General features: G+C 49.1%; 6 protein-coding genes across 7 annotated transcripts in view; 4 read left to right on the forward strand and 2 right to left on the reverse strand.

Moving 5' to 3' along the window:
• Window positions 1-7,875: 7,875 nt before the first annotated feature.
• On the forward strand, window positions 7,876-12,516 carry Vamp8 (vesicle associated membrane protein 8). The gene is made up of 3 exons (XM_051203013.1): window positions 7,876-8,008; window positions 9,827-9,985; window positions 12,116-12,516. The coding sequence occupies exons 1-3, from the start codon at window positions 8,006-8,008 to the stop codon at window positions 12,257-12,259; spliced, it is 306 nt and encodes a 101-aa protein (XP_051058970.1). The 5' UTR covers window positions 7,876-8,005; the 3' UTR covers window positions 12,260-12,516.
• Window positions 12,517-17,987: 5,471 nt separating this feature from the next.
• Window positions 17,988-27,498, forward strand: Vamp5 (vesicle associated membrane protein 5). The gene is made up of 3 exons (XM_051203082.1): window positions 17,988-18,055; window positions 26,347-26,484; window positions 27,080-27,498. Exons 1-3 carry the CDS (start codon window positions 18,053-18,055, stop codon window positions 27,227-27,229), a joined length of 291 nt encoding a protein of 96 aa, XP_051059039.1. The 5' UTR covers window positions 17,988-18,052; the 3' UTR covers window positions 27,230-27,498.
• A 4,285-nt stretch (window positions 27,499-31,783) lies between these two features.
• On the forward strand, window positions 31,784-33,599 carry Rnf181 (ring finger protein 181). Of its 2 annotated transcripts, XM_051202797.1 has the most exons (5): window positions 31,784-31,930; window positions 32,590-32,717; window positions 32,887-32,996; window positions 33,149-33,223; window positions 33,458-33,599. In XM_051202797.1, exons 1-5 carry the CDS (start codon window positions 31,806-31,808, stop codon window positions 33,515-33,517), a joined length of 498 nt encoding a protein of 165 aa, XP_051058754.1. In that variant the 5' UTR covers window positions 31,784-31,805; the 3' UTR covers window positions 33,518-33,599. The 2 variants fall into 2 exon arrangements, with proteins under 2 accessions (XP_051058754.1, XP_051058755.1); XM_051202798.1 differs by lacking the exon at window positions 33,149-33,223.
• Window positions 33,600-34,326: 727 nt separating this feature from the next.
• Window positions 34,327-38,763, reverse strand: Tmem150a (transmembrane protein 150A). The gene is made up of 8 exons (XM_051202796.1): window positions 38,559-38,763; window positions 37,795-37,975; window positions 37,344-37,391; window positions 36,979-37,065; window positions 36,041-36,108; window positions 35,619-35,746; window positions 35,282-35,459; window positions 34,327-35,075 (listed from the first exon to the last, which is right to left on the reverse strand). The coding sequence occupies exons 2-8, from the start codon at window positions 37,857-37,859 to the stop codon at window positions 34,834-34,836; spliced, it is 816 nt and encodes a 271-aa protein (XP_051058753.1). The 5' UTR covers window positions 37,860-37,975; window positions 38,559-38,763; the 3' UTR covers window positions 34,327-34,833.
• Window positions 38,764-41,931: 3,168 nt separating this feature from the next.
• Window positions 41,932-47,632, reverse strand: CUNH2orf68 (chromosome unknown C2orf68 homolog). Its single transcript, XM_051202907.1, has 4 exons — window positions 47,428-47,632; window positions 47,230-47,348; window positions 46,275-46,426; window positions 41,932-45,978 (listed from the first exon to the last, which is right to left on the reverse strand). Exons 1-4 carry the CDS (start codon window positions 47,532-47,534, stop codon window positions 45,856-45,858), a joined length of 501 nt encoding a protein of 166 aa, XP_051058864.1. The 5' UTR covers window positions 47,535-47,632; the 3' UTR covers window positions 41,932-45,855.
• A 2,367-nt stretch (window positions 47,633-49,999) lies between these two features.
• The window catches only part of Usp39 (ubiquitin specific peptidase 39), a 23,546-nt gene continuing 5,594 nt past the window's right edge, over window positions 50,000-67,951 (forward strand). The window contains exons 1-10 of the mRNA XM_051202859.1: window positions 50,000-50,315; window positions 52,098-52,167; window positions 55,000-55,094; window positions 56,386-56,522; window positions 57,081-57,233; window positions 57,899-58,124; window positions 61,067-61,144; window positions 64,287-64,354; window positions 65,234-65,422; window positions 66,206-66,348. Of these exons, the coding sequence (XP_051058816.1) occupies window positions 50,051-50,315; window positions 52,098-52,167; window positions 55,000-55,094; window positions 56,386-56,522; window positions 57,081-57,233; window positions 57,899-58,124; window positions 61,067-61,144; window positions 64,287-64,354; window positions 65,234-65,422; window positions 66,206-66,348 (1,424 nt within the window). The 5' untranslated portion in view covers window positions 50,000-50,050. The remainder of the gene's footprint in view (window positions 50,316-52,097; window positions 52,168-54,999; window positions 55,095-56,385; window positions 56,523-57,080; window positions 57,234-57,898; window positions 58,125-61,066; window positions 61,145-64,286; window positions 64,355-65,233; window positions 65,423-66,205; window positions 66,349-67,951) is intronic.

Here is a 67,951-nt window from a genome sequence, read left to right on the forward strand (position 1 = left end):
AGAAAAGGGAACATTGCTTGCGAGGAATCCCACCCAGATTGTCCTCAGACTTTGATTCCCAAATGCACACCCATGCACACACACAGCAGTAGCACTTGAGATTGCTCTAAAATATAAGTGCATTCGGGTTGGTGAGATAGATGAGCAATGGGTACTCTTCTAGAGGATCTGAGTTCAAGTCCTAGCACCCACGCGGCAGCTCACAATTGGCAATAGCTCTAGTCCTAGGTGATTGGTACCCTCTTTGGCCTCTCACCACCACCAAAGGGTGCACGGGTACAGGCATACATGCGTGCAAAATATCAAATAAAACAAAAGATAAAAACGATTTTAAAGTTAAGTACAACTTCCTTTGAGAAGTCAAAAGTTCTGGGTGACCCAGGTAGGTGGCAATGTTCACCTAGAGCTTTCAGGACACAAGAAATACACCTGTCTTCTTTGGGGGGGTGGATTAAATGTGTGTGCCGCCACCACTGCCCAGTTTACACCTGTCTTAGAAAGTAAAATACCCAGGGCTGGAGAGGTCGGTCAGCAGTTAAGAGCACCTACTGTTTTTCCAGAGGATCCAGGTTCAATTCCCAGCATCCACATGGCAACTCACACCAATCTGTAACTCAAAGATCCAACACCCTCACACAACATATATGCAGGCAAAACAAAAATAAAATAAATTAAAGTAAATTAAAAAACAAACAAAATACCCCCTCCCAAACAAGCAAGTAAAGGGTTGTGCCAATTCAGTGGCCTTTGCCGAGTGACCTGCTTCTGCTCAGGGAACTAGTTGTTAGTTTCGCATACAAAGCCTTCAGCATCGTGTCTCATGAAATAGTCCAAAGGCTGGGTAATACACTTCCTCATGGCCTTTTCTAATAAAAATGTCTGTCTGTCTTCATTGTGGGAAAAAACAAACACACAAGCAGACAACAGCAACAAACCACCTTATTTATCTCTAACATCCAAAACTTTGAATAAGTTGCCTAAGGGGAGGCTGTGTCGTATAATAAAGAGTAAGGGCGCAGCCCCTGCCCTCCGCCAAGGAAAATGAAACCGTTAAACTAAGAATGTTTCGGAGCTCCTCACTGTGCAGCCCAGGCTAGCCAGGCACTTATTTATCTTGCCACTTAGGGCTCCTGAGAGCTGAGACCACAAGCGGTCACCCCCACTCTTGCGCCCGACAGTTTTCTCGTTTTGAGTTTGGGACGTGGTCTTCTTTCTCTGTTGCCCAGGCTGTCTTCAGCTTCCCAAGAGGCTGGAGTGACAAGTCTCACGCCACTACCCACTCCTAGTAATTAATATTTTTTTTTTAAGTGGAGTTGGGCGGTTCCAAGAGGCCTGCGCTCAGACCTGCTAAAGGTTAAACCACAGAATGTTCCAATAGGCTTGGGTAAACAGTTGAAGTCAGTATCTGCTGGCCTTCAACATTTCTCAGCAGGAGTACCCTCAATAATTAACAGGAAGATTTACAATTCAGGATGTCGGCCTCCAAAAGCTATTCTGGAAATCCCCAATAAAAATCAAAACAAAAGAAGTCCCTGTCATTGTCTCATGCACTGTTTTAGGGTGCTCTGGTTCAGTATATCCAAACAGCTCCCAATCAAGGCTACCTGCCTTCAGGGTTTGGTTTCGGTTTGGTTTGGTTTGGTTTTTTCTAGACAGGGCTTCTCTGTAACTTTGGAGCCTGTCCTGGAACTAGCTCTGTAGACCAGGCTGGCCTCAAACTCACAGAGATCCGCCTGCCTCTGCCTCTGTGTGCTGGGATTAAAGGTGTGCGCCGCCACCGCCCACTGCTTCAGTGTTTTCTGGGGTTCTGTGTTTGTCCTTTTTGTTTTGGTTTTTGAGATGGTCTCAGCACACAGCCTTGGCTAGCCAGGAGCTTACTATGTAGACCAGGCTGGCCTCAAAGTCAGAGATACATTTTTTTAAGTTCCCCACCCCCAAAGTAAGTAGTGCTGTGTTGGGTCTGGGAAGATGGCTCGGAGGTTAAGAGCACTGACTTCTTTTAGAGGACCTGGGTTAAATTTCCAGTGCCCACATGGCAGCTCACAAGTGTCTGTAACTCCAATGACAGGACACCTGATACCCTCACATAGACATACACACAGGCAAAACCCCAATGCACATAAAATAAAAGCGTATAAATTATTTTTTAAAAAGTGGTGCTGTGTTTCAGAATTTCAATATAAACTGGTGTGGTGCCCCTCGCTGGTAAACCCAGGTGGATTCTCATAAAATCGAGGCTAAGATTATATAGCAAAATACAGTCCCAACAATGAATACAAAATGTTAAGTCTTGGGTGAAGAATGTATTCGCAGCTACAAGCATGCATGTAAAAAAGGAAATTGATGGAGATGAGGGCAGAAGAGGCAAATTCAATTGTGTGGGGAATTCCAGAACCAAATATGAGAAGAATTTCCACAGGCCCCAGGAATGAAGAAACCCTCCAGCAAAAATGTGAGTTTGAGGACAGGCAGGGTAAGGGAGAGAAGGCCGGCTCCTAAAAGCTTCCCAAAGTGGTCAAACACCTGGAATGCCTGAGCAGAATCTGCCCTTAACCAGAAGGCGAGGTGAATTCACTCGCCTTGGGGGACACAGCAAGCAGACTCTAAAGGAAGGGATAGGACCAGAAAGGTAAGTTTGGAAATGGATGGGGTTGTCTAGAGCAGAGACCATGTTGGCATCCACTGGGAAGGCGGAGTTGGTGGAAAGTAGAAAGTGAACACACGAAATGAGAAGGAATGAAGATTACTCCCAGGGTGTGAGGCCGGGATCAAACCCAGGACCAGGCCTGGGCTACAGAAACAAGCACAGAGCTACGCCCGAGCCCTTGCTTTTATGCTCCCTTCATTGTGTTGTGTGTTGGCTCACACTGTAGCCCAGGCTAGATCGTCTGCCTTACACCCCATCCTCCAATATGGGCGCCGTGCCTGATGCCAGCCTACTTGCTTTCACTTTGTTTGAATTTTTTTTCCCCAAGACAGTTTTGTTTTTAAATATCAAACAAAAAACAAGGCTATCCTACAACACACCTCTATAGAGGACGCATGTAAAACAGGAAAGTGTCCCTAGGGAAGTGACCCTAGATGCGACAGACCCACCACACATTTCTCCCGAACAAGAGGCCCCCCGCACCAAAATCACATCACGTGGGGAATGTAGCCTGTCATCCGAAGGAGTAAGCTCCCTGGCTCTCCCCAGACCCGGCTTCTAGACTGAAGTACAATTGTTTGGTTGAATTTGTTTGTTTTTTGAGACTTTCTCACTCTTTAGCCCGGTCTAGCCTGGAGCTCACTATGTAGCCTAGGCTGGCCTCCAACTCCAAGGGACCCCCTATTCCTGTTGCTTGAATGCTGGACTTACATGCATGACCACCATGCCCACCTGTTGTTTGTTTGTTTATGAGATGAGGTCTTCCTATGTAACTCTGCCAGCCTGAAACCTGTTCCTTTTGAGGTCGTAACATCCCTGTCCCCTACCCTCATCCCATTTCTCTCCTTCCCACTTGTTCTGCTCTGTTTTTAGACAGATTCTGACATGGCTATGTAGCTGAGGCTAGCCTTGAACTCCTCATACTTTTGCCACTGCCTCTCAAGTACTAAGTACAGGAATGTGCCACTATGCCTGACTTTTTGTTGTGGTGGTGGTTGTTGTTTTATTGTTGCTTTTGTTTTTGGAGACTCTGTTAGCCTAGGCTGAACTCAAGCTCCTTGTGTAGTCCAGGCTGGCCCCAGACTCACAGTAATCCATCCTCCTGCTTAGCCTTCACATGCTGGGATTACAGGATCGAGCCACAGGCCCAGCATAAAAAGTGATTTTGCAAGTAGCCTTCATTCTCATTCCTATTTGAAGAACCAGAAACTGAAAGCTCCAGAGGGAAATGGTTTGCCTGAGGTAACCCAGTAGACATCTCAGTAGACAGTAGACATCTCAGTCTTCTGTTCACCAGAGACTGAGAGCATCCTTATAAACACTGCCCGGCTTCTCTAGCCGTGACCTGTGACCTACTGTCCTCATTCCTCACAAAGTGTGTGAGTTCCCACTCCCGGGGTGTGTCCTCTAGCCTGGCACTAGTGGACCACAGCAGGATCGTTCCCAGCTGCACAGGGAGCTCCAGGCTACATAAGACCTTGTCTCAAGGGGGTAAAAAAAAAAATTACACTTTAACAAGAGGCCCAGAAAAGTTACTGAGATTTTCATTTCTTCTGGAGTAGAGCACCCTCTTCTTTCTAGAAACAAACAAACAAACAAACAAACAAACAAACAAAAAAACCCCATGGAAGACAATCTCAACAGGCTACACACAGCCCAGAGTCTGGGGAGTTCTCAGTTCAGAGGGAGGCAGGGGGCAGGGGAAGGAGCAGCTGGGCATTTGGAGCACAACTCTAATCCCCAAATTTAGGAATCTGAGGAGGGACGCTCATTGTGAGTTTCAGGCCACCCTGGACTACGTATCCTGTTTCAGGATGCCTGAGCTACAGCATGATACTCTGCCTCAAAATGTAAAACAAATAATGAACCCAAAGGAGAGAACTGGAGAGGTCGCTCAGCCCTGGGAGAACAAACTGCCCCAAGTTCAGTTGGCCACGCCCACATTGGGTGGCTCATAACACTGAGGGATTCCAAGGCCCTCTCAGTCTATAGAAATAATGAGACCAGACTGAAGCTGTAGGTTCTTGCCTAACACGCACATGCCCGACCCTGGGTTCAATCCGCAGCACCGTCTCCAAAGAAAACAGAATAACCCTTTCACTAGTGTGCAGTTCAGTTTTCCTTTGTACCAGTCTACGGAAACGGAAACGGTAGAAGATGTGGGAGGGATAGCTCAGGTGGGAGAGGCCTCCCCTGGCACTGCAGGGAGCATTAGGGTCAAACCAGCACCGCGTAAGAGAAGGCATGGCGGTACAGGTGTATCTTTCTGTTAACCTAACCCATCTAAAATATCATTTCAACGTGCCATAAGCTGGTGGACTGACGGATTGGCTGACTGGCTGAACTGATTGAAGATAAGGTATGGCTATGGAACCCGAGGTAGCCTTGAATGTGAGTGTCCTGGCCTTGGATTGCTGAGTTCTGGGATTACAGGTATTGAACACCACAGCAGGATATAGCATATTAATGAAATTTATGAAAGCCGCATTAAAAAATTTTTTTATTTAACATTTTTTTCTTATTTTACATATGGATCCCAGTTCCCTCTCCCTCCCGCCCTCGCATGGCCCCCAGAAAGTAGCATTTTCTATACTAAGTTTTTGAAATCTAACATGCATTTTATAGCCTCGATTCTCACTAGCCTTAGTGTGAATGCTTAATGACCACATGTCGTCATTGTTATATTGGGCAATAGAAGTAGAGAATAAAGGCAGGAGGTCTTAGGACAGACCCGAGGGCTCCGAACATTCTAGTTGAATCCCTGCTGCTGAGACATCCATCCCCACTTTTTTTTTTTTTTTTTTTTTTTTTTTTTTTTTTGAGACAGGGTCTTTCTTTCTATCTAGTCCTGGCTGCTGTTCTGGAATACACTATATAGTTCAGCCAGCCTCAAACTCACAGAGATTCTCCTGCCTCTGTTTCCCAAGTGCTGGGATTAAAGGTGTGCGCAACCACACCCAGCCTGTTTGGGTTGGGTCTTGTAGACCCCCTTGCAGTTTAAGGTGACTCTTTCAAAATACAATTCTTTCTTTTAAAAAAATATTTAATTTAATATTTATTATTTTTTTCACAGTCTCATCACGTAATCCTAACTGGCCTGGACCTGGTTAAGAAAACCAGGCTGGCGTCAGACTCGAGATCCACCCACCTATTCCTATTATTTTTTAAGTGTGTGTGTGTGTCTGCACATGAGTACAGGCTCTGCTGAGGCCAGAAGAGGGAGCTAGAGTTACAGGTAACAAGCTGCCTGATATGGGTGCTGAAAATCGAATCTGAGTCCTCCGGAAGAACAGTCCGTGCTGTTAACGGATGGGCCGTCTCTCCAGGGCCCAGTTCATTCTTTGTGGCCACTTGCATCCTCCACTTGATGAGAGAAACAGCAGAGCCCTAAAGACCTCATTTAGATCTGACATTCTCATTGCCTCTTGGCTAAGGTCAGGTAGAGAACTAACATTCTCTGCTGTAATCTCATTCCTGTTTACTCTAGATTGTTCTTTTGCTTTCCTGGGAAGGAAAGGGGCTGAGCAGTTTTACGGTGTCACTAGGGGGCTGGAGAGGTAGCTGAGCAGGTATTACCCTTTCTCTGTCCTGCTTGACAGCTCCCAAACAATGACACGGAGACACGTTATTTGTGGAAGCTTGGCCTATGGTTTAGGCTTGTTCATGACTAGCTCTTATAACTTAAAATTAACCCATTTATATTAATATGTGTTCTGTTGTGTGGCATTAACTCTCTTTCATCTTGCACACCCTGTTGCCTCTCCATGTCTCCTGGCTTTTCCTTCCTGCCTAAATTCCTCCTCTTCTTCCTCCCCTCTTCCCCAAAACCCCACCTAATACTTCCTGCCTAGCTATTGGCTGTTCAGCTTTTTGTTACAAATATCCTAAAGCATACTCTAGCAGAGAGTGTTCAGTTCCCAGCACCCACATCAGGCAGCTCACAGCTGCCTGAAACTCACCAGGGAACCTGACACCTCTGCCCTAAGGCACACACACATACACACATGTACATAATTAGAAATAATGAAAACAATCCTTAAGAAAAAAAAAAGACCTATTTTTTTTTTTTAAGTGTTACCAGTTGCTTTGATTTACTTCTGTAAAACTAAGTGTGCAGTGTTTGGGATGAAGCCCACCCATGAGTCCCTGAGCAAGGGGAAACACAAAAGGGTCTCAAAATGATACAGGGATTCTAAATATTTAAAACCTTTTTTTTTTTTTTTTAAGCTCTTATTTGTCAGAGGAGCTAAGATTTCCTCCTTGGCGCTGTTATTTCTTCTGGGGTGGGAAAGAAGGCCTCTTCTCTTGGTGCCCTGTTATTGTTCTGTCTTGACAAACTCCATCCGGAGAAGAGCAGATTTTCTCTGGCTGAGAGCCACATGTGGTGGAAAAACCCTTTACCCCAGGCCCCCTCCTAATTCACTGGACAATCCTCTGACAACTGGCCAGGGTCACCAGCCCCGTGGTGACCTTTGGAGGGGAATGTAGGACTAGAAGGAAAGGAGGGGCTGACAAGTGAGCCATCATTTCCCGAGTCTTCTGCCCTGTGGACACTGCTAAGGTGCCCTGCCCTTGTAGTTTGCACTCCTCACCACTGCCTGAGGCCAGCCTTAGCGCCTGAACTTTCCAAGAGATTTTAAAGATAGCAGTTATGTGTGTGTGTGTATGCGCATGTGTGCTCCGGGTACCCACAGAGGCCAGAAGAGGGCATCCTGCCCCCCGACACACACACACAGCGCCCCCCCCCACAGCTGTAGTTTGTGAGCAGCCAGATGTGGGTACACGGAACTGAACTTCCGCCCTCTGGTTCTCTGCAAGAGCAGCATGCACTCTTAACTGCTGACCCATCTCTCCAGCTCTGTTTTCTGGGGATTTTAGTGCTTTCTTCTCACTCAGGATGGCCCTGGGGGACAAAGGTTGTTCAGGGAGGTATTTTCACCCGTCCATTCGTTTCTATCCGAACCAGGCTAATTTAAGCCCCTGAAAACTAGAATTACTTCTTTGAAGCGTAAAAAGGAGAGGTCACGGGTTTCTGAAAACAGAGGAGGGTTGGTTGGTCCTTTCTTTCTCCTTCTGGACAACTTAGATGCTACCCCACCCCCACCCCGCCCCAGTCCGGAGTGCCTGTTGCTTTAAGCTTAAGCTTTTGCTTGGGAGGAGACTGGGAGGGCAGCGGAGGGCCGCCTACCTGGAGAAACCTGCAGTTAGGTGTGGCTGGCCGGAGCTGGAGAGGCTGGAGTCGCGGGATGGGCAGGAGGCGGGCAGAAAGTTGGAGTAAGCAGGAAGTGAAGCTGTGGCTGCCTTGAGTGGAAACCGACTAGGCGAGTACTGCTTTGAGAGGCCCGAGTGCTCCGAGACATGGTGAGTGGCGTGGGGACTAGAAAAAGAGGGGTTTAGGGGAGCTGCTAGGGGGGATCGGGGCTGGGGGTTGACTGCGTCGCGATGGGGAGTTGGCAGCAGACACAGGGCTAGCCCTACCGGGCCAGCGCTGGCTCTGTCTCCTTACTTTTGACAACTGGTCCACAAATAGCTCTGCACTCCGGGCCAGGGGTTCCTGACACCTCTCCACTGCCTTCCTCCGGTGACCTCGGTGCTGGATCGGATCAAAGTTTCGGTGGGGGCTGGGGGACCCGAATTCCAAGCCAAGCTTCTGCGCCCGCGCCCTCACGCCCTCCCCTTCCTCCGCCTCCTCCAGCTGGGCCTGAGCCCGGTGTTGTGACATTACCGGGCCACAAGCGCCCCTGCTCATATGGACTCAGATTTCCAGTCCAGCAGGCTGGAGTTCTCCCCTTAACTTCTCTCTGTACATAGGCAGACACCCAAAGGACCAGCCTGGCCACCGAAAGCAGCCCCTTCTCTAGAAACTTTAGCAAAGCTCCCGGGTTTGTAAAGCAGCCCGACATCGGCTCTCCCTGACAATCCAGCTTCAGCCCACACCCGTGGCTGGTACCTGAGGCCCCCTAGGTCACTAAGGGAGGAGTCCATGCCTTTTCCCTCCTAGTTCAAAAGCCTTATCTTGAGGCCTCCTGGGTAGAGAGACCGCAGCAGGGAGGACGTTTGATATCTACATAAGCAGGCTGTGGAGTGTGGCCTACACCAGGCGTTCAAGCCTGGGGAAAGCAGAAGTGTGTGGTCCAACGGCACAGGATACTTTCTGGGGGCCACAGCCACTGAAACGCAGTTACACTGCCCAGCAGGCCGGAACCAGAACAACTCACCAACAGCTGTCTGGAGAGGCACTTGGGTTGGGTCAGACAAGGGTGCTCTGCTGGCCAGCTCTCACACTAAGAACCCATGAGGATTGGGAAGAGGGTGGCTTGGCTGTGCACTGCTGAGTGCAAGCCTGCCAGCCTGAGTTCAATATCCCTCCCGCTTCTATCCATCCGACAGTAGCAGATAATCCACTCAAGACATTTTCCTCTGACCTCCACGAGTGCTGTGGGGTGCATGCATATTCCCCACGCCACCCCCACTGATAGATCACACACACACACACACACACACACACACACACGCGCGTGCGCGTGCGCGCGCAGGGCTGAGAATGTGGCTCAGTTGGTAGAGGGCTTGCCTGGAGGTGGAGGGACACATGAAGCTCTGGGTTTGAGTCCCAGCACCTCATAAACCAGGGATGGTGATACACACCTGTAATCTCAGCATGGGGCGGGTAGAGACAGGAGGTCATCCTACTTAGGAAGCTTGAGGCCTTCCTGGGCTATATGACACCCTGTCTCAAATAAGTAAATAATAAAGCTGGGGAGGCGGCTCTGTGGCAGAAGTGCTTGTCACATAAGAATGGAGATTTGAGTTGGATTCCCCAGATACATGTTTAAAAAAAAAAAAAAATCAGGTGTGATGGTTCCTAGCACGAGGATGGTAGAAATAGGCTGGTCCCTGGGGCTTGCTGGTCAGCCTAATCTGAGAGCCCCAGGCCAATGGGACACCCAGCCTCTGAGGTGGAAGCAGCTTCCGAGTGACACCTGGCCACCCTCAGCTGATCTCTGGCCTTCCATGTCTCGATACACACATGCGCGTGCACCCATGTGATCACAGACCAGTGACATCCTCTTTGTAAACAAAGTATTGGAAAAGGCTGAAATCTACTTTAGTTCTTCCAGCCTCCTCTGGCCTCTTGCATCCTCTGCTGCTTGGCCTAATTAACCCCTGTATTGACCCCAGGAGGAGGCCAGCGGGGGTGCCGGACATGACCGGGTTAGGAACCTACAGAGTGAGGTGGAAGGAGTCAAGAACATCATGACCCAGAATGTGGAAAGGATCTTGGCCCGAGGGGAAAACTTGGACCATCTCCGAAACAAGACGGAGGACTTGGAAGCCACGGTGAGATGGGGAGCAAACTGGGACCAGAGGGGACAGCTCAGCGGGGGTGGGGGCTGGGGGGGTGGAGGCAAAAGCAGAGGGTGTGGCAGGCTGCCATGTCTCCTGGCCTCTTGCCTATTGGCTGGTTGGCACTGAGCCCAGTGAGTGGGTCTCTTTGGGTGGGGGTCCACCCGCACAGCCATTTCTGAGACAGCTCGGCCCACTGCTGTGTTCTTAGGCTTCTTTGGGGGCTAGAAGCTGACTCTTCTTTTGAAGAAGCCCTTGACAGTCAGAGTTGATGTCCCCAAGGCAAAGTTATGAGCACAGGGGAAGACGTCTTTGGCTTTTAGCATTTCCACAAATTATTAGGCTGGGAGTGTAAAAATAGAGTTCTGCTGAGTCTGCTTTAAAACAATTGGGAAGAGCAGTGAAATTCTTTGATCCCAGGAACCCTCGGCCTGCCAAAGGCTGGAATAATACCTCCTAGACGGCTTGTTTAGACAGTCTTCTCTCTGCAGCCACAGGCTCAGGCCAGCTGCTCAACCAAGGCTCGAGTCTCAGTTTCCACATGCTGTGGGTCCCAAGTGTAAGCTTGGAATCGGTGTCTCCTGCAATGTAAGCTGGGTACATTGAGACTTAGTGTCTGTAGGTTACTTGGGGGAGCAGGAGGCATTTCCTTACTCTCCCAACCCTCTGGAGTACCCTGCTTCTTCCTCCAGCTTCCACAATCCCTACAAGACAAGGTGTCACAGAGCCAGGAGATGCGCGCTCCTGGAGCACATTCCTGTGCCCCGCCCCCAGCCTGTGGGTCTTCTCTCCAAAGGCCAGATTGCTCTGCCAATCAAACAAACCTAGACTGTGAGCGTAGGTAAAAGACCCCTCAGTGTGCGGGCCAGTTTGGGGAGGGAGGCAAGAAAAAGGAGGGGGCTGGAGATTCCGCTCTGGAGGTAGAGTTCTTGACTGGAACTCATGAGACCCTGAGTTCAGACCCTCACACCACATAAATAGAGCATTGTGGTGCGCGCCTGTAACTGCAGCTCTTGGAAGGTAGCAACAAGAGGATCAGAAGTTCAAAAACAGGCCATCAGAATGGCTCAAAGGGTAAGGGCTCTTGCTGCCAAGTAAGGGCTTGAGTATCATGCCTGGGATGCGCACATTTGGTGGAAGAACAGACTCGATCCCTACAAAATAACCTCTGACCTCCACTCTGGTATGTGCACACTACACACACAGACACGAAAACATCAATGTAATTTTTAAAAGTTCAAGGTCATCCTCTACATAGGAACGGAGGCCAGTCTTATGAGTACCTTACTAGAAAGTATGGACAAGAAAAGGAAAGGAAGTCCTGGCCTCTGTCATGCTCAGAGGGAAGCTTCATGAGCTCAAGAATTTCTAACCCTGAACTTAGCTTGCAGGTTGTTGTGGGGAGAAATTTATCAAGGTAGAAGGGTATTGCATTGTAGCACCCAGCAGGCAGAGATAGACAGGTCTCTGAAGTTCCAGACCAGTCAGGGATACATAGTGAGCTCCTGTCTCAAAAGTTAAAAAACAAGCAAACAAACGAAACCCAGAGAGGTAGCTGGGTAGCTGTCACCGTGGCTGATTACATGCGTTCAATCCCCGGGACTCACAGACTGGAAAAAGAGAACCAGCTCCTGCAAGTTGTCCTTTGTCCATCGCATGAGTATTGTGGTGCATATGCAACACACACAGACACAAATAAGTGTTATAAAAATGTTTCTAAAAACCTTTCCATTCCCATAGCTGGGTGTGGTGGCACACGCCTTTAATCCCAGCACTCAGAAGGCAGAGGCAAGCAGATCTCTGTGAGTTTGAGGCCAGCCTGGTCTACTGAGCGAGTTCCAGGACAGGCTCCAAAGCTACAGAGAAACCCTGTGGGGGGGGGGGAAGAGAGAGAGAGAAACAAACAAAAAACAAAACAAAACCTTTCCATCCCCACTGTAACAGGAAAGATTAATCAATCGGTTGACTAATTTCGAGGTAGCCCTGCCCTGGCTCCAGCATCCCTTTTCAGGCTCTTACTTCAGTTTATAATGTAGACACGGACACCATGACTTGTGGGCCTCCGTGTGTACTCTTGTTCTGAGGGAAGGAGTCACTGTCGCTTCTTTATCTCGTCCCTAACAGTCTGAACACTTCAAGACAACGTCGCAGAAGGTGGCCCGGAAGTTCTGGTGGAAGAATGTGAAGATGATTGTCCTCATCTGTGTGATAGTTTCTGTCATCATCATCCTCATTGTGCTTTTTGCCACTGGCACCATCCCCACTTAAGAGCCCCCTTCCCCCCACCCTCCCTAATGTGTGCCAAGAGGGGCCCTCTCCTGTCCTCCACAGACACGCTGCTCGGGCCCTGTGAGGGCCTTCCGCTACACCATGTGCTCCAGAAGCACCTTGATCCCCTGGGAGGAGAGAGCTGGACTGCGGCTGCATCTCATGGGTCCCGAGAGTGGGTTAGAGAGACCCAGAGGACCCTGCTTGTGGCTGGGAAACTGCTGGTGGCGGGTGGGCAATAAAGACCATTCACTGTCCCGAAGTGTATGAGGTACTTCCCGCCTTTCTCTCTCGCCCCTTGTCCCTCTGTGTCTCTCTTCCTGAGGGTCCCCTCTGGATTGGTTTCTCCCGATCTAGCACCAAGATGGTGCAGAGACAGCGCACAGCTTTGTAGAAGAAACATGGCAGCTCAGAGGCTTTGCACACCCGGATTACAGTGTGAGTCTCCATTCCCCGCTAGAATCTATAGTTCTGTCTGGCACACACACACATGTACACACGCTCCTGTGTGTGTGTGTGTGTGTTTACTTATTATATGGACTTACTTTTGCTTTTTAAAAAGCATGGGTATGTGAATGCAGGTGCTTCCAGAAACCAGAAAAAGGTGTCTCCCCTTAGAACTGGAGTTAGAGACAGCTGCTATGAACTACCCAATATGGGTGTTTGGAACCAAACTTAGGTCATCTACAAGAACAGTTTGCATTTCCCCCTCCTCTTAGACAAAAAATACCCATTATTATTATTATTATTATTAGGCTTTTGAGACAGGGTTTCTCTGTATAGCTTTGGAGCCTGTCCTGGAATTCACTTTGTAGACCAGGCTGGCCTCAATCTCACAGAGATCTGTTTGCTTCTGCTTCCTGAGTGCTGGGATTAAAGGCGTGGGCCACCACTGCCAGGCAAAAATCTAGTTTATTATTATTTAAAATATAATTATACTGTGTTGCCCTTGCATTTACTCTCTTCAACCTCCTCATGCTCCCTTTACTACTCCTCTAATTCATGGCCTTTTTCTTTAGTTATTGTTTCTCACGCACACACTCTCACGCACACACTCACACTCACACACACACACACCTACCTTACTGAGTCTGTTAGGTGTAGCTTGTATGCACATGATTGCAGGGCTGACCCCTTAGTATTGGATAACGGAATAAGGAGCTTATCTCTGGGGAAGACTGATTTATTTTCCCTCTCAGCATCCCTCAATTGCCTATAGTTCTTTGTCCAGAGATGGGGCATCTTGCAATTCCCCCTCCCGTGTTAGCAAGCCTATTGATGCTGTCCTTGCTCAGGTCTCCTGTAGGCAGCTGATTGTTGAACAGTTTGTACTTTTTGTCTTGTTTTGTTTTCTTAGTGTGGCCCCGGCTGTCCTGGAACTCTGTAGACCAGGCTGGCCTCAAACTCAGAGATCCCCCTGCCTCTGCCTCCCGAGTGCTGGGATTAAAGACGTGTGCCACCACACATGCTCTCTCAACCAAAGAGCCACCAATCCATCTTCCTCCCTCCCTTCCATCTTGCATATATGTGCATGTGTGAATGCACATGTGTGTGGGTGAACGCACATGTACCTGTGGATGCATGTGTGGAGGCCAGAGGTTAATGTCGGATGTCTTCCTTGCTTTCCACCTTACTGTCTAGCAGGCCTGTTTTTCTTCCTGACGATACTGGAGATTGAACCTATGGTATCGTGTATGTGGTATAAGCACATTCTACCACTGAGTGACAGCTCCAGGCCTCACCTACTTTCTGAGATGGGATCGCTCGCTGAGCCTGGAGCTCATGAATTTGGCTAGGATGGCTGGCCAACAAGCTCCAGGGGTCTGCTGTCTCCACAGTGCTGAGGTTACGGTGCATGTGTCAAACTTTTACATGGTACAGGAATCCTAACTCAGGCCCCATGCTTGCACAGCAAGTGCTTTCCCTACTGAGCTATCTCCCAATCCGTCCTGTTTTTCTTCAGACCACACTGTTCATTGTCACAGGCCACAGGAAGAAGGATTTCCTAGGGACCTCACCACAGGGAGAATTAAAACCTCCTCAGCACTTTAGGGTAGGGTACAGGATGCAGTGTCTTCCCTGTGGATCCTGTCATGTCTCTTAACTGTCCTCCTGGATGAGTTCGCAGAGACGTTGTGTCGTTTATGACCTGGCTGAAGAGCTTCTTCTGCCATGTCTCTTCTGTGGTCTTGGTCTAACTCAGAGCCAAAAGCAGGAGGAACTAGTCAGCTCTTCCTTTGTTGGTCATTCATTCGTTCTGTGTGCCGTGGCTGTCTCTTGTCCACCCTTGCTCTTCGGGCCCTTCATCGGGCCCTGGATCTCAGCTGTTGTGAGGGGGTGGGGGCCGGCATTTCTCCCCAGAGTCCCATGCTAGTCACAGTCAATGTCACAGGACAGGGCCTGAAGCACAATGAGCTTTCTGTCTTCTGGACCCCTCCTCCCCACCAGGTTCTCCCAGTCTGCATTGGTTTGTGGGAAGGGTTCTTGGCTACCTCTGCCCATTTCCTCCACAGCCTTTCCAGGGTTAGAAACAGCCTGCTGCTGGGAGGATGTGAGGTAAGGGCAGGGTTAGGAGACAAATGTTTGAGACTAAACAGAGGCCAGGCTCTGGAATCATGCTCCTGATTCCAGGGGGCAGGGAAAGCACCAAATAACCCTTCTTGATCAGCTTTGCTAAGACTGAGCCTGTTCTGAGGTGCTGTGGCCAAGCGTGGAAACCAGTGCTCTGTCTTCACAGTGGTTCAACCCCAGGGAAGACAGTCTCTGACGTTTTGGTTAAGAGGCCTCACTTGGGATGCCAAGGGCAGTCTGGAAGGTGGAAGATGGGTTTGGTGATTTCTCCTCAGAAGCTCAGGAGACTACACAATTCGAGAAGCATACCAGCGTCTGCAGCACAGGAACAGGCCTGCAAGTTTCTCATGAGTTTAGAACAGGGAAAAGCCAGAGCTAGCACTTCCCACGAGAAGCTGCTTTCTTTTTACACTGGAGTGAAATTCATATGACAAACTTTTTTTTTTGTTTTGAGACCAAGTCTCACTTTGTAGCCTATTGTAGGTTATTTTGGAATTTACTATGTAGCCCAGGCTTGTCTCAAAGTCAGTCCATCCTCCTGCCTCATCCTCTTAAGTGTTAGGACCACAGCCAAACGCCACAGTGCCAAGTCAGTTTGTCTGTTTTGTTTTTAGACAGGGTCTCGTGTAGTAAACGCCAGCCTTAAATTCATTATACGGTAACTGGGCAGTGGTGGCTTACACACCTTTAATCCCAGCACTCGGGAGGCATAGGCAAGGCTGATTTCTGAATTTGAGACAAGCTTGGTCTACAGAGTGAGTTCCAGGACAGGAAGGGGTTTTACAAAGAGAAGCTCTGTCTCAAAATGCCAAAACAATCAAACAAAAACAAAAACAAACAAACAAATCACTATATATCAGACCAGGGCTTTGAACTCGATCCTTCTGCCACTGGCTCCCCAGTGCTGGGGTTTTAGGCATTTATCCCCACATCTGGTTCATATAATGCTGGACATCAAACCCAAAGCTTGCCCATGCTCAGCCACATTTAACAATTTAATTTTTTCCTTAACACTTTGGTCTTTTTAAAAAAACACTTTTTCGAGAGGCCAGGCCAGAATCCTGAATCCCAGATTGGTGCCTAGCTCAACTGTCATCAGAGAGCCTTCACCCAGAAACTAATGGAAACATATGCAGAGACCCACAGCCAAACCTTAGGCCAAGTTCTGGGAATCCTGCTGAAGAGAGGGAAGGAGGAGCCAGAGGGGTCAAATACATCACAAAAAAACTCACAGAAACAACTAACCTGGGCTCATAAGAGCTCACAACGGCTAAACTGACAGCCAGGAAGCCTGCATGGGACTGACCTAGGCCCTCTGCGTATTTGTGACAGTTTGGTAGCTTGGTCTACTTGTGGGACTTGTAACGGTGGGAACAGGAGCTGACTGCATCTCCTTTACTGGCTTTTGGGATCCTGTTCCACATACTGGGATGCCTTGCCCAGCTTTAATATAGGTCGAGATGCTTAGTCTTACCACAGCCTGACATGCCACGCTTGGTTGATATCTACGGGAGGCCTGGCATTTTCTGAACAGAAACAGAAGAGGACTGGACTGAGAGGGAGAGGCGAGGGGACAGAGGGACCAGGGGGAGAGAAAGAGGGGGAAGTGAAGTCAGGATGGAAAATAAATAATAAAAAAATACTTCTTCTTTAAATTATTTTTTCTTTTACGTGCAAAGATGCATCGCTTGCATGTGTAACAATGCACCATGTTCGTGGCTGGGGTTACCCTTGGAGGCTAAAATAGGGCATTAGATCCCCTGGAGCTGGAGTTACGGACAGTAATGAGCTGTGACATGGGTGCTGAGAATTCAATCTGGGTCCTCTGGAGGAACAGCCAGGGCTTTTGCTAGTTCCTAAGACTTTTAACTGCTGAGTTAGCTCTCCAGTCCCACATTCTAGTCTTTGATTAAGCACATAAAACAATACTACTTAATATATCTGTCCACGGTTGGTTTTGTTTTTTTGTTTTTTATTTTGTGAAATTCAGAGCACAGTGTATCACTTAAACATTTTGAGTTTCTGATTATACCTTTTGCACAGTACTTAAAAACAAGCTAATTTAACCTTAAACTTGGCCTGAGGCCAGGGTGGGCCAGTGAGATTAAGGAAGAGGTTTGCGAGTTGGCTCCTCCTTAAATTTTCCTGGTTCTGCAAGAAGTATCCTCTTCATCACTCCCCTTCAAAGTCTCTATCTTCCCCACCTGGGAGAAATCCCACACAGCTGGCGGTGGGACCTAAGGGGAAGTTGTCCTAAACTCCCACTGTGAGACTCTTCAGGGCATTCCAGGTTTGTCTGAATTTTATTCTTGTGGGAAAGGGAAGGTCGGTTTCTGTTTGAGTACTGCTCTGGAAACTGGCTCAAATCGCCTCCTTTTCCTCTCCTGCCTCTTGCTGGTTCAAAACTTGGTGTGGCTGCTGTTGTCATCTTTTATATCAGGCTGGGATCCATCCCAGCAACTTTAGAGGCTCATCCATCCACACACCACTGAGACTTTTAGCTCGCAGGGATTTCTGCAGAATTTTAGCATTTAAAAAAATCCCCACCCCACCCCCCACCCCCGTGTATGGAGGTCAGAAGGACAACTTGCAGGACTTGGTTCTTTCCACTAGGTGAGTCCCGGGATGGAACTCTGATCATTAGATTTGGCATCAAGTGCCTTCTTTATCCACTGAGCCATCTGGCCAGACCTCAATTTGTCTTTTGTAAGTGTACAACTTGGTGACATGTAATGTATTCAGAATGCTGCTTGCTCCATCTGAAAACAACCAGAAGTTTGGAGTGGTTGATGTGTTTTCAATTTCTGGTGACATGCACTCACCAAGGTGGCAAACATCCATCCTGGTATGCTCATGATATCTGGACCACTTAGCATTCACTGATGCTTCTCGCATGACAGAATGACGCCTCCCTCGATAACTCCTTTTGCAGCCCCAGATCCGAGAGACATCATCGGTGGCCAGTTCACCAGGCTGGGGTGTCATCGGAAATCGGACGCTGGTGGCCCGATAGGAGGCGCCCCACAGACCCTGTTGCTGCTTTCGGTTTGCCCGGGTCGGGCACCTCTCTGAGAAGGAGCGCCCCCCACCCCGCCCCCTTGGCCCGCGGGCCCGCCCCGCCCTGCGGCTTCCTCCTGGGCGGCGGGCACCGAGGCCGCGCCGGGCAGAGGAGCTGGAGCCGGCAAGCAGGAGGCGGCGGTGGCTGTGGAGGCTGCGGAGGCGATGGTGAGACGGGCAGGGGCAGAGGGCGATTGTGCTGGGGTGTGAGTCCGAACACCAGGGGTGCGGGTCACGCTGGTCGCATGGGCCAGACCCCAACTTTGCAGGCAGCTGGGGAAGGAGACTCAGAGTGCGCCCCGTCGGGGCGGAGTGAGCGGAGCTGCAGCTTCCCACGCTCCAGCGGCAGTTACCAGCTCCTGGCAATACCGGGCAAGTCACTTAACCTTCCTGAGCGTTCTTTTCCGTGCCATAAAGTAAGGGCAGCAATACCTACCTTAGTGGGTCCTTGAGAGGTTAAAGGAGACGGTTGTGGTTGCTGCTGCCTGGCACTCAGAACCCTTTGCTAAGAAGTAGTAGGTAATGTGATGACCTCTGCGGGCTCTTCCTGGGGCTGAGAGGAGCTAGAGCTGGACCAAGGGTTGGAAACCTGAGTAGATGCCTGGGCAAGGCCTCTCTAGACCGGGCGCTGAAAGATAAACACTTTCCCCGGGGAAAGAGAAAATAAGATGTTCACCATAAAAGTTCCATGAAATTATCAGTGTGTCACAGGCTGAATCTTCCCTAAGCTCTATCTAGTGACATAATCCTGGGCTGAGTCACCCATACTCCTGCTATAGACCTGCCATTTCCAAGGCAAAGGTGTCAGAGACCTCTGATGCCACTGGAAGCAAATTTAGTACTCTAAGGCTGGATGGATGCGGCCTGGCTAGAGATGGCAATGCCTGGATGGCTTCATCTCTAGGGAACTGGAGGCAGGAAAGGGAAGTGAGACAGGAAGGTAGCCCTAAGCTTTGAGGCCATACCAGGAAACTAAGGGAGGCTCTGAGAATGGGCTGGAGCTAAGAGCTAAGAGTGGGGGGTAAGAGATGGAGGAGGTGGGGGTGGGTTTCCAGCTGGCCCTCAGCCTAGGGAGGAGAAATTCTGAACCGAGCTAGGTTAGCTACCTGACTGTGCAGAACCCTGGGGTGCATTCCAGGCCAAGGGGGTTCCGAGCATGGGGATTCAGGGTGCCTCCAGCTCCATCAGCTAAGTCCCCCTCTCTGCGGCCGGCCGGCCCACCCCTCTGACTACCTAATTGCTTCCACCCTTCCCCCTCCTTCCCTGCTCTGTGACTCACTGGGCCAAAAAGGGTTTAGCAGTTCTCTGTGCCGCTACCACAGGACAAAGCACTGACGGGAAAGTGAGCAACCAGTCTTTGCGTGTGTTCCCGTGTTCTGTGCATGGTTGTTCACACCTGTGGGCACATACGTGTTTAGGTGCACATGGAAGTCGAGGTTGATGTCAGGTGTCTTATTTAACAGCTCTCCGATTTATTTACAGAGGCAGGGTCTCTGGCTGGGCCTAGAGCTCACCAGCTTGTCCTTGGGAGCCCCTGTTTTTGCATGCTGAGCACTAAGTTAACAAACCAACGGCTAGGCTTTTGTGTGTATGCTCGGGACTCAAACTCTGGTTTTCAAACTAGTGCCATAGGAGCTTTATTTATGGAGCCATCTCCCTAGAACCATAAATCAGTTTTAAAAAGATTTTATTGTGCCAGGCGGTGGTGACACAAACTTTTAGTCCCAGTGTTCCTGAGGCAGAGGCAGGCAGATATCTGTGAGGTCGAAGCCAGCCTGGTCAACAGAGGAAGTTCCAAGACGGGCTCCAAATCTACAGAGAAACCCTGTCTCAAAAGAACAAAAACAAAAAGATTTTATTGTATGTGTCCAAATGTTTTGCCCACATGTATCAATGTGCACCATGTATGTGAGTGCCTGTGGAATCCAGAAGAGGGTGTTATTGAAATTATAGATGGCTGTGAGCAGCCAAGTGGGTGTTGGGAATTGAACCCAGGTCCTCTGGAAAAGCAGCCAGTGCTCTTAACCACTGAGCCATCTCTCCAGCCCCACTATAAATAATTTTTAAAAATTACTTAGCTTGCTTGCTTGTTTGTTTGTTTGTTTGTTTTTTGGTGGTGATGGGGGGGAGACAAGGTCTTGTGTAGACCAGGTTGCTAAGAAACTCATTATAAAGCTTTGCCACCATCCGCCATGCCTGACTAGAAGGATCTATTTTGCTTATAGCCCTGTAGGCAAAGCTGTCCTTGAAGTTGCAGCAATGCTATTACCTCTACCTCCCAAGTGCGGGATTACAATTATTTGGCACCATGGCCAGCTATGGAATAATTCGTTTTTGTTTTTTCTTGAGACAAGATCCCACTCTGTAGGTTCAACTGGCCTTGAAGTCTGCCTACTGAGTTTTGGGATTAAATAGGGTCACGACTATGCTTAGCTGAAAATAATTCTTGAAGCCATTCATCTGGCAGAGTTGGTGTGTGTAATCACAGGCCTCTCGTGCATGCACGCAGAGTCGGCAGCATCGAGTGAGTGGCTGGCAGTGTTCAGGCAGTCAGCTGGAGCGCCACACTCCCCCCTCTGTTTCTGGGTTAGCACAGGATTTAGACTGTGGCCCCTAGGTCTCTGACCATTCTACCCTCAGATCTGACTCTGGGCAACTTAACATCTCTGGGCTGTAAAACAGGGACAATGATATTGTCTTGAGTGGGTTATTGTGAAGATTTAGCCAGATACCCACATGCACAGCTAGCTCAGTGCTGGCCAGGTTATGTGCTCACTGAAAGGTGGCTGCCACTATTGCTCAAGACTGAAGGTCTATAATCCCAACACTTGGAGGCAGAGGCAGGAGGACCCCCAAGTCTCCGGCCAGGCTGTGCAGTTTATAGAGAGTCTCTTTCATGGCTGTCTTTTCTTTAAATTTCTGAAAGGGCTGCAGTATGTGACATCCTAGGTTCAATTCCCAGCTCCCCACAAACAACGATCTCAATACGTGCAGCACCCAATGAAGAGGGTGCAGGCAGACACTGGGCCTAGAGCAGAAGTTCCCAAAAATCCACAGACGTTTCCTCACTTAGATGAGAAGCAAATCAATGCATACGTGTGCAACAGGGAAGGCCTTGGCTGGTTGTGCATCTTCAAAGAAAAGGAAAAGGCAACTAACTCTCTTGAAGGACTTACACCTACACCTAAGGTGTCCTTACTGAGATCCCAACATGTCTTCATAAGGGGCGGGGGCGGTGTTGGCTGGAATGGGGGCTCAGCAGTTAAGAGTATTTGTTGCTCTTCCAGGGACCTGTGTTAAATTCCCGGCACCCAGATAGTGGCTCACAACCACCCCTCTGCAGATTCCAAGTTGCAAGGAACCTAACTTCCTCAGGCATACCCAAGAGCACATCCAAACATGCAGTCAAAATACTCATAGATTAAAAAGAAATCTTAAGAAACAAAACAACACACTAGCTGCTCTTACAGGGGACCCAGGTTTGATTCCCAGCATCCACATGGCAACTAATAGCTGACTGTAAGTCCAGTTCCAGGACGTCAGACACCTTGTTTTTTATTCTTCAGGCCCTGCATGCATCTGGTGCACAGGCAAACATGCAGACAACATATCTATATACACAGAAATAAAAAGAAATAAATCTTTAAAAGGGGGGAGCAGGAGGAACCAAGTGTGTATGTTGATATACACAGAGTAAGCTCAAGGCCATCTGGGCTACATTAGGCCTGGAAAGAAAAAGAAAATGGACTGGAAAGATGCTTTATTGCTTAAGAGCAATTGCTGCTTCTGCAGAGGATCTGAGTCCAGTCCTCCGTACCCGTTTGCGGTGATTCAGACGGCCAATGCCCGAAGAGACCCAGGTAGGTTGCTAGATCCCCTGGAACTGGAGTTACAGATGGCTGTACCCATCACGTGGGTGTGGGGAGTCAAACCAAGGTCCATGGGAAGACCAGCCACTGCTTCTAATCACTGAGCCATCGCTCCCGCCCCCATAAATACTTTTTAAAGATAAGTCTTTGGGCTCCAGAGATGACTCCGTGGTTCAGAGCACTGGTTATTCTTGCAGGAGATCAGAATTTGATTCCTGGAACCCACACGGCGGTCCACAACAATCCGTAATTCCAGCTCCATGGAAGTCTGGCACCCTCTTCTGACTTTCTTGGGCATCAGGCACACATGTGGTGCCCACACACACATACAGGAAAAACACTCATCTGAATAAAATAAACCAAAAAAATTCATATGTTAACAAAAATAAGTCTTTAATAAAAAGGAAAAGAGGTGAAAACTTGGTCTCCATTAATACTAATTGATGCTGTTTATTAGTATCGGTTCGGTATTGTCAGGCTTTTGTTTCTATCACGTAACCTGAGCTAGTATGAGATTGATGAAGTTAAGCACTGTTACCACACCTTTACAAGAGAGGAAGTGGTTGGTCAGAAAGGTGGCATCGTCAGTGTTGGGTCATCAGCTGGTGAGTGGCAGAGGCAGGCAGAATTTGAGGTGAAGCAGGCAGACACCTTGTTTTTGAGATAGGCGCCTCCTGTCTCCCATGCCCTGAGCAATGAGGATAGGGTTGCTCACCAGAACACACAGTTTTCACTTGGGTGTGAGCTAGTCCGTTCTGGGAATCTTCCTCTACCATGCCTCGTGCTCTGCCCTCCCCCACATGCTGGGGGTACGCACATGCCTGGCCACACCCTGCTTCTTGTTTCTAAGAGGCATGGTCTCAGAGGCAGGCAGGTAGCTGTGGAGTTCAAGCGGCAGCATAGCTGGTCTATAGTGAATTCCATGCCGGCCACAGCTATGTAAAACAAAATGGGGAGCCAGGGTCGGGTTGGGGGTTGCTCACCAGTAGATCGATGAGAGACTCTCTGCCACATTCCCTTGACAAGGTCTCTCATCAAACACTAGAATGGCAGTCAAAGTAAAACTTTCTCTGCTCTCTATCAGAGCTGGGAGTATTGCGGTGGCTTTTTGCATGGGTGCTTGGGATCTGAACTCAGGAGCTTATATATGTACAGCAACTGCTCTGACCCACTGAGCTGTCTCCCAGCCTGTGTGTGTAGGCTCCCCGAGCCTCTACCTCCAGAGGTCTCATGTAGTCCAGGCCAACGATGGCCTTGAACTTCCAATTCTCTTGCTTCTGACTCTAGAATGTTGGGATTACAGACAACGATTCTGTCTTGTTTTTGAGACAGGTCTCACTACGCAGCCCAGGCTGGCCTGGGACTGGAGATTCCCTGGCTATGCACGCCACCACACCTGACTGGGTTGTGTTTTATTACTTTCTTCACACTAGTTTCCACCCCTCAACTTCTGCTGCTTTCCCTAGCCCCACCCAGCCTCTCCACCCTCTGCCCGGTCCCTTCACTAGGGGGCTGTGTCCCCGTCTCTGCCCAGCTCCATTCCAACACTTACCCTTTGGGTTACAGTTCTGACCCTGTAATCTACTCACTCCATGGTGGCTAGCGTACTTCATGTCTTAGTGTGTAACTATCCTTTGATGGCATTGCATGTTTCTTTTCCTCAGCTGGAGAGGGATCTCCCTGAAAACAGGTACAGTTCATTCAGAAAGTATCTGTCATGAGTCTACCCGCTGCCAGGCCCTTGGCTGAGTTACAGGTGGCACAGGGTAGCATGGCTCTTTTCCTCCGTTTGCTCAGTTCCTCCCTGACACTTCCCCTAGCAATTCACGTTTCATGTTGCCAGCAGAGACCTGTGCACATAGTTAGGGTCCTTTTACCTCTGGCTGAGCTGTGGGGGGCGGCAAAGTGGGCAGGGACTTGGTGGTCATGTTCCTTGGAACATATATGTCCTTTTAGGCCTGGAGCCCATCTTGGCTCCCAATAGGCAGTAGGCCTGACTTCATTGTAGTAGGGGAAAAGGCACAGCCAGCTCTCCACAGCATATGAGCCCATGTGGCCCTTGTGTGGGGATGATAACAGCAGCTGTAGCACCCGGAACGAGAGAGCGGAGCTGGAGATGCGCTTCAGTGGGAAGCGTGAGTGAGCGAGCATGAGCGAAGCTCTGGGCTTTCATCGCCAGCAGCAACACATAAGCTGACACTGTAGAGCGCCTGTACTACTAGACCTGGGAAATAAGGCTAACGGGAGCAGGATACAGGTCAGTTTTGGCTGTACAGTGTGTCGGAGACCATCCTGGGCTATACAAGACCTTGTCCAAAAGAAAAGAAAAAAAGATAAAAGGAAAGATAAAGAAAGGGGGCAGATGCTGGGGCAAAGGCTGCGCGTGTCACTGCACGTGTCACTGCACGTGTCACTGCGCGTGTCACTGCGCTTGTCAGTCACTGCGTTTGTCAGTCACTGCGCTTGTCACTGCGCTTGTCACTGCGCGTGTCACTGTGCTTGTCACTGCACTTGTCACTGCGCTTGTCACTGCGCTTGTCACTGAAGCATGAGAATTGTTGGCGCTTTTCTGGCTGCCCACTCTTCCAAGTTCAGTGAGACCGACTCTCAAGGGCAGGATGCTGGCATCATCTCTGGCCTCTGGGTGCATGCATTAAAGGTGGGAATACCAGCAAAGCCACTCACAGCACACGCATACGCCGCTGCACAGTGGGGTAAGGGACAGACAGACAGACAGACAGATGCCCTGGGATGGCTCAGCAGGTAAAGCACTTCCCATACAGGCCTGCTGACCTGAGTCTAATCCCCAGAATCCATGGGAAAGTGGGCAAGTTGTCCTCTGACCCTCCCCACACAACTCTGTGTCCCCTGCAAGAGTAAAAACAGAAATGCCCCCCAGCATCCCAGCCTCTGGGGGTGGTTCTCATTTTTAGTCTTTGTCTCTTCCCAAACATGTGCTTTGGAGTGCTGGGATGCGGGATGCGGGGGAGTTCAAACAATGGAGCCTTGTCCAGCAATACAGCTCTCATGGTGGGAATGACAAGTGACTCAGGACTGGGAGGAAGCATGAGTCCCCTGTTCTCTTCACCCCTGCCCTGTGTCCTTGCCTCTGAGCACCTTCTGCCTACTCAGTCTGCCTGTCCCCACTCAAAAAACAAGCTGCTTTTCTAGCTCCTGGGTAAATATTGACCTGTTTGGGTTTCAGATGCCTGTCCCTCGAAACTCCCGCTGGGCAGATAAGCAAATCAGGAGAACCTCTCTTGAGACTGAGATCCTTTTGGATAGGCAATCAAGCAGCCGGCCCCTTTACTGGGTCCTAGCAATAATCAGCATGGTGCTGGCATCCCAGGCTTCTGGATGCTGGAGGGTGCTGCCCCCTGCCCTCCCTTTGGGAGCCTGTGATCTCAGCTGTGGAGAGAGGACTCATGCCCTGGGAATGCCCTGAGGCTGTGGGCAGGGCAGCTGTGACGAGCCTGGATGAGGATTCTTGCCTGTGGAGGAGGCTATCCTCTGTGACTACCGGGCCTCTTCCAACGCGGATTCTCTGCTTTTAAGTGGAATTCTGTCAAGTGCCAAAATGCCTGCGGTGGACAATGGGAGACATGGGCTGGCAGGAAGGGGTAGGGGCTGTGGAAAGGAGATAGAACAGGGATGGTCTGGGAAGGGCTAGGCAGGGGGAGGGAACTGGTGGTTTGCTAATCCTCTGGCATTCTCTTCCTGAATAGACCTGCCCTGCCATGCCGTGATCTCAGCACGTGACATCTAGAGACTGTAGGGCTTTTGCCCCCCACTCACTTGCCCTACCCTCCCCCTCCCTCCTTTCATATCCCCTAGATTGAAACTTGTGCCCTTCTCGTCCCAATCCTCCAAAACAAAGTGAGTTTCGGTTAGGGGAAGCTGTGCTGCCCAGGCTCAAAAGCCAAAGATTGTCACTTGGATTCCATTGAAAACTATTCATCTCAGTGAAGCCCTGGCAGACCAATAGGCTGGAGGCCAAAGGCCTGAGGGTCTCAGGTTCCCAGGAGGAGAGGAAATAGAAGGTGGTCACTGAGGTGGAGAGCAGGTTAGCTCAGAGGCCAAACTGGCCTGATTGGTCAGAGGTCCACAGAGGGAGTGAGGAGTTGCTCAGTCTGGGAGGGGTGGGGTTCTAGGCAGAGGTGCTGATGTGACCTGGGCTCCAGTGACCTTTCTAGTCCTACAGAGTGGGTGCCTGGCTCCCTGCTCTTTGTCACTTCTTGGGGGGGGGGGTCAGCGGGAAGCCATAGGGCAGATGAACACTGGGGAGATGCCATCTTGGAGCAGGTGAGCAAAGCTTTGTGGGAAGGTGGAGGTCCAGGAAGCTCCCAGTTTGAGGTAACATAGAAGAAGCTGAGGTGCTGAAATCCAGAGCGGCTGGACAAGGAGCCCGGAGGCCAACTGCTCAGAAGGCAGCCCTTTAACCCAAATAGCTCACACCTTTACACACAAAGGATGCTATTACTCATCTGCCATGCCCAGGCGTTGTAGGGGAGCGGGGAGTATGGGTCTTTTGTGCTGGAGGAAGGTTGGGAGGGGAACTCTTGCATCCTTGACCTTGGGCTTGGTGTTCAGGCAGGGAAAGAATTGGAACGATGCCAGCGGCAGGCGGACGAAGTGACGGAAATCATGCTCAACAATTTCGACAAAGTCCTGGAGCGTGATGGCAAGCTGGCAGAGCTGGAGCAGCGCTCAGACCAGCTCCTGGACATGGTGTGTAGCCACTGGGGGGTGAGCAGGGACAGGACCCTTAGAGGGAGCTCTTAGGCTTTGGTGGGGAGGCTGTCAGTGGGGGCTGGGGCTTGCTTGCTTACCGGTGTTGGACTTCTGGTTTCCTACTAGTGGATTTCACAAAGATACACTTGGGTTGGGGCTGTAGTTCAGCTGATAGAGTGCTTACCTAGCGTGCATGGCTCTGGGTTCATTCCCCACCACAGCATGAAGCATCGATGGCCCACCTGTGACCCTAGCACTCAGGGAACCCAGACGATCAGAAGCTCATTCTTGGCCACACAGTAAGTCCAAGCAGGAGCTATATGAGACCCCGTCTTACAAAGAAATAAACCTAAGAAGTCGTTGGAGCTGTGTGCATTCTTAGGGCGCCATGGGCTAAGTGGGTGTAAGCTAGCAGGGCCAGAGAGAGTCAAGTGTTACAGTAGTGCTTGAGGTCAGGAGTGAGGCTGGAAGGGTCCCAGAGTACAGTGCGTGGAGAGGCAGCAGACTGGATGCGGAGGGTGCTGGCACAGGGATGGAGGGCAGACTGTGGGAACCATTAACGCTTTCTCTCCATATCTCTGGGTATCCACAGAGTTCAGCCTTCAGCAAGACAACCAAGACTCTAGCCCAGAAGAAGCGCTGGGAGAATATCCGGTTCCGGATCTACCTGGGGCTGGCAGTGGCCGGTGGCCTGCTCATCATCCTGATTGTGCTGCTGGTCAACTTTCTTAGTAAACCCTAAGCCTAGGATGCAAGCACTGGCTTAAGGACTGGGGACTGACCCAGCCAGGCCTGGAGGACAGGCTGAATGGCTGCACTGACCTCTTCTGGTCAGAGAATCCTGGCGCTTGCTTGTGCCTAGGCCACCGAGTGAGTGCTGAAGGGCATCCTGGATATGTGCACATCTGCATCTCCCATCATGCCATAGACTGGCCCTTGAGGGCAGCCTGCTGCACTGGCCCTATTAGGCAACACCGCTGGAGCTCAGTAAAAGCTGCTGTTTGGTTAAAAGTGTGTTCTCTCTCCTCTCTCTCTCTCTCTCTCTCTCTCTCTCTCTCTCTCTCTCACACACACACACACACACACACTCTAGATACAGAAACCCTCCACACACATCCCACAGACATAAAAAGATACTACATACGATGTACACTAAATTAATGTAATTAAACAAAGAAAAGCAGTGGTGGCCTTTAATCCCAGCACTCGGGCAGATCTCTACACCTTCGAGACCAGCCTGGTCTACTAGAGCTAGTTCCAGGACAGCCTCCAAAGCCACAGAGAAACCCTGTCTTGAAAAGAAACCAAAAGAAAAGAAAAAGCTGTTGCCCAAAGGACTTTATTCAAGGGGTTGGCCCCTCCTTTCCTTCTTCTTGATCGTGTTCTACACAGACAGACCTTTGTGTAATATGGGCAACAAACAACCCACAACACAGACCTTTGCACCTATTCCCATTAGAAAGAAATCCATCATTTCTGACATTTTGAGGGTTCTTACAGGACCAATGGGACTCTAGATGGGAAGAGTAAGAAGGAAGGGCTTGCTGGGAGTCCAGATCAGTTTTCAGAGTGCTTGCCTCGTATAAACAAAGAGTTTGATGATGGCACATAGCATCTTTAGTGCTAGCACTCAGGAGGCAGAGGCAGGAGGATTACAAGGTCAAGATCATCCTTGGCTACAGTTAGTGTGAAGCCAGTCTGGGCTATATGAGGACTGGTCTCAAAAGCAAAGAGTTGGCTAGAGAGATGGCTTAGTGGTTAAGAAGGCATACTGCTCTTGCAAAGACCCAAATTTACAAGTTCAGTTCCCATCTCTCAAGTCAGGCACTTCATAACCACCTGTAAGTCCACCTTCAGGGAGATAGATCATCCTCTGTGGGTACCTGCACTTAAGTGTACACACGTACACACACACTTTAAAAACATTTAAGAAAAACAAGAAACCTACAGAAGACCAGGGAGGTGGTGGTGCACACCTTTAATCCCAGCACTTGGGAGGCAAAGGCAGAGAGGCAGGCAGATCTTTATGCGTTCGAGACCAGCCTGGTCTACAGAATTGGGGCTACACAGATAAACCCTGCCTAGAAAAACCAAAACAAAGAAAAAAACCCATCTTGAAAAACAAATGAACAAGAAACATGCAGAGAGATAACCCATAAAGTGTTTGCCTTGAAAACACAGGGATCTGAGTTTCATCCCCAGACCCATTTTAAAAAGCCAGGGGTGTAGTCCAATGTGGTAACATTAGCCTTGATCTAAGCACTGGGGCAGTAGGGACAGGCAGATCATAGTGAGACCCTCTCTCAATAAAACATAAACAAACAAACAAAAACCAATATGGTGGCTTTCTTGTACACACAGAGCTGGGAAGGTAGAGATAGGCAGATTCCTGGGGGATCACTAGTCAGCAGCCTAGCCTAATTGGTGATCTCCAGGCCAATAAGAGATGTTCAAAAAGACAATGTGAGCTGGTGGGTAAAGACTGTGGAATTGGGGCTTGGAGAGATGGCTCGGCAGTTAAGAGCACTGGCTGTTCTTTCAGAGGACCTGGGGTTCAATTTCCATCACCCACATGGCAGCTCACGACTGTCTTGTAACTCCAAAATATGACACCCTCACACAGACACACATGCAGGCAAAACACCAATGCACATAAGAATAAATATTTAAAGAGAAGACTGTGGAGTTGGGGCTGGGCTGGTATGCTGGTGCACACCTTGAATCCCAGCACTTGGGAGGCAGAGGCAGGTGGATATCTATGAGTTCAAGGCCAGCCTGGTCTACAGAGTGAGTTCCAGGACAGGCTCCAAAGCAATACAGAGAAACCTTGTCTCGAAAAACCAAAACATGATGATAATAATAATAATGCTTATCTCTTCTTAATCACTGTTAATTTCTCAGCTCCAGCTAAGCAGCATGGATTGTCCTAGTAGAGCTAAGGTTTCATGTCAGTGGTTCTGGTCTCTTGTTAATCACTGCTGATTCTGCAGCCCCAGCTGACCAGCGCCACAGATTCCTGTTTTGTTTATTTATTTTTTCTGGTATTCCTGGCTGTTGCCTCTGCCTCTGGAGTGCAGGGATTAAAGGTGTACAGAGATGCCTGCATGCCGTCACCGCCATCGCCGCCGCCACCACCGCCGCCAGATTCTAAATTCAAATATGCCTCACAAACAGACCCAACAGAGTCTCTGACAGGCTCTCAACATTCCCTCTGAAAGTTCATTAAGCCAGGCCTCGATCATCTGCATGGCTGTCAACATTATCTTTCAAATTCCCACAGGTTCATTAAGTTCTAAGACTTTAATAACTTTTCCAGCCCAGTGTTCCAACATCCTTACCAATCTTCCCCCAAATAATACGTTCAGATCTGTCACAGAAATATCCCAGGCCTAGTGACAACCTCTGTCTAGTTTGCTTTGCATATTTTTATTTGTTATTTTTATCTTTTTGGTTTTTCTAGACACAGTTTCTCGTGTAGCCCTGGCTGGGCTGGAACTTGCTCTGTAGACCAGGCTGGCCCTGAACTCACAGAGATCCACCTGCCTCTGCCTCCTCCAGTGTTCTGGGATTAAAGGCGTGAGCCACCACTGTCTGGCATCGTTTGCTTTCTATTGTGATAAAACACCATGACCGACAGGAACTTGTTGAGAAAAGGGTTTATTTCAACTTATAACTGTAGTCCATTATGAAGGGAAGTAGGGCGGCAAATCAGGGCAGGGACTGAGCCAGAACGGGAACAGAGGCCATGGAGGAACCCAGCTGACTGGCTTCTCAGTCCTGACTGAGTCCTGAGTCCTTAGTGTCCTGAGGTGGCGCTGCCTACGGTGGGCCCTCCCTTCCACGTCCGTCAATCATTAATCAAGGAAATGACTTTGTCTGCAGGGTCACGGATGGAGGGATTTTCTCAGTCGAGGGTTCTTCCCCAGCTTATGTCAAGTAAGGGTCATACAGGCTTACTACTCATTGTCAGAGGCAGTCTCCTCTAAGGCCCCCAAGCTGGCCTCTTAAATTCTTAGATTACAGGTGTATACCAACATGTCTGCTCTGGGAATTTGTTTTCGTCTCTGGATTTATTATTACTTTCCTCTTCTGAGAAAGATGGAGGATAGCACTTTGCCCTGTTAGGTAGGTCAACAACACTCACTTTGGACAAGTGGCTTCTGGGTTTCAGGTTTCATATATATAAAAGGGCACCAAAGTAATGGAGGCGCAGCTCAGGGGTAGAACAGGTGCTTAGCACGGACTCAAGGCTCTATGGCTAAGCCCCCACGAGAAGAAAAAGAAAGGCAGAAGGTACCTCTCTACAGTATGATAATTACAGCGATCAGATATGGGCTTTTCTTTTTCTGTACGTGTCTCTTTTTATCCTGTTTAAGACAGGATCTTACTATGTAGCCCATGCTGGTCTTGAACTTGCAATTCTCTGGCTGTCGCCTCTTTTTTTTTTTTTTTTTTTTTTTTTTTAAAGAAGTTATTTTTAAAGCTATGTGTATGTGTGTTTCTGCCAGTTGAAGGGGGAAAGAGAGACTACCTGGAGCTGGAGTAAAAGGAGATTGTAAACTACCCGACTTGCGCTCCGGACCATGCATGGTTTTGTCTTCCTCTTCCTTCCTTCCTTCCTTCCTTCCTTCCTTCCTTCCTTCCTTCCTTCCTTCCTTTCCTCCCTCCCTCCCTCCCTTCCTTTGTATTTATTTTATTATATCGATTGAGACAGGGTCACACTTTGCAGCCTTGGTTGCCCCCCCACACACACACACAGAAATTCACCTGCTTCTGCCTCCTGAGTTCTTGGATTAAAGGCATGAAGAACCATGTATTTTTTCTTAACGTGTTTGAGTGTTTTGCTGCATGCCTGTCTGTCTGTCTGTCTGTCACTTGTGTGCGTGTACCCGCAAAGAGCGTCGGACCCCCTGGAAACTGTGCTACAGACGGTTGCATAGTGGACACTGGAACTAGAATTTGGGCCAGCTAAGCTATCTTTCCAGCCCCTCCACCCCTTATTTTGAAAGCCTGAAATGCAGTAAGTGCGTGGGATCTTCCTCTCCAGGAGCAGGGGGCCCCGCTGAGCGTGCGCAGGAAAGTCCCCCCGTCCTCCAACTCTATTGGCTTTAGCCTTTGGTCACCTGACTCGTCCGACCAACCAGAGGCGTCTGAGTCAGTACTTCCGCCCGTGTGCTGTCAGCGAGCCACTGTGCCCACCCCACGAGCACTCCGATTGGCTGTCCTCGCGAAGCTCGCTCGCTTATTGGCCAGGGCAGACCCGGCTCTCCAGCGGCAACCCAGAACTAGTGTCAGACCAGCCTGGCACCCCGGCAGCCATGGCGTCTTATTTTGACGAGCACGACTGCGAGCCGTTGAACCCGGAGCGCGAGGCCCGCAACAGCATGTTGCTGGAGCTCGCGAGGAGAGTGCGCGGGGCTTGGAGCTGGGCCCCGGGCAGCAGGTTTCTGGGCTGGGGCTTGGCGGAGAGGGCGGGTAACCTAGGCGATGGGGGGAATACTATGGAATGTTCGTCTGAGAGACGCGATTATCCGGGGTCTTTAATTTGGGCCATTAATGAGCTAGGCCGGCCAGAGGATCGTGGGAAGCACTGGGCTGGAAAGGGAGGGAGTGGCCGAGGCAGGCACCGTCACGGCCTGTGCCCGTGTGCGTAAGCTGGATAGGATTTTGCTAGCAAAAAAAGCTAGCGCAGAAGCCCACTGCCGCCCTAGAATCAACTTGGCTTTACCGGGTCATTCCCTGAACGACTTCCTTGAGACTGCTACTTCGTGCAAAATGGAAATGAACAGCGAAGTAGGGTTGTCTGACCGCATCGCCGGCTGGTGTCATCTTGTGTTTTGAGAGCGTCTCACTATGTATTCCTAAGTGGCCTGCAACTTAATATGCAGGCAAGGCTGGCCTCGATCCCACAGCCTCCCAAGTGCTGTGATTAAGGGCGCGGGACCGCCTCCACCCCGCTTTTTTTTTTTTTAATTTAATTGTGTACTAGTGATTATTACTATTAGCCAGGGCAGGTGTTTTTGTCTGCTAAGGGTCTAGTGGATTATGGGGACCCAAAATGTGTGGTTTCCTTAGTTCCTGACCTTACACCCTCTTCCTCAGATCACTCTTTAATAGGATGGACTTTGAGGACTTGGGATTGGTAGATTGGGAACACCACCTGCCTCCACCAGCTGCCAAGGCTGTGGTGGAGAGCCTCCCCAGAACAGTCATCAGTAGCTCCAAGGCTGGTGAGAATACAAGTTCTTTTTTTTTCTTTCTGTTTAGGGCAGATAAGCAAACCTGCCATCTACCGCAAGCCACCACAATCTGGCCTCTTAGTTTTCTAGGCCAAGTCTGGGTCTGAGTGGGAGGCTGGGGTGTGGCCTTAAGAGTTCTGATCAGCACTTCCTCTTCAAGAGCTCAAGTGCCCTGTGTGCCTTTTGGAATTTGAGGAGGAGGAGACTGCCATTGAGATGCCCTGCCGCCATCTCTTCCATCCCAGCTGCATTCTGCCCTGGCTGAGTAAGGTACTCCTTCCCGCCTTGACTCTGCCGTAACACCAGCTCCTGGTTTTGTGTTTGTGTCCTTGGTATGGACTGAGATGGAAATCAAGAAAGGGTTAGAGCAGGGGTGGGAATCACGAGCAGGAAAGGGCTGGAGACTGCTCTGATTTTCCTAGACAAATTCCTGCCCCCTGTGCCGCCATGAGCTGCCCACTGATGACGACAGTTATGAGGAGCACAAGAAAGACAAGGTAGGGGCAGGGACTCTGTGGAGGGGTACAATGGGCTTGGCACCCCATCCCTCCACTTCAGCAGGCTTGGACGGGTCTCTTGACCCCCTCACTTTGGCTCCATTCCAAGTTAGTTTGGCGAGGACCCAAGGCCTTAGCACCGATGATGCTAGGAGCCTGAAAATGGGCCTCATGATAGCTGCTCAGTGGCCCTGTCCACGCGGATCCAGGCCTGGCCTGTTGTCTTTCTTCCAGGCTCGGAGGCAGCAGCAGCAGCACCGCCTGGAGAACCTCCATGGAGCCATGTACACATAGGCAGCGGTTAGGGCTGAGAGCTCAGCCTCTGGGACATCTTCCCCTTTGCACTCTGATCTTCATTAAAGGTTTCTTTACCCGCCCCGCAGCTGCACCGCTCATGCACTAGAGCAGGGGCTCTGCATCCTCAACCCTGCTGCTAATGACAAAGATGGCAGAGGTGTCACATGGCAGAAGGTGCCAGGCTGTCTTTCCCTGCTGGCCTCTAGACTGTGGGTGGTGGGGCCCTGGGAGCATCCAGGGCTTGGGTCAGAGTGTTCTTGGTTAGAAGTCAGACTGTCGGCCTGGCCCTTTGTAGCTGTTTAAAACTGATGAACTAACTTACACCACCCCGTTCCGGAAGACTCTAGTTAACCTTAGAACCTTTAGTTAACATCGGAACCCTGGGGGTTGTTCTTTAGTTCCACTGAGAAAACGTTTAACATTGTAAAAGTTGCTCTCTGTATCCTGCCCGTGTAGGCCCCTGTATCAAGGAATGAAAGTTCAAGCCAGCCTGGGTAGGGAAAGAAATGAGACTACAAAGCCACGTCGGTCCTTTAGCGCTTTTAGAGACTCACTATGTGACCGTGGCTGACTTGGAACTCACTGTATAGGCCAGGCTGATCCTGGTCTATACAAAATTAAGAGACCCTCCTGCCTGTCCCTCCCCGGTGCTGGGGTTACTGGTATGTACCGTCATTTCCAGACCCTTTTCTTGTGTTTGGATGGCACCTGTCACCCTCAAGAATCTTTTCTGGACGAAAGGGCTTCTTTTCATCCCTACCTACTGGATCAGACCCTCCCTGATTCTCCAGAACAGACTGCAGACATGCAAATTAGAATTCTTTTAATAGATATAAAAAAGTACTAAAATACTCCTGTGGGTCTGCTGTGTTATTTGCCCTAAAGGAAGTGAGGGGCAGAGTGAAGAACCCACATGCAGCTGGGTGGGCCTTCCCGTAGGCTAAGGCATGCTCCTCCCATCATCCAGACTTCAGGGGCCCTGCTGCCCCAGCCCCCAATCCCTGCCGCAGGAGACCCCAGTGGTCTGGCTCTGGTACTGGGAGTAGAAGGCACCTGAAGGGCTGGCAGGGCAAGTGAGGGCAAGTGACCTTTAACACAATACTACTCTGGTACGGGAGCAGGGCATGTGGCAGAGGCAGCTGGAGAGGCTGTCCTCCTCTATGGCACAGGTGGATGCTGGGTGGCCACTTCTCCAGGAGCTAGGACGCCTGGGTCCCAGCAACACCCTCTAAAACATTGTTTTTGGTACAAAATAAATGCACAGAAGATAGGGGTGTGGGTGCTGCGGAGGCTGGGCCAGCCGCCCTCCAGACTCAGATCATGGCAATACTCTCGGGAGCACAGTTGAGGTGGGTAGAGGCGCTGCTGCTCCCAGAGGACTTACAGGCCCTGCCAGGGGCAGGCTGCAGTGCGGCCACCAGGGTGTCTGAGGAGATCGCCCCAAACTCATAGCTGAAGGTGCCGTAGAAAATGAGGATGTCCAGGACAAACACCCATTCACACAGGGCAGCCCCATGCTGTAGCTGAGAGCTCTCATGGAGGAAGAAGACCCCACCTGGAGTAGGGCTAAGGAGAGGTTCCACAGGATGCGCGGACCCGGCAACACCTGTTTGGCCATCCCCGCTGTTTTAAGTAGGCTCATGAGGAGGAGACCCCTAGGGCAATAGTCATTGGGTCAAGATTCCACCCCTAACCCCAACCTGGGGTGGGAAAAGGGCTGAGCTAGGGGATGAGTTCCCGCACCCTGTACCGGAAGGATACTAAGGACCAGGGTGATGAAGGCGATGACAGCCAGCACGCTCCGCAGGTAGGCCATAGCCAGGTCCAGGGTTGTGGTGGCCCCGTGGTAGAAGAGGACACATTGCAGGCACACAAAGAGCAGCCCCGCGGGGAAGGCCACACCAGCTCCGATGTAGTGTAGAGACTTGGCATGGTCCACCTGGCCCAGACAGGGGCTATTCCATGAAGCAGCCCACATTTCTGCCCCACGGAGCAGCGCTCTCCCTCCCCAGCCCTCCCCTCCCTCGGTCAACCTCCAGGTATTGCCCCACCAGGCAGCCAGACCCTATCTGAGGGGAGGAGGGTGGGCAGGAGGCACCTGGAAGTTGCCGACCACCACAAGGCCCGCAGCATTGGTGCAGCCAGTGATGAGTGCTGTGGTGTTGATCCAGGAGTGCCGGCTCTGCTCCAGGAGCTGCCCATACCGAAGAAGGCAGATCAGGGCCACTAGGGGAAGACAGTCATGCTGGGGCCAGTTCTCTGCCTTCCCGGCCTGCCCTCCAGCTTCCTGCACACTCAGGCCCTCCAGCTTCCTGCTGAGAGCCCAGGGCTACAAGGTTGTGGACAAGTAGGTAGGCTTCTACCCAGGGCAGCTGTGTGAAGATTAGTTAGCATCTGCCCTTCAGTGAACCGGAGAGAAGCTGCCCCTCTCACCAGCCCATGGTGATGGGGCAGGCTGTGCAGAGCAAACGTTTCTGGGCTTTTCTGGAGATGAGGGTAGGGTCTGGTAGTATCACTCACCCATAAAAGCACCCATGTTGCCAATGAGGCTGAAGAGGCAGCTCTCTGGGGGATATGTTCCACACTTGCTGAGGGGGAGGGGTGAGGACCGTGAGGCAGAAGCACCCGTGGCCTCTTACCCCTCCAACACCCCCCAACATCCCTCCAACACCCCCCAAAATCCCTCCAACATCCCCCCTCCAATGCCCCCCCAGGGGAGGGGGCTTTATCTGTGTTTGGGCCTTCAGCAGGCAAGCCTCTGGTTTAAATAGAGCTCGTGTATAAGAGAGAGAGAGAGGTGCCCCACGGTGCCTGGCAGATCTGAGACTGCTTGCTGAGGCTTGCCGGATTCCTTGAGCTTGTGTTGGACACTCAGAAGTGCTAACTTTCAATCCGGGTACTTTGATTGGCTAGCTGTGTGACCTGAGTGAGTATCTCCAAGCCTGTTTCCACATCAAAAGCGGTGAAAAGTACAGAAGCTAAGCTGAAGGAAGGATTAAAAGGCACTACTGGCATATGAAACTCAACAGGACGCCCAGCTCTAGAAATAGCAAGTAGCGCATTTATTTCTTTGAAATAGGGTCCTACCTTGCTCAGGCCAGCCAAAACCAGCTGGGGATGACTTTGAACTTCTGACCCTCCTGCCTCAGTCTCTAGAGTACTGGGATTGCAGGCATGTGCTACTACGTCTGGTTTTGTGTGGTGCCATGCAGGTGTCCTGCCAAGTGAGCTACATGTCCAATGTCCAGGCTCCCTTGTCTCTCTCCACTGAGTCAGGGTCTCTCTCATATAGCACAGGCAGGCCTTGAATTCGTCTTCTGTTTCCCAAGTGCTAGGATTTTAGCCCTTTGCCACTAGCCTTGGGTATTAATTGGCTTGAGATCCAGGGACACTCTTTTGCTTGAGAGAGTTTCTGGAAATGTGGAGGAACCTGGGTCTGCCCAGTTTCCAGGACCTACCTGATGAGAGGGACATCATCAAGGGTACAGCAGGTCTTGGGGCCCCCTTGTTCAGCAGGGTCAGGAGAGCAGGATTCATTGTAGGACCTGGCAGGTAGGACATGTGGTAGATTGGGGGAAGGAGTGTCTCAAAACCTTGGCCTAGAGCCTTAAGCTTCAAAGAGAAATCTTTGAGCCCTCCCCCCGGGGCCTACGTGAAGCAGAAGCCAAGAGGAGGAAGGGATGATGGGAATGGGTGGCTGGACAGGACATCAAGCCTGGAGACCAATGTCAGAGTGCAGCAATGAGGCCTATGATCTCTATGCAGCTTGTGGGCTCAGACAGGGACAGCGGTAAAGAGAGACCATCTGCAGAGCGCTCCATACCAATTCTCTACTGGACACACGTGGCGGTTCATCACGGCCATGGCATACCTGTGGAAGTAGACTGTCACCTTCTCTTCGGGCCCAGCCACCCCCTCCTGGCTCTTTGACCTTTGGCCTAAATCAGCCTCACTGTCCATGCTGTTGTCATTTGGTGAGGCGAGGAGGTAGGTACCGACCGATGCTGTAGCAAAGCCCGCAGAATCGCCTCCAACCAAAGACCCTCCGGAAGTTGCCCTGCCTAGAAGTATATGCCGGAGCCTGTCTTGCTGGATTGCTGTGGTACCAGCTTGTCTCGTGAGGCTTGTGTGCCCAGGAATCAGGCCAAGCTTTGGAGACCAGCAGAACGGCCCTGTGTACCTACCATTCTGGGGCCTACAAACAGGTCAACTGACTGTGTGTGTGCCACCAAACTCCTGTTAGGCCCCCCTCAACCCACACCCCTCTTACTCACACTGTCCATATGCCCGTGATGGAGAATGCTGACAAGCTGACAGGAAGGAGGATCCAGGCGGTCATGAGGGAATGGAGCCAGGGTGGTGGTGTTTGGGGGTAAGGACAACAGGTAGGTGGGAAAGAAGGGGCAGGCCCAGCTACCTTGAGATATTTCGGCCACAATCATCAGCTGCCCTGGCCTGGTGGGGGAGAGAGATCAAGGTCCAGGGTCTGGTGACTGGCCAGGGCGGAGGGGGAGGGCGGGGGGAGGGGGAGGGTGGGCAACACTTCATCCCGAGCTCTCCCGGAGCGTTCGACTGTCCAGACTTTGGGCTGAGCCCCAGCCGGAACGTGGCACCCTCTGGCTATCCATCTGGGGTCTCTGCGAGCTACTCAAATGCCACCGGCGCGCTGAGAGCCTCGGGCAGGGCTGTAGCATCTGGAAAGACAGCCACGCTCCCCGGCCTGAGGGACACCGGCTTGGTGAATGAAGGCTGGAGCTAGGACAATCAAGGGGATCATGCCAAGGAAAGCCTGGGAGGGTGCACCGACCGAGAGAGCTGCTGCGAGGCGTTGGCGTGCGGGCAAACCACCTGACCACCGCGCCCCGGCAAAGGGGCGGGTTCTCGAGGGAAGCCCGACCCGGTCCTGCTGGCGTGGGCACCGGGACCCCGGCTTGGGTAGGAGTCCGCAGCCAGCGACAACTCCCCCTCCCTCCGGAGCCCGGCTCCCCCAAGGCTATGCCTTGGAAGCCCCGAGAGAGAAAAGAAGTCCAGTACGCACCTCCCCGGAGCGCCCCGCCGCTGCCGCTCCCCGCTCAGCCCCCTCGTGGCTGCGTCTCCAGCTGCGGCCCTCGGAGCAGCCCTGAAAGGTTTAAAGGGCCGAGCGGCCCCGCCCCTAGCGGCCCCAGGCCCGCCGCGCCGCCCGCCGGGACGTGGAGTCCGCGTAGCCCCGGCCCCGGTGCCTGCGCCCCGCCCGAGACTACAACTCCCGAGCCCCCGCGGCAATGTCACGGGGGAGACGTGGGCGGTGCCCCAAGTCCAGGGGACCTGGGCGCCCGGGGCGATGGCCCGGACACCTCCGACGCCGAGGTCTAGAGGGCAGTTGCGTTTGTCATTCCTGCGGTGGGAGTGCGGGCCGGCTAGCCCTGCGGCTCCTCCCGTGACTGTTGCCTGTGGCTGTCACCGTGCACGTGGCTGGAAGAAGCCTTCCTCCACTGCCTCGGCGGACTGCTCAGGCTTGGGGGAGGCTCTTCCCTACCTTTCCGAGGCGCCCCAAGCCTCGGCACGAGGCAGGTGGGTGAGAAAGCCAAGCGCCTGGCTTAGGAAACCCAAAGCACGCTGGTTTTGGTTTTGCCCACCCCACCCCTACCCTCCGGCCAGCCCCATTACAAACTCTAGAAGAGGGCTGCTTTTATTTTTATTTTGGGGACACACAAGAACACAGAGTACTGGCCAGAAGTCACCGTGTCCAAGAAGTTTCCCGACTAACGACTCAACACTTAAATGAGGTTTAGGGCACTAAATGCATACAGGTGTCTGAGTAGAGCCGGCAATGATGAACACACCGCAGGTGCTCGTTACTAGAGGGGAAGGTGAGGGACTCAAGGGGAATGTGGGAAGAGGAAACAGGACTATGTAGGAATACATTGTCATTCTCTCCTTTCAATTGAGAGTGTACTCAACGTTCTCTTCTTGATGGAAAAGGGATGGCGACCTCTGCTCGCACACCATAGGTGTCTCTGTCTGCCTATAGGGCAGCCCCTTGAGACCACCCTGAGATCATTATCTCAAGGGGCACGACCCCAGACTGGTAGCAGTGGGAGTCGGACTGGTGACGTCAAGACTAGCTTGACAAAGTTCCTTATGCTGAAGGAAAATAGAGCAGAACAAACTGTGAATTGGGGCTTTAAGAGGAGAAACCTTTTGGGGATCCAAGTGGAGGACACAAATGGTATAGGAAACCACTCAATGGCCCTTTCCCTCTTACCATCGGGACTTACTGAAAACAGGGCCAAGAAATATGGTTATGCAGCGGTCACTGGACACGTTTAGCTTGACTGAAGTGACAGGGGTGGAGGTGGGTATAAAATCCAGCCCAGCTTCTGACTGTAGGGACAGAGGTTCATCTCTCAGTAACAGCAGTATCTTCCTGTAAAATCCAGCCCAGCTTCTGACTGTAGGGACAGAGGTTCATCTCTCAGTAACAGCAGTATCTTCCTGTCCCACTACATCGCAACCTAACCAGGCACCGTGTTCTTACCTGTTCAAATGGGACTGGGAACGATCATTGAAAGCCGCCCCCCCAACACAGTGTCCTATTATGTAGCCAGACTACTCTGACTAGTGATCCTTCTGGCTTTAGCCTGGGATTACAGGCATGTAGCACCACACCTGGTTAGCTTCTTCCCCTCAAGGTAGGGACCATGTAGTCCTGCTGCTGGTACTCTCTGTATCTGGCTGGTGAACTTTTAAAGTATGATTTATTTTTATTACTTTATATGTATGGTGTTTTGCTTACCTGTAAGTCTGTGCACATGCTTGTCGTGGATCCTCTGGGACCAGGGTTCGGGGCTGTGTGCTGGGAATTGAACCTTTGTCTTCTGGAAGAGCAGCGGTGCTTTTAGCCCCCACACTTTACATGTATATCCCCCACCGCCCGCCCACACTTTATATGTATGTCCCCCACCGCCCGCCCACACTTTACATGTATGTATGTCCCCCACCTCCCGCCCCCACACTTTACATGTATATCCCCCACCGCCCGCCCCCACACTTTACATGTATGTATGTCCCCCACCGCCCGCCCGCACTTTACATGTATGTCCCCCACCGCCCGCCCACACTTTACATGTATGTCCCCCACCGCCCGCCCACACTTTACATGTATGTCCCCCACCGCCCGCCCACACTTTACATGTATGTATGTCCCCCACCGCCCGCCCCCACACTTTACATGTATGTCCCCCACCGCCCGCCCGCACTTTACATGTATGTCCCCCACCGCCCGCCCACACTTTACATGTGTGTATGTCCCCCACCTCCCGCCCACACTTTACATGTATGTATGTCCCCCACCGCCCGCCCCCCACACTTTACATGTATGTCCCCCACCGCCCGCCCGCACTTTACATGTATGTCCCCCACCGCCCGCCCACACTTTACATGTATGTATATCCCCCACCTCCCGCCCGCACTTTACATGTATGTATGTCCCCCACCGCCCGCCCCCACACTTTACATGTATGTCCCCCACCTCCCGCCCGCACTTTACATGTATGTATATCCCCCACCTCCCGCCCGCACTTTACATGTATGTATGTCCCCCACCGCCCGCCCGCACTTTACATGTATGTATGTCCCCCACCTCCCGCCCGCACTTTACATGTATGTATGTCCCCCACCGCCCGCCCGCACTTTACATGTATGTATGTCCCCCACCGCCCGCCCGCACTTTACATGTATGTATATCCCCCACCGCCCGCCCTCACTTTACATGTGTGTATGTCCCCCACCGCCCGCCCACACTTTACATGTGTGTATATCCCCCACCGCCCGCCCCCACACTTTACATGTATGTCCCCCACCGCGCGTGCTGGTATTAAAGGCGCGCTCCGCCAAGCCCCGCTCTTGATTGCCGTCCCCTCCTGCCTCAGCATGGGTGTCACAGGACTATATGGCCATGGCATCCAGCTGTGTCCCGTCGAGCTGGGCTTGTGTCTCTAAGCCATCACGGGGTGGGGGTGGCTTGGAGGATTTCACAAGCACTATTGACTACTCTGACATGGTGTTGAGGTTACCCGAACTCTGGAGCTGTACCACTGGAGGCACTTTTAGGTTTAATATATCAACCTAAATAATCCCTAAAACAGAATTACTCTTAAGATTCAGGTCGTGATAAGGGCGGGGTTGTTTATGGACAAGCGAAGGAGGAAGCTGCCTAAGAGAGCACCAGTAGGACCAGATGTCTTTAAGTTTCAACTTTTATGCTACGTGACTCTAACTGTTATACTCTGACCAGAAGAGCTCTTAAAATCGTTAGCACAGCAAGACGTGAGATTTCCAGTGCTGATTCAGTAGTGGAGTGACTTTAGAGGCAGGCATGTAACCTCCCTCCCCAAGTACACAAGTGATTTCACAACTCTTGGCAAAAGCAGTGCTGTGAAAATAGTTTATTGGTTAAAAAAGTGCCTTCCATAATTTTCAAACAGCTTGCATAATTCATTTTATTTATACACAAACACCGGAGATGAGAATGTATGGCTTTTTCTACATTTAGCGCCATGGCACAGCCACTACACTGATACTTTTTTTGAGATAAGGAGTTGCTATATAATTTATGCTGCTCTTGAGTGTACAGTGCTCTTCCTGTCTCCGTCTCTTGAACTGTTCACCACCATTCACAGCCTCTTGTTCTGTTGGCTCTGGGAGGAGACGAGCTCTTTATTAGGAAGGCTTTCCCTTCTAGCATCACTCCAACTCCTATGGAAATTTGGGCTGGATGCCTAGGGCTGCCAGGGACAGGCTAGGGATCCAAAGTAGTTAAGGTTTGAAATAACTGTCAACATTCCATGAGATTTTCCCAAACGGCTCAGAGGTAGGAAAGTCATCTGTCCTTTTTACAAAGGTCTCATTTGAGTTATTTGGGAAGCACTACTCTGCTATTCACAAACCTTGTCAAACACTGCAGTTTGAAAATACTTACCATCCCAAAGAGGTTCGATCTGGGTTGATCTCTAGTTGGCAGTGAATCCCAGATGACCAGAGAGATGGAATATTCTTCCACATTCACACCAGACCCATCACTGGCTAGACTGTAGCCAGTGCATACAGTACTCTCATGGCACACACAATATCTCTCTTGCCTTCTTGCACTACACTCTTCAAAGACTTTTATGCTTGCCAATGGGCCACAACTCCAGCTTTATCATGTATGCCCACATAGCCCAAGCCCCTTGCAAAACCAGTGCGAGCTCTCTCTCTCTCTCTAAATGTAAACTCTGGTCCAGGAATTATAAAATTGTGAAGTACAAGCTTAATAAGAACTGAGGGAAGAAATATTCCATAGAGAGCAGGAACGATACTTTTGTTTGATAAAGGTTTACGTAGCTCAAGCTGGCCTCAAGAGACCTTCCTGCCTTTCTGGGGGGTTGAGTTAAGATGGAGGAGTTGAGAGGGCATTTCTATGTAGTCCTGCCTATCATGGAATTTGCTACGTAGACCAGGCTGGCCTCAAACTCAAGAGACGTTCCTGCTTCTACAGCCTAAGTGTTGCAATTAACAACATGTGTCACCATGCCTGGCTATATGGCAAACCTTTCATCTCAGCCTCAAATGCTGGAATTACAGGCATGTGCCATTCTACCTGGCCCAGCCTGCCTTACCCCCATATCCCCACCCTCAAAAACAAACAGCCAAGAACATTATCTCCTCAAATGAGTGTTGATTCTGAAGCAGTTTGCTGTAAGCCCTGCCTATGGCTGCTTCTACTGTGCCACAACACAGGGCAGTTCTGAGAGCCTGTGAGTTCTGAAACAGGTTAAGAGACATCTAGAAGCAGGTCTGCCAAATAAAATGAGCAGTACAATCATGGACCCCAGAACCCAGCAGCAGAGTAATGCAGCTAAGCCATATGGCTGAGGCACGGTCCCCGGAGAGGCATTTCAGGGATACCTGGAAAACATCAGCATCTGCTCCAACAGGCCAGCTCAGAATGACCGCCCTTCGTGTAAGCACAGGTTTGGAGCTTCAGGACAAATTAGCTAAGAATCAAGAGTGCTTTCTTGGCTAGAAAATCTTTCATACACACCCGATAAGCAAAGTGCTTCTAGAAAAAAGGCTTAGAGGAGTTTCCATTGGTCTCCCATCTGAGGAAGTCTTGGTGTGGACCACATAAACACATAAAAGGCCTACACTGAGGGCTCTGTTCCTCTATTTCTTCCTTTTTCAAGAAGTGGGAATAGAGGCACATTTTTAGAAGCTGGGTTCTCAGATTTCTCTTCTGGTCTATTTTTTTCTAGGTTCAATAACTGAACCAAGAAATAGGAAATGAAGCCCTAAGAACACAGACCCTCAAAGCAGCCAGTGACTCTTGTGTTTCAAGTCAGGAAATGGACTGATTAGCTGGAGACTGTGCTGGATGAAGAGTGTGCAGTCTGGCAGAAACTCCGTCACCCTGGAGCTCTGCATGGTGTCGAACCATGGAAGCCCAAAGGCACTTACAGCACCTGTGCACAGGACAGGGTAAAGGGTTTCCCTTTGACAGCAAAACTGGGCTTAGGCCTGAACAAGCTTAAGGCACTTATCCCTGGGACCAGCTCTCTGGGCCCAGAGCAGTTAGGTCCCCAGCCACATCCACAACCAGGCCCTTTTAACTTACCACCTAACCCACTGCCCCAGAATTCCTTTGCATGGCATAAAGTAGATGCCCAGCCCCATTACATGTTTTCAGCAGAGTAGGATGAAACCCAGTGGAGCCCCCAAGTGTCCTTGAAGGGAAAAACTACTACGCTGACAGTCAGAATGCCCTTGAGACCCTCATATAGAAGACAAACCCTGGGGTAGGGGGTTTGGCTGCAGGCAGCCTCAATGCTGCTAGGCTCTTTCACAACTCACACTGCAAGCTGCTGAAGCTAGGCTCATTTCCTGGAAACCCCAGGTGCCTCTGAATTCCTGTGCACAGGATGTGTTGTGGACTTCAGACCTTAGCCTAATCTTGTGTTGGAAAACATGTCCCTTGTTGGAAAAATGCTATGCCTGGGGATCTTCACCCAGAGGATCTAAATTACATTGATTTAGTTTTTTCTTCAAACAGCTGAGGTTGGCCTTTAAATTGTAGCAATCCTCCTACTTCGGCCTCCTGCATGCTGGGGCCACAGGGGTGCATAACCTCGCTCACACATATTCTTGGCAGGCAGGAAAGAAGAAAGCATGGGGTGAAGAAGTGTTCAGTTCACTTGGTCCACGGTATTCTTCAGGACTCGCTCTCTCTCTTTTTACAACCACAGTTTCCCACCCCGCCAAAAAGAAAAGAGGCAATTATAGCTATTGTGAACTTTTCCAACTTCAATAATTCAATAGTATTAAACCATGATTGAAGAGTTAGTTTCAAGTTTGTTTTGATAATTCCCTCTAGTCTGAGCTGGGAGTGAATTTGGTAGGCCTAGCCAAGGCAGGTTTTTCTTTTCTTTTTTAACCATTTTTTTTTTTTTTTTTTTTGAGCTAGGGTTTCTCTATAGAGACCTGGAACGCCCTTTGTTCCAGGCTGGCCTTGAACTTACAGACAGCTGAGAGCTTCCTGCTTCTACCTCTTGAATGCTGGTATTAAAGGTGTGTGCCACCACTCCAAGAAGGCAGGTTTTCCAACAGATGATAGAAGCTTGGCTCAGTGTCTTCTTCCTACAGTCTTCTACACAGTGCAAAGCTGTGGGGCGTATGATCAGCTTGGGAAAGCCATTGAAGGGGAAGGAGATATGTTTCCAAATAGGCCTCAAAAACAAAGTTCTCCTGTTTTATTGGCATCAGAATTACTTGGAGAACTTGGTAGGAAGGCAGGTTCCCAGAAGCCCCACTTCCAAATTCCTGAGTAGTAGAGAAACAGTCATGTTGGGAGGGTAGGAGAAATGGATTCTACCCACGGCAAAAGACAGGAAAAGTGACAACTGGTCTACGGGAAGATGGGTAGAAGAAAGAAGAAACACCAAAGAACCACAAAATAACAAATATGGCTCATGGAACGGAAGAGCAAATAACCTCATCAAGACAGGTGCATGTGGGCAAAGGCTTCAAAAGCCCCAGTTCTCTCTGAAGTCTCTGCTCCCAAAATACCAAATTAGCCAAAACTGTCATAAGATTCCAGAATGTTAGGTCAGACAAATGGGTCAACATACATAAAAGAACTGCTGCTGGGAGGTAGGCCAGACGCGGTCCTGCAACACCTTTGTGGATACAGCAGCTTGGAGAGGAGGACAAGGATCCCTGAAGATCATATGGACTGGTCCTGGTACCCCAAACTAGGGGTAAGTTCCCTGGGTGAAATTCTGCCAAGTACAGAGAATCCTGCCTGAATGCCTTCAGCCTGGTCAGTGTCGGCTCTGGCGCTTTGCAAGCTCTTCCTGGATGCGCAATCTGAGGGCCTCTCGCATGGCTGGGTCCAGAGGTGTATGTGCTGATACTTCCTCACTCACCCTTCTGGGATCGTCATCCTACACAGAGCAAGAGTCAGGAAGCTTAGAGGCGTCTCTTTCAGGTCTCTTCCTGCCCTGTCCCTACACAGAATTGTTTGGCGTATGGCCAAAAGAGTCCCCTGTAATACTGGTTCTCAACCTAGAGTCATAGATTCTCTCTGTCCCCCCAACTAAGAATCACTGTGTGCTGAGAAAGTTGTACCTGATGGCAATGCCCAGCCAGCAGTTCCATGTGGAGGACAGTTTTTCCCACTGGTCCCGAGATAAACATCGGCCCAGGACCTTCAAGCTGCGGCTGTTTCCAGAAGGCGTACCTGATACACAATAACTGATGTGACCTCTCCACTGTCCGCCTCATATTCTAAACAGAAGAGCTGGCGGCCAGGGGGCTCCGGCTCCGAGTTCCCACTACTGCTGCTTTCACCGGACTCCTCACAGTCTGGGCTGGCCAGGTGGGCAGAGCCATCTGTAAGGGCAAACCAGAATGAGAGGGAAGGGGGGGGGGTGCTGCTAAGACCTCTGTCCACAGACACGATCAGAAAAAGAGCACCAGGAAAGCCTCCGAGCTCCCGACGATTCTGAGTGTCTACGCATGTGAACACAGGGTGTGTGTTTGGGGACCGTCAGGCAGGATTTTAACTCTCCTTCCTATGCTACTCTAATAGGGTTCTGTTACAGAGAAGGTACAAGGTGCACATGCCTCCAGCAAACATCACTGCAAGCCGCTGAAAGGATGGGCTACCCGGGTTCATATCCAGGCTCTGCCGTTTACTAGTTCTGAGATGTTGGACAACTCATCATTCCACCTCTTTGGACGGTGAAACAGAGATAACAGTTTTCAGCTTATGGTGTCCTATGGAGTCAGTGGGTTAATGTACTCAAGATCTAAACCATCTGTAGATAACAGCACACAAACTTAGTGTCACGTGTTGGCCAAAGTGAGTTCATGGGCACAGGAAAACCGGGAAAAGGCCATTTACTGGGTTCACTTAAATTTCAGCTAGATTTTTCTCTCTTCCAGGTGGCCGGTCTGCAGCACGGCAGACCACGCCGGTGGTCAGTGATTCCTGGCCCGGGTCCCATGTACCTTCACTAACAGTGTTGCTTAACTGGGGTCACGAGCCCTAAAGCGGAGATCTGGGGGCGCTGAGGCAGTGGCTTCTGTAAGGGCAGAGACACTGAGCAGAGGGGGCTTGCCGGGGCGGAGCTTTCCCGGGGGCGGAGCTTTCCCGGGGGCGGAGCTTTCCCGGGGGCGGGGCCGCTGCTCACCTCGGTGGCGAGGCAGGTACACTTGCAGGTCTGGTTTGCGGGGCCGCGTGGGTGCGGGTGTGTGGCGCCTCCTCGCCTTCTCCTTGGCCGCCTGCTTCACCTTCTTGTCGTAGTCGTCCCTGCGGGGGAGCCGAGCGGGAGTCAGGCGCTTGTCACCCGGCCGAATCGGGCCGGGCCGGGCCTGGGGCGGGGCGGTACCGAGCGATCTGGTTCCGGCGGATGTGATGTACGAAGCCGTGGCTCATGTCCAGACGCCCGCCGGGCTTGCAGCACAGCCCCGGGCCTGGATCCCGTGCCGCCTCCATCCAGATACTGGGCGTAGAGCTGCAGCAACCGCCACAACGGCCGCAGAACTGAAGCCGCCAGCCGCGGAGCTCGACTTCCGGCTGCGGACCGGGACTTCCGGCTCGACGCCCTTCTTCCGGTTGCGTAGCAGCCAGTGAGGCGGAGCATTATGTTTTCGGAATTTGGGGATGCTGTCTAGTGGAGCGCCGTTAGGGCGGGAGTTTTGCTTTCTTTGTAACGTCACCAATACGAAAGAAGCTGATGTGCCAGGGAATTATAAAATATGCGAGTCATCTACGGACACTGGAACTACTTCTAGAGATGCTGGCTTTCTTTTCTAGCCTTTTAAAGTTCTTTAGAGTACAGTACGATGAGCTTCATTATGGAATCAAATATATACATATGTATATGTGTATCTGTTTATTCTCACACAGGGCAGGTTCTGTTCATGAGAAAATGATACTTTGTCATTCCATTGTCTTTGCTCCTTCTTTTCCTCTAGATCTCTAACTTGCCTCTTCCAGCTCTTTCATAACACACACACATACACACAGAGCATTAAATCTAGGTTCTGCGTATGGGAAAAACGTGAAATATTTGTGATTCATCTTTACAAATCTTACTAAATTCACTTAACATGATCTCTAGGTTCACCTTTTCCCTGCAATGGCATAATTTCATTCTTTTTGGCAGAAGAAAAAAGAAAATGTTATATATGCCACTTGGTTGACTCTGATCCAATTGTGCCTAAGTTTCCTTATATTTGTGTGTGTTTGTGGTGTGCAGTGCGTGCGTGCGTGCGTGCGTGCGTGTGTGTGTGTGTGTGTGTGTGTGTGTGTGTGTTGCGCGTGCGTGCGCGCACGTGCCCAGAGGAGGACACCAGGTGCTTTGGTCTGTACCCTCTACTTGTCCTTTTGAGATAGGGTCTCTCGCTGAGCCTGTGGTTAAGCTGGCAGCCTCCTGTCTCCACCTCCAAAGGGCCAGGATATAGACATGTGCAGGCCATGCCTACTGTAAGCTCCCCCCCACCCCTCGGGCAGAGCTTCTCTGTCTAGCTCTGGTTGCCCTGGAACTCACTCTGTAGACCAGGCTGGCCTTGAACTCACAAAGATCCATTTGCCTCTACTTCCCAAGTGCTGGGATTAAAGGTGTGGGCTGCCACTGCCCAGTTTGCTTTAGGCTTTTTATGTGAGTGTGGGGATTTGAACTCAGGTCCTCGGGCTGCCACTGCCCAGTTTGCTTTAGGCTTTTTACGTGAGTGTGGGGATTTGAACTCAGGTCGTCATGCTTGTACAGTAAGCATTCTCTCCAACTGAGCCGTCTCCCCAGTTGCTTGCTTGTTTTCAAGTGCACATACTAAGAACATCTATCTCTCATAGGTAGTGAGACAGGCAAGTGCTCAGGTAGTTATGTTTTCCCAGCCCCTATTCAGCCACACTGGGCCTGCATTGTCCCGGCTTAGATCACTTGCTTAACTGTGCCCATGGGAGCCAAGGGAGGAGCCAAGGCTTTTCAGGGTCTAATAATGTTATAGCTGTCTCTTCCTTCTTTCTTTTCCTCCTGCTTTGTAGCTCAGGATAGTCTCAACCTAACCGTGTAGCTCAGACTGGCCTTAAACTTTGGGATTCTTTTTCTGCCTCAGTCTGAGTGTGTGTGCGTGTGTGGGGGTGTGTGTGTGCGTGCGTGTGCATATATGTATGTATGTAGTCCTTATTTTAAAATGTGAAAATGTAAAGGGATAGATTGCCTACATGCCAGGTGTAAAAGAGGCTAGGTCAGAAAGAGTTAACACTGTGTAACTCTTGAGTATGAAATTCTAGGAAATGGAGTCATCCAGTGGTTTGGGTGGGATTCCACAGGAGTACAAGGACATTTCTGGAGTTTCTTCTCTTGATTATGTCAATGGATTCACAAGTGTTCACACATCAGAATTTAGCAAATGACACTCGTCAAACATGTGGTACTGTATATGTCAATTTTACCTCAATGGAACTGTTCCAATAGGCAGGGACTAAGGCATGACTCGGTGGTTAAGACTGAATTTGAAGTTTTATTAGCTAAACAGTAAGTGAGCCTTGGAAGAGTATTTGCAATTTTCTTATTTCAAGAGCCCTGTAAATATGGTACTAATTGAAGTTCCCAGGCACAAGCGTGAATGAAGGAGATAATTTGGGAATACTGATTATGTTTTCTGTGTAGGGTATCAGTTCTGGATCAGAAGACATCTCTGGATTGAAGTTTCGAGACACAAACTGTCTTGAAGATATTAGGGTCGAATGCCAGCTACCTTTCTTCTACAATCACCGTAGCCTGTGAAAGGTTCCCATTTCTTTAAGCTGTGAAGAGGCGATGGATAAAGAAGCTTAGGCTCACAGTTGTCTCAACTGGGCGGGTAGCGCCTTTTAGAGTACAGTCGGCAGTATTGTCCCTCTCGGCGACTCGTAGCTGCGGCGCGTCTGCGGCGGGCTCGGCTCCTGATTGGTCGCGTGCCTCCAGTGCGCGGCGCCAGCGCGGAAGCTCCTAGCCGGCGGCGGCGATGTCCAGCCGGTCCAAGCGGCAGTCTCACGGTTCCACCCGCGGCAAGCGCGAGTCCGAGTCGCGGGGTAGCTCGGGTCGCATCAAGAAGGAGCGAGACCGGGAGCGGGAGCCGGAGGCGGCGGGCTCCCGGGGCAGCCCGGTCCGCGTGAAGCGGGAAGCCGAGCCGACAGCGCGAGAGGTCCCGGAGCCCGCGCCGCCGGCCGTGAGGGTGAAGCGGGAGCGCGAGGCCGACGAGGACTCGGAGCCCGAGCGGGAGGTGCGAGGTGCGCGGGGCCGGGCCGGGCCGGGCCGATCCGGGGGCGCCCTCACCCTCGCCTGCTTTCCTCTCTTCCCCCTTTTCTCTTTTTGAGGCAGGGTCTCTGGAAGCTGCTGTTGTAGCCAGAGATGACCGTAGAGCCAGTCCTCTTGCCTTCTCCTCCTGCCGTTTCTGGAAGCTGCTGTTGTAGCCAGAGATGACCGTAGAGCCAGTCCTCTTGCCTTCTCCTCCTGCCGTTTTTCGCTCGCTTGCTTTATTTATTTATTTATTTATTTATTTATTTATTTATTTATTTATTTTTACTTTTTCTTACTTTGTATGCTTCCCTGCTCAAGGTTGAATCCAGACTGAACTGTCTAATTTAAACGTTGTTATCATGGATCCCTTTATGGAATAGACCACGTGGGTCAGGTGCACTGCTGAGAGTTTTACAGATATTCCCTTCTCCAGTTTTTGCAAAATTCTTAAGATGCAAGGGAGTTGTAGCATCTGGAATAAGCCGGTTCAGCCGAGATCTCTCTCTGTGCACCCGATTAAATACTGACCGTGTTAGTTCAGTAGTTTGGAGACAGTTCTGCTTCTCCTGGTTTTTGCAGGAGACTGTTGCAGGGCTTTTGCATAGTCTTGTCAAGGATGTTGATACAGTGACCAGCCTTGGGAGGCAGATTGTATTTTTCTATAGAGCAAAAGGGACATAAGCTCACAAGCAGATAGTATCTCCTTCTGTAAGGACAGGGTTCTTCTTAAATAAGGCCATCCACTGTGAGCACTGCTCTCTTTCTATTCTCTTGTGTGACTTGTCTCCAGGAACTGGCGAAGATGTCGTATTATTGACTACTGTTATTGCTTTAATAGACTGTTTTAGTCATTGACTATATGCTTTCCATCAATGTCCAGGAAGCTGTAGCAAGCTAACAAATTAGCTTGCCAGTAGGATTAACTCTCAGAACCTTCATAGTTCTTGGACAAATGGTAGATTTAAGATGCTCAGCTTATCTTAATACTTGGGATATATTGGGTTTTGTTTTGTCTGTTTTGAGACAGGGTTGTGCAGACTGGCTGACCTGGAACTAGCTAGCTCTTTAGACCAGGCTGGCCCAGGGGCTCACCTCTGCCTCCTGAGAGCTGGGATTAAAGGCAACAGAAACTACCCCCTGGCTATTTACAGGGTCTTAATAAGTAGTGTTGGCTGGCCTGGAACTTTCTCCATAGACCTTGAACTCAGATTTCTCCTGTCTTTCCCTCCCAAGGGCTAGGATTAATGGTGTGTGCACCACCATACATGGTGAAAAAAAGGTTTAGTAATTTACTTATTTATATATGTGTATGCATGTACCATGGTGTACATGTGGAGGTCAGAGGGCAATTTGTGGGAGTTATTCTCTCTTGCTACCTTGAAGGTTCAAGGGATTGAATTCAGGTAATTAGATTTGGTGGCAAGTACCTTTACTAAGCTGTGCAACTTGCCTGGATTTCTTCATGTAATATGTGAATTAATCTCTTGTTTATATGTGTAATAGATCCATTCTCAGTGTGTAGCTTTTTTTGGAATGTTGTCATTACAAGAAAATTAAAAGCTCATCTTAATCTTAGTCGATCAAGTTTTCCCATTTCCATGGGAAATAGCAACAAATAAAACAAACTGTACCTGTGATTTGAGTAGTCTGCTGTCCTCTGTTTATGATGCTATGTAAGCACAAATCTTGCCCTGGCTAATTAAGTGCTCTACCACTGAGTTACATCCCAGCACGAGTTTCCATTTTAAAGTCTGTGGTGGATTTCTTCTTAGCAAAGAATGGCCGAGTGGACTCTGAGGACCGGAGGAGTCGTCACTGCCCATACCTGGACACCATTAACAGGTCAGTCTTGGGTATACATCTCAGCAGGGAAGTACTTGGCCTGACATGTCAGAGGCCCAAGGTTTAATCCCCAGTACCATACAAACGAAATCAGTAGATTTTGAGATGCAGAATATAGTAAAAGTTTTGTAGAAATTCTATGAACTCAACGTGGAACAGTCCATTCAAACTTTCTTCCTTTTAAGCCTTTCTGCCCCGAAAATGGTGCTTCTTGCCATGTTCTTCCATGTTGTCCCTTTAAAGTGGCAGAGTAAGTTGTTTGTTTGTTGTGTATCCCTGGCTGTCCTAGAACTCAGTCTGTGACTATGCTGCCCTAGAACTCAGATCCATCTGCCTCTGCCTCTGCCTCTGCTTCTGGAGTGCTGGGCTCAAAGGCATGCGCCACCAGTGCCTGGTGAGTGAGCATACAGACACTCAAGAGCTTTTAGCTAATTCTGAATTTGTATTGTAACTAAGGGGTACATGGTGTACCTGAAGGTACAGTCGCAAACTGAAGTATTTGTTGAATCCACACCACTTTTTGGGTGCTATTCTAGATTTTCAGAATCCACTAAATAAAATACAGTTTTTTTCTTTGTTAATGAAGCAGAGTTGGGATTTGAAGATATTTTAATATGTGCGTAAGCACAGGGTTAAGGGAGAGAGGCTCTCATAAGTAAGACACAGCTAAGAGCAGGCGTGTGGGCTTCTCAAAGAAGAGTTGCCAAGACACTTGTGTGTATGTGTGTTCCTTCACAAGTTAATGTGCATCATGTATGTGCAGGCGCCTGTGGAGGCCAGAAGAGGGTGACAGTGGCCTTGGAGTGAACGGAAGGGTGGTTGTGAGCTGCCTCATGTGGGTGCTAGGAACTGGATTTCAGTTGTCTGCAACAGCAGCAGTTGCTGTTAACTAGTGAGCCATCTCTCTAGTTCCCTGCCCCCCCCAATGTTTTTTAGTATAGCAGAGATAGTCCCCTTGTATTTTTTGATTTCCAGTTGTCCACAGCCTATCTTCTAGGATAGTGCTGTCCAATATAACTCTCTACAACAGAGAATTGCATTAAAATGTTTGGGGTTTTTTTGTTTATTTTTTGAGACAAGGTTCTGATATACAGGCCAGGCTGACACTGAATTCTCCATCCTCGTACCTCAGTTCCTAAGTGCTGGGGTTATAGATGTGCCCACCAATTTGCCAGTAATTGCTCTTCATAAGGGCTGTCCATTGTAGGAAGCACAGGCTTGAGGATTTTAAATATGCTTTTAGCAGTTGCAACATTGGTTTCTTAGTTTCTTTGTAGTACCAGAAAGCAAATCCAGGACATTCATGCTGGACATGCTGTACCACTGAGCTATTCTGCCCAATTTAAATTTAAAGCGTAGTTATCAATAACCATTTGTGCCTAATGGTCCTTCAACAGTGCAACAATGTTTTTATTTTTATTTTTTTGAGACAGGGTTTCTCTGTGGGTTTGGAGGCTGTCCTGGAACTAGCTAGCTCTTGTAGACCAGGCTGGTCTTGAACTCACAGAGATCTGCCTGCCTCTGCATCCCTAGTGCTGGGGTTAAAGGCATGTGCCACCATTTCCTGGCCCAACAGTGCAACTATTAATATTTACTATTAAATCTTTTTCACAGCTGTGAATTCAGTGGACATAAAAGACTTTTTTGTCCCTTTCTGTTCAGCAGTCACATACCGTTGCCTTGTGCTTCAATGGCTAGGTCTCATGGGTTTTCTCTTTCTTGTGGGTGTGTGTGCTAGGGTCTTATGCTTGCTGGGCAAGTGCTCTGCCATTGAACAAAAGCCCCCAATCACTTTCCTTTATTTATGAATTTATTTGCTTTGGTTTTTTTGATTCAGTATTTCTCTGGGTTATAGCTCTGGCTGTCCTGGACTCAAACTCACAGAGATCTGCCTGCCTCTGCCTCCCAAGTGCTGGGATTAAAGACATGTACCACCACTACCAGGCCTTTATTTATTTATTTATTTATTTATTTATTTTCTTTTAACAAAAATGAAATTTTTATTTATCTTTTGAGCTAGGGTCTCACTGTGTAGCCCCAACTGGCCTGGAGTGTAATGTGCAGACTAGACTGGCCTCAAACTCATAGATATCCACCTGCCTCATGAGTGCTGGAATTAAAGGTATGTGCCACCATACCTGACAGAAATGTTTGTTTCTAAAAGGATGTGTTCACACGTTATTCCTCTCATTTTCTCAGGGCTGTTGGGCTCCTGTTTTAGTCCTACTTGTTGCTTTCCCTGACAAGAATGTGATGATAAAAGAAGGTCCTTTTTTATTTTTGACATCTTAATGTATAGTTCAGGCTGATCTGGAACTCTTTATGTAGCTGGAGCTGTCCTCTTGACTCAGTCTCTGAAGTGCCAGAATTACAGGAGTGAGCCACTCTGAAAAGATTGTCCCTTATATCCATGGGGGCAGTGGAGCCAAGATTCCCTGATACATATCAAAATCAGGCTGTTCATTGCTGGGTTGGTATTTACACATATTCTATGAGTATCCTGTTGCTTTAAATTATCTGAGATTGCAAATCCCAAATACAGTGTCAGTGCTACATAAAATGTTGTCATTTAGGGAATAATGCCCAAAGGGGAAGAAAGCCCGTTTATCATTAGTGCAGATGTAACTTTTACTTTTTCCAAATATTGATCCACAGTTGTTGAATCTAATGAAAAAGTGTATCCTGGGCATTTGTGTTTGATGCAGACACTTTGAGCCTGCCTTGGGGGTGTGCTACGTATGTGGTATTATGTTGTTCTCTTAAGGATATGCATGGCGTGGCATGTAGAGTCATCCCTGGCCCTGCTCATGTCTGCTGTGTTCCGTCTCTCAGGAGTGTGCTGGACTTCGACTTTGAGAAACTCTGTTCCATCTCCCTCTCGCATATCAATGCCTACGCCTGCCTGGTGTGTGGCAAGTACTTCCAAGGTAAACAAATGGCTCCCGTGTGAAGCGTGTTCAGTTTGTGAAGCTGTCTTCTTGTTTTGTTTTTTGAAAGTTAAGTTATTCTTGGGAACCATGTTTAATAATTACTATCTTTAGCGCCAGGAAATTAGTGGTTTTCTCCTTTGTCAGAGTTGAGTACATCTGAAAGAAAGAGCTGAAAAAAGGCTAGATCAATGATTGTTTCCCTCCCTCCCTCCCTCCCTCCCTCCCTCCCTCCCTCCCTCTTGGCACTGGGCATTGAACCTAGGTTCTCAAACATACTGTGCAAGTACTCTACCACTGAGCTGCATAGCCAGCCCCTGGGTTTCTAAGTCTGATGTTTTCTGTATTTATATCTTTGTTGTTTTGAGATGGGGTCTGAGTATGTATGCCAGGCTTGTCTTGAACTTGAGCCTCCTCCCCCATGATTTCTCATGCTGGGACTTGTAGGTGTGCTCCATCAGTTTCTCCTGAGAATACTATTCTTTTCTGAAAATGTACTATTTTGATTTATTTAGATGAGAGGAATAATGTGTACATACATACATATATTGGATAAGAAAAAAGACAAGTCACAGTTTTTACTTTTGTAGGGAGTTTATATGAAGTCAAGTTTGACACATAAAACAATCAGAAAATCCCATAAGACCATAATGATTACTCTTAGCCTGTATGGTAGTGACTAAAAATGAGAACAGAAGGTAGTCAAATATTTATGTGAAGGTCAGTTTTTCTCCTCCTTTGATATTTTATGACAGTACCTAAGTACGCAGCCCTGACTGACCTAGAGCTCACCATATTGGCCTGACTGGCTTGGGCTTCTCTCAGTTCCCCTGCCTGTCATCTAAGTGCTGGAACTGTAGGTGTTGTCACCATGCCTGTCCCCAAAGTCAGTTCCTAGAAATGTATTACATTTAAGGTTATTATTTTTAAATTTGCGTGTGGATGTTTGTGGGTGCATTTGTGTGCTTGTGTAGAAGTCAGCAGACAGCTTGTGGATATTAGCTCTCTTCCCACCATGTGGGCTCCAAGGGTTGAAAGGAGGCAAATGCCTTTACCTTCTGATACATATGCAATCGGTTTATGTTTACGCTTTATGTTGAGACTAACTTCCCTAACTTATATCTTAATGTTCTTTCTGGTTCTCTTTGTGAGAGAAGTTTGTGTGGGGATTAATTTCATGGACTTTCTTTGTTTTTGTTTTAACATGTTTTACACAAAATAATGAAACAGGAGCAAACCTGATCTGTGCCTTTCTAGGCCTTTCTCTGACAGCCCTTCCTCCTCTCCATAGGTCGGGGCTTGAAGTCTCATGCTTACATCCACAGCGTCCAGTTCAGCCATCATGTCTTCCTCAACCTCCACACTCTCAAGTTTTACTGCCTTCCTGACAACTATGAGATCATCGATTCCTCGCTGGAGGATATCACTGTATGTGTCCCAGGTTGCTGGGGTGGAACTCATTTTGTGAGCTGTCCCAAGGGTCAGGGTAGTATGTGGAGAGAAAGCAAAAAAGTGGAACTTTCGAAGTAAGTTCATGGTGATAATTCCGTTACCAGGAAGATTCCATTCCTGTCTTCACGGCCCTGGGGAGGCTCAGATTCCTGGTGCTTCCAGGGAAGGAGTGTTCCATTCTTGGGCTGGGTATATGTGACCTTCCACTGGAGACTCGGGCTCCTGCCATCTTCACAGTTGTGAGGATCCTAGGCTTTGGCAGCCATTGGTTATGGAGTTGACCAGGCTGTAGGGCTGAAGACAGACCTGAAATTGAGTGATTCAGGATTAGACACAAAAACCCTTGCAGATGAGCTAGCTCTGTGGAGGACTTACTCCATTACTTTGGTCTTTATCCCTCATGGCTGGGTCTTTAGGGTGTGTGGTGGGGCATTCATGGCCAGAAATTTTTTTATTTTTAGTAGGAATTTTTGTTCTGGACATACCTTGTGAACCCTGTTTACAACAACTTAAGAGTTTTCTTTTGCTTGGCAGTACGTGTTGAAGCCTACTTTCACAAAGCAGCAAATTACAAACTTGGACAAGCAAGCCAAATTGTCCCGGGCATATGATGGTACCACATACCTGCCAGGGATCGTGGGGCTGAACAACATAAAAGCCAATGACTACGCAAATGCAGTGCTACAGGTAGGGTCAGCAAGAACACTGGGGAGGGGGAACAACTGGGGCCCTGTGAGGGTCGCCAGCGGGTGACTGCCTGCTTGAGTGTAGTCGGAAGGCTCCAGATCCCAGGTCTGTCTGAAGGCTGTTCTTGAGCATTTGTTCTACAGCAAGCAGAACATTACTCTCTGGCCAAGGGGAGCCTCCTACATGGTGAGGGATTTTTCACCTGCTAGGCTTATTTTTTTCCTCCCTCTCCCTTTCTCCCTCCTTTCATCCTTTCTCTCTCTCTCTCTCTTTTTTCCCCCTGAGACAGGGTTTCTCTGTGTTGCTTTGGAACATGTCTTGGCACTTGCTCTCTAGACCAGGCTGACCTCGAACTCACAGAGATCTACCTGCCTCTGCCTCCTGAGAGGGAGAGCCGGGATTAAAGGTGTGCGCCACCAATGCCCGGCTTTGTGCTTGGCTTTTAAAATTCTTCATAGTGTGCGCATTCACTGAGTATTTGTCAGCTTTCATTTTGTGTGGCTCAGTGAAGGACATTACACTGAGCTCTGGCAACATTTTCTGAGTGTCCGTTTCTTTTGGACGTTTTAAGGCTATCCTTGGCCTGTCACAGGCTTTATCTGAATGTTAGCTGGAACAGCCTGGTCCCAAGGGGCTTTGTGCCAACTGCAGTGCTTGATTTCCAGGCTCTGTCAAACGTTCCTCCTCTTCGGAACTACTTCCTGGAGGAAGATAATTATAAGAACATCAAGCGCCCTCCAGGGGACATCATGTTCTTGTTGGTCCAGCGTTTTGGAGAGCTGATGAGAAAGCTCTGGAACCCCCGAAACTTCAAGGCACATGTTTCTCCTCATGAGATGCTTCAGGCTGTTGTCCTTTGCAGCAAGAAGACTTTCCAGATCACCAAACAAGGTGAGAAACAAGTGACCCCGTCTCTCTGACTTGAGGACAACATATAAGGCTGAGGGACACATGCATCTCCACTTGGAGGTGAACACTGGTAGGAAGTGAAGGGACTGTCCATGGAGAGTGGGCTAGGGTCTTCATTTCTTCTGATCAGTGCGTTCTGTGTAGAGGCACCAAAGGGACTGCATCTGAATGAAAACAAAATCTGCTTATGGGAGGGCCTGGGCAAGCAAGCCCCTGCTGTTGTTAAGTGGCGAGGGGTGTCCGTCTGTATCTATGTTTGGCCAGTAGCCAGTAGAGGCAGGAAGATAGGTGGGACTAGGAGACAAGAAGAATTCTGGGAAAGGTAGGCAGAGAGGTACCGAGAAAGATGCTGTGTAGCTCCAGAAGGAGTAATAGGTCAGGGCCCTTCTCCGGGAAGATGAGGCCATGTGGAAACACTTAGATTAATAGAAATGGGTTAATAATTAAGACAGAGCTAGCCATAAGATCCCTAGCCATTGACCAACAGTTTTATTAATATGAGTCTCTGTGTGTTCATTTGGGTCTGAAATGATTGTGGGAGCAGGCTGGAAAGAGAAACTTCCAGCAACAGTTAAGTAGTTGCCACCTGTGCTGTTCACACTTCATGGGAGCATGGAGCAAAGACTCAGTGCTAGGAGAGGAGGAGGCAGGCGGGTTGGTAAGAGGCAGGGTTAGGCAGGCGTGGGGGCTCTGGTGTACAGTTTGGGATACACAAAAGTAGCTGGCACAGAGAGTAAGTGCTCTTAGATTCCAGGGCCAGCAGAGAGCCAGGGTAGTAGCTAGGAAAGAGAATATTCCATTTTTCTGTATCTTTGTAAACATACACTCCACACACACACTCACACACACATACATACACACACACTCACTCTATTCTGAGCTGGGCATGGTGATGCCTGCATATAATCCCAGCACCTAAGAGGTAGAGATAGTTCAAGATCATCCTTAGCCAAATGAGGTCTTTTCTCAAAAATCCAAAAACAAATAAAAACTCCATTATTCTGATTGAGATTGTTCTGATTGAGAAATGACTTACATAGAGGGGAGGTTTACTGGCTTGCTTTAAATTTTTTTTTTATTATTATTTTATGTGTGTAAGTGTTTTGCCTATATGTATATGTCTGTAAACCATATGCATGCCTGTACCTAAAGAGGCAGAAGAGGAGCAGATCCTCTTGAACTGGAGCTATTGACAGTTGTTAACTGTCATGTGGGTGTTGGGAATCAAACCTGGGTCCCTCTGAAAGAGCAGTAAGTGATCTAAACTGCTAAGCCATCTCTCTCCTGTCATCTCCACCCCCAACACACTTTTTTCTTTTAAACACAGGTTCCTCCTAAGCAGCCCTAGCTGTCCTGGAACTTGCTATGTAGACCAAACAGGCCTGAAACTTATAGAGATCCACCTGCCTGTGCATCTTTCATGCTGAAAATAAAGGCATGTGCCACCACGCTTGCTTAGTAGTAGCTTTCAGATTCTCGGGTACTTAGGAAAGGAGCACTAGGTGAGTAGATAAGGAGCTGAGACTCTTGGGTAAGGGTAACAGAGTAAGGTACACTTGAGAATAGACTGTTTGTTGACCAGAACCCCATGATTTATTCCCAAATGAACAAATTACATAGACATTTGAGCATGGTGATTCATAGTTTGTAAATAGGTCAGTAACATCTTACACTTCTGAACAGGGAGACAGCTACCTCCTGTGCTAGATGAACCTTCAAATTTCCAACATCTGGATTCATAAAGTAATTTTGTTGGGATTTTTAAGGCTTATTATTAGGGTGTGTGTAAGTATGTATGTATGCATGCATGCATGTATGTGTGTTCACGTGCCCATGGAGAGTGTGTGTGTTTGGATATGTGTATGAATGTACAGGTATCCCTGGATTCTAGAAGAGGCTGTTGGATCCTCTAAAAGCTGAGGCTGGAGTTACAGGTATTGTGAGGTGTCCACTACAGGTGCTGGGAACTGAACTCAGGTCCCCATCCCAAGCAGTGAGCTTTCTTATGTTTTTATATCAAGGCTACAAGAAAGGATATTTTTTTAGGGAAATTTATTTTGTGTGCCATGGATGGGTGTATTTATTAGCCTTCCCTTTAGCTTTTAACAGCTTTGCAAAGTTAAAGAATGATTGATTAGAGTTGCAGAAAAATCTTAACCATAAGAATAAACTTACACTTACCTTCTGTCATAGCCATAGTTTGTATTATCAGTTAAGAACAATTTCCCCAGTGTCTGTGACCTGGGCATTATCACTTGCCTAGATGTATGTGGGGTGTATAGAGAAGTTCTTGCTTTGCTCATTTTTAATTAAATGAGTGTGTGTGGGAGTGGAGGAAAATAATTTTGTAGAGCTGTCAGACCTTTGGAATTAGGGGGATGAAGTTAAAGAAGACTACACAGCCTTACAGCTTTTAATTAGATGAGCAGAGGGGGAAGGAAATGGAGACAGACCTCTGGGAAGACGGTAGCCATTATCCCAGACTCACCTAATCTTTTCTTGGGCACTCTTACCATGGGCCAGGAATGTTGCTTATTCCCAGAATTCTTTGCTCTCCAGTGTGTGTAGATGCTTTCTTTATAATAGCACTAGAAGTTGCCTTCCTGAAGGACAAGAGTCTTTGTAAGATAGGGAAGGGAGGAAGTCAGAGACACTCTGAAGATGTTGATGTTGCAGTGTCATCATTCATTGTTGTCACTGGGTGATGAGATACATTCTGGAACAGAAATGACAGGATCCAGCAGTGGATCAAAGTAGCTTGAGAGACTAAAGAGAAAGCTTGACCTTGAGGAGTGCGTTGCTTGTGGTCAGGTAGAGGGGATGGGGTGTGTGGCTGGAGAGGATGAGGAGAGCCAGCCAGTGTGTGGTTGGGCTCCTTTCCTGCCTCTGAGCTTCAGCATGTTCCTCTCTTCCTTTGTTGCTAGGGGATGGAGTTGACTTCCTGTCTTGGTTTCTGAATGCTCTGCACTCAGCTCTGGGTGGCACCAAGAAGAAGAAGAAGAGTAAGTCATGCTGCTCCTCAAAAGAGAGCCCTATTTTCTTTATGTTTTTTTTTTCTCCTAGAAAAAAAATTACAGTTATACTGCTTCCTCCATTTTGAGACCAAGTCTTGCTAAAGCCCAAGCTAGCCTAGAGCTCAGGTCCTTCCTGTCTCATTCCTCCATATTGGGATGACTTGAACTCCTGACCCATCTGCTTCCAGCCCCCACATGTTGTGAGATTATAGGTATGTGCCCTTAGGCTATACTAGGCCTGAATAGATCTTGCTCTATTTTTTTTATTATTCTTACTTTATTTGTTTCCCTAGTTTTGTTGTTGTTTTATTGTTTTCTTTTTTTAATCTTAAAATATAGTCTTGGTGCCTGGCCCAGATTGGATTGGAATTTGTGATCCTTCTGACTCAGCCTCCCATATACTGAGATTACAAATGTATTCTGCCATGCCTGGTCCCGGTGGCATTTTAAGCAGAAATGCCTAGAAGATAATGGGTTAAATGAAGTAGGACAGACAGAAAACATGGCTGTGTGTTGTCACTCCAGAAGTGATCTTCCAACAGCCAAGAGTCCTGGTCACCAGATGCCTGGGCTTGAAGGGCTCACTCAGACAGCGGAGTTAGCTGGAGGAGGGACTTTCAGTGTCCTTTGACACAGTAGGTAAAAGTGGTTGAAGCCACTAACTGTATGCTTCAGTGTAGCTGCTAGGGAGGATTTTGAGTGTTTTGAGCACAAGGGAAGGATAAATGCTTAGAGATGGATCTGCCAATTAGCCTCAGCTAATTGAAACAGCGCTCTGCTCCTTAATACATATGGCCTTGGGTATCAATTAAAGCTTCCTCGCCTCCGAATGTTGGGATTACAGGCGTGTGTCGTTTTTCTCAGATTAGAGTGTTTATTAGTATGCCTGCATGAGTTCATGTGCACCACATGTGTGCAAGAGCACTTGGAGGTCGAACGCTCAGGAGCTGGAGTTACAGGTGCTTGTGAGCCATCTGATGTGGGTTCTAGGAACTGAATCCCGGGTCCTCTGCAAGAGCAGTGTGTTCTTAACTGCTGGGCATCTCTCCAGACTAAACCAAAGCTTGCATTTGTTGTTTTTGTTTTTGAGACAGGATTTCTATGTCGTCCTGGCTCTCCTGGAACTGGCTGTGTAGACCAGGCTGGCCTCAAACTCACACAGATCACCTGCCTCTGCCTCCCGAGCAATGGAATTAAAGAAAAGCTCCACAGCTTTTTTTTTTTTTTTTACAATTCAGAAATGGTTATAATTATGCTCTGGAAATTTTGCCTCAGTTTGAAATGGAGAGTAGGGCCATTGTGTTCTAGAGCTAGGGAAGGACTGAGCTGAATGTTAGAGCAGACCTTGACTGGTAGGCACAAAACTACACTGCAAGTCCCTCCGACCAGTTATTGTTGTTCTATCGGTTTAGTGGTCGTTAGATGTTATAGCTTGTAGTTTATAGACTGCAGAGTCCGGTGAGTCATTCTGGAGACATAATGGAGTTTAGTTTCTTCTTTTTTGTTTTTGTTTTTTGAGACAAGGTTTTTCTGTATCACATTATTGGTTGTTCTGAAACTTGCTTTGTAAACCAGGCTGGCCTCAAACTCAAAGGGATCTGTCAACTTGTGCCTCCCAAGTGCTGGCATTAAAGGCATACAGCACCATGCCCTGCTGGTTTCTTGAGTGATTGTGTGATTGTATGTGTGCTGTTTATTTTGAGACAAGGTCTTGCCTTGTAGCCTAGGCTAGCCTTAAACCCCCAGTCTTCCTGCTTGTATTGCCTGAGAATAGGTGTGTCCCAGCACGCCCAGCTCCCGTGTCTTCCTACCTGGGATGCACTTTAGATTTTGCTCTGGGTAGCTCTGCCCTGTCTGTGAGGTCAGCTCAGCCAAGGCCATTTTCTCAGGCCTCGAACTTGCGTCCCCCTGGGACTCTAGGACCCGTGTGCCTTGTGTTTTTGTTTGGCTTTTATTCCTGTTTACTGTCTTTGTCATTTCTCTGTGTCCAGTGTCGGTCACTGTCTTTTGAAGGCAGTGTGTGGATACGAGAAAAGGCTGTTTTTGAGGGTGTGTGTGTGTGCACCTGTGGAGGCCAGTGCTGGGGTTCGAGGTGAGGGCCGCCTTACCCATCTTTTAATATGTGAGTGCTGGGGTCAGACTCGGGTCTTCATACCTGATGGTATGAGGACACCCCCTGTGCCTGTTCTTTTGTTTTTTCTTTGTTTGTTTTGAGGCAGGATCTCATGTGGCTAAAGTTGGATTTGAACTCTTGATCCTCCTGCTTCCACCTTCCAAGTGCTAGGATTATTTGGTGATAACTGCCACACCCAGTCCTATGCCCTGTTTTAATTGAATTTTTGAAGAAGATTTATTTATTTTACGAGTATGAATGTTTTACCAGCTTTTTGCTATGTGTACCATGTCAGCGCCTGGTTCCCTCAGTGGTAAAAAGATGTCATTGGAACGATTGCAAGCCGCTGTGGGTGCCTGTCGTTGGGTCCTAACAGCTTCCTTGTGGGAGGCGGTGAGAAGGCCAGGAGTCAGGTGAAAGGAAACAACAGACTTGTTTGTTTAGAAATGGGGAGAACCTTATATTCCCTCTGAGTACCCAGGCTGCTCCGTTGACATCATGTGGTCGCCTCTCATTGGCTAGGTACCTCTCACAGCACCAGGCGGTTTTCAGGTTGGCTCATCTTGCAGCCTGGTAGGCCTTAACTTCCTGCAGGTGCCTGGTTCCCTTAGAGGTCAAAGGTCAAAAGACGCATGGAGCCACCAGGCAGGTGCTGGCAATCAAACCTGAGTTCTCTGTGCAAGAGCAACAAGTGTTTTAAGCTTCTGAGTCAACTCTCCAGTTTTCTCTCTCTCTCTCTCTCTCTCTCTCTCTCTCTCTCTCTCTCTCTAGTGCAGGTATTTCCCTTTGATGATTCAGCCCAGTGGTCAAAGAGTATCCTGTGGAGGAGATACAATGTGATTATTTAGAAAAATAGTTATGTGTGTTCCCTGATGACATATGTTACCAAGCAAAGCTTTTGTGCTTGAGTCTTACACTAGGGTGCTCTGGTTTATACCGGAATTTACAGGTTGGGAATATGTTCTTGACATGCTTTCTGGCTTCACAGACTTTGTACTTTGCCTTTGGTTTGCACAGCTATTGTGACTGACGTTTTCCAGGGGTCAATGAGAATCTTCACCAAAAAGCTTCCTCATCCTGATCTGGTGAGTGTCCAGGGTAGAATTTTAGCCCGATACATGTTTCCTGGGGGGATCGGGGAAGCAGGAGCTTAGAGAACAGACAGAATGTTCCCCCAAAAGAAGTTCACAAAGCACCTGCTGAGGGCCAGTTTTGTGCCCATCGTGGCCTTGGACTGAGAGCTTCAGCCTTTGTAGTTGGTAGCCTGTTGGTTGAAATGGTTTGACTGCTGAGCGGTACTGGTGTGTTTTCTGAAGGCCCCGCTGAGCTTCTTGTGTAATTGGAGAGCTTTTTAAATTGTATGGTGTATAAATAAACTCCTTCCAAGGAGGAAAGCAATTAGTTTTTTCTTTTAAAAGTTGGCCTATAAAGTAATGGGTTTGACTGCAGCATTTCCAATCACATGTGTCATTACATTTGGTTCTAATTAATTTTCCTCTTCCTTTTTTTAGTTATAATTTATTTAACTTTATTTTATGTGAATTGGTGTGAGGGTGTCAGATCTCCTGGAACAGGAGTTACAGACAGTGTGAGCTGCCATGTGGGTGCTGGGAATTGAATCCGGGCCCTCTTAACCACTGAGCCATCTCTCCAGGCTCAGTCATCCTCTTCTGTATTGCCTTTCCTTGTTCCCAGTGCCCCCTTCCTGGCAGGTTTCTTTTCCTTTCCATTACCCTCTTTCTCCCCCTGAAGGCTCCTTCTGACCACAGTCCCCTTCCCAGAAGCTGCGTGACCACAGGCACGTACATACGTGCCATCAGGTTTGTAATGAATACTGTCAGGTGGTTCTGAATACAGCTACCTAGGCTCTGGGTCAGGGGAGATGTATACGAGCGTCGTGTCCTCTTGGGCTTGCATCATGCTCGTCATACTCTTTCCTCGTTTGCCTTCTCATTCATTTCTAGCCAGCGGAAGAGAAAGAACAGCTGCTCCATAATGACGAGTACCAAGAGACGATGGTAGAGTCCACGTTTATGTACCTGACCCTGGACCTCCCCACTGCCCCACTCTATAAGGATGAGAAGGAGCAGCTCATTATCCCGCAGGTGCCGCTCTTCAACATCCTGGCCAAGTTCAACGGCATCACTGAGAAGGTAGCCGAATTGCCACCCCTGCCCTGTCTCCTTGGTTTGCATTTCAGCTTTATCATCAGCAGTGCCTTCCCTTTCTTCCAGGGTTGGCAACAGGGCCTTGGGAGTGGAAGGCTCTACAGACAAGTTTCTCCTTAGTTGCTTTTCCTTTTTATATTTCAGACTTGCCACATAGATATCGTGTACTTACTCTCAGTGCATTGTCTTTTTCAAACCTCCTCACCTCTCTGGTGTTGAACTTCAGAGCTCCTGCCTGCCTCCGAGTAATGTATAAAAAGATGGGGAATTCAGATGCTCGGAAACTCAAGCAAATATTGTTTTGTTTTCTTCTTGAGATAAGTTCTCACCAGCCTAGAACTTGCTGTGTAGTCAGAGCCAGCCTTGAGCTCTTGATTCTCCTTCCTCCCCCACGTGCTGGCTTACAAGTGTGGGCCACCACTCCCAGCTCCAACAGTTACTCTCAGTTTTTCTACTTTACTCTCTCTCTCTTTATAAAATAATGTGGGTCCTTACCCTTCATTCAGTCTCAGTTGGGACAATATCAGAAATGATGACACTGGACTTTTGTTTTTTGGAGACAGGGTATCTTTGTGTAGCCATGGTTCCCGCCATGTGATCATCTGCTGGCTGAAACAGCCGTGTATCTTACTCAATGTTTGCCACATTGTTCATCTTAGCCTCTTTTGTGATTTCTGGGACTAGGTGTCTTCTCAACCCTAGGTGTGATGCAGAGCAAAGCTCAGATCCCTACTTAGTGCTGGCTTGATGTCATCCACTGTCTTCTAGGAATACAAGACTTACAAGGAGAACTTCCTGAAGCGTTTCCAGCTCACCAAACTGCCTCCGTATCTCATCTTCTGCATCAAGAGATTCACTAAGAACAACTTCTTCGTTGAGAAGAATCCGACAATTGTCAACTTCCCCATCACGTGTGTATCTCCCCGCTCGCTGTGCTGGCCCACCTCTTCCTTTTTGAGGCAGGGTCTTACGAAGCCCAGGCAGTCCTTGAACTTGACAAATGATCCTGCACTCGGGAAACTCCTGCCTCAGCCTCCCGGGTCTGCAGCTGTGCCGCACCTGGCTGTGAGTTTGGATATCGTTCCGTGTTGTTCCCTTTGAGTGGGGATTGCAAGAAACAGCTTCCTACATCACAGAAATTAAAGGGTTTGCTAGAAGGATGTACATATTTCACAGTCCCCAAAGGTGGATACTTACATGGATGTAGTCATTTATTTATTTGTTTGTCTACTTATTTGAGATATAGTTTCATGTAACCCAGACTGGCTTGAAGTCACTTGGAGCCAAGATGACCTTGGACTTTTGATTTTTCTGCCTCCACCTCCTGAGTTTTGTAATTACAAGCATGTGACAGTACACTGTCATAAATTACAACTTTAATGTGGGACCTTTTAATTTACTCTGCAATTGCATTTTCATGGCTGTTTTGAAGGAACTGGAAGAATATCAGATAACTTTCGTTGGCTGCCTTCTAAGTCAGAAAGACCTCAGTCAGTATCTTTAGGAAGACCTGTGAATGAGACCATTGGTTTTCAGCTCTGAAAAGTCAATGTTCTTAAGGTTTTAATTAACATTTTAAAATTATTTTAATGTTTATGGATATTTTGCTTACATGTATGTATGTATCTTGTGCATTCCTGGTACCCACAGAGGCTGAAAGAGGGCGTCAAATTCCCTGGAGCTGGAGTTACAGACACTTGTGAGCCCTGGGTTCCAGGAATCAATCTGTGGTCCTGTGGGAGAGCAGCCAGTACTTTAGCTGCTAAGCCGTCTCCCAGCACAAGAGACAGTGTTTTACATGGTCTGAAGAAGGCCTCTCAGAGAGTGGAGAAAGCTCATGCAGACTGATAAGAAGTGTGTGGGTATGCTGGTGTTGAGGTTGGAGGAAACGTAGTGTCTGTCTGATAAGACAAAAGGCAGGGGGAGACTCTGGATGCTCAACTGTCTAGATGCGTACAGTTTTCCTAGTGAAGGGAAGTTTTATGTTCTTGTCTGTATTTGGTAGTCTTTGAATCCCATACTCTCAGTCTTTCTAATTTAAAACAACGAAGGCGTCCCGGGCTTTTCCTCTCCTTTCTTTTTCTAGTCCTCCAAACTACCAGGATTGGCAGTGTTCTAACCCTTTGAAAGTATTTCCAGCTCTGAGTCCTGTGAGTCTAAAGAGAGTATTAGCTGGGAGGTGGCTTAGTGGGTAACGTGCACTCTGGACCGTGAACCTCGAGAGAGGGTGAGTCCTAAGCTGCTTCCAGTGTAGGGCCGGGTTGTTGTTGCTGTTGTTTGGTTTTTCAAGATAGGGTTCCTCCGTGCAGCTTTGGAGCCTGTCCTGGGGCTCTCTCTGTAGCCCAGGCTAGCCTGGAACTCACAGAGATCCGCCTGCCTCTTCCTCCCAAGTGCTGGCACTGAAGGTGTGCGCCACCACAGCCTGGCTTATTCTAATGGAGTCAAACCCCACCCCTCACTCCTCCACCCTAGTAGATGGTGAAGACAGAGGTGCTCTGGGGAATCCCCTTCTCT

This window comes from Phodopus roborovskii, unplaced genomic scaffold (assembly GCF_943737965.1).
Source record: "Phodopus roborovskii unplaced genomic scaffold, PHOROB, whole genome shotgun sequence".
Taxonomy (NCBI): Eukaryota; Metazoa; Chordata; class Mammalia; order Rodentia; family Cricetidae; genus Phodopus; species Phodopus roborovskii.

Excerpts from the sequence above, each read along its gene's own strand:
- Rnf181 (XM_051202797.1), top strand. The coding sequence starts at position 31,806 with ATGGCGTCTTATTTTGACGAGCACGACTGCGAGCCGTTGAACCCGGAG. Across the intron at positions 32,997-33,148 it reads TTCTGCCCTGGCTGAGTAAG|ACAAATTCCTGCCCCCTGTG; the intron begins GTACTCCTTCCC and ends TGATTTTCCTAG. Across the intron at positions 33,224-33,457 it reads AGGAGCACAAGAAAGACAAG|GCTCGGAGGCAGCAGCAGCA; the intron begins GTAGGGGCAGGG and ends TCTTTCTTCCAG.
- Vamp5 (XM_051203082.1), top strand. Across the intron at positions 26,485-27,079 it reads CAGACCAGCTCCTGGACATG|AGTTCAGCCTTCAGCAAGAC; the intron begins GTGTGTAGCCAC and ends GGGTATCCACAG.
- Vamp8 (XM_051203013.1), top strand. Across the intron at positions 9,986-12,115 it reads CGGAGGACTTGGAAGCCACG|TCTGAACACTTCAAGACAAC; the intron begins GTGAGATGGGGA and ends CGTCCCTAACAG.
- Tmem150a (XM_051202796.1), bottom strand. The coding sequence starts at position 37,859 with ATGACCGCCTGGATCCTCCTTCCTGTCAGCTTGTCAGCATTCTCCATC. Across the intron at positions 35,460-35,618 it reads TGGTGGTCGGCAACTTCCAG|GTGGACCATGCCAAGTCTCT; the intron begins GTGCCTCCTGCC and ends TGTCTGGGCCAG. Across the intron at positions 35,076-35,281 it reads CTTCATCACCCTGGTCCTTA|GTGGGGTCTTCTTCCTCCAT; the intron begins GTATCCTTCCGG and ends GCCCTACTCCAG.
- CUNH2orf68 (XM_051202907.1), bottom strand. The coding sequence starts at position 47,534 with ATGGAGGCGGCACGGGATCCAGGCCCGGGGCTGTGCTGCAAGCCCGGC. Across the intron at positions 47,349-47,427 it reads CGCCGGAACCAGATCGCTCG|GGACGACTACGACAAGAAGG; the intron begins GTACCGCCCCGC and ends GCTCCCCCGCAG. Across the intron at positions 45,979-46,274 it reads CATCAGTTATTGTGTATCAG|GATGACGATCCCAGAAGGGT; the intron begins GTACGCCTTCTG and ends TGCTCTGTGTAG.